Here is a 60,948-nt window from a genome sequence, read left to right as displayed (position 1 = left end):
ATACAGCAGTGCTTGTGGGATCCACAAGGTGGCAGCTTCACACGTGTTTACACATAATCCTAAACACCATTTACAATTTACAGATTTAATTCAAAATGAAACATCTGAAACCTAAAAAGAATCCCATTCAAAGTGATAATGTGAACTTGTGGGATCTGTTGACGTGCAGAGTAAAACAGTTTTTGACTCTTTTGAGATCAGCCAAGTAATCAAGTTTTAATCAAGCTGCTGATTGTGTAAATAAATAGTTGGATGTTCTGAGGGATAAATGGTTTAACTGTTTGTCACATTTCCAAATGAGAAAGTGGGAAATGGGGCCGCAAGACCGGAAAAGATGTAGATTTTTAAAATAAAAGCTTAAAGGTCATCTCGCCTACATGAGAAGTAGCGTTTTAAAGATTGGCATAAAAAAATAGTTTTTCTATTAATCCTTCTAAATTACTGGTATTTTGGCACATTAACTTCTGGGACATGTGCTACAGTCATTTGATAACAAGCTTTATCCAAACAGAGAGGGTTCGGACCGCAAGACTGGACACATTTAAGAAAGCACAGAGCATTTTCAATGAAAGAGTTTTATTTTGAAGGCGCTGATCGGAAGTCATTAATAAACTGCATGAGTCAATCTGTCTGTCTGCGCTCCTCCTCTGGGAGTGTTATGACAAAGTTTCAGTCCTCAGGATGGAGAACAGTCAGCCGGGTCTCCTCACTGCGCTGTGAGCTGCGGACATCTGGACCCTTCAGCATATTTGTGGAAACATCATGATCATCTTGAGCTGAAAAAAAGCTGAAGAAGTTTTTTTTCCCCACCTGAAATCGTAAGAGGAAGAGTCGGGATGAACGGGGACAAGAGCGCAAAGTCTGCGCTCCGGGGCCAGAAACAACCCAGGACGCACCAGCAGGTTTCTGTCCAGAAGAAGAAGAAAGATCCGCCTCCTAGAGATGTCCAGAGCGGCTCCTTCTCCAGAGACGCGCAGTGGGGTCAGTGTGACACGGGGAAGGAGGTGAAGTCGGCGGGACTGCAGGGAAAACGATCGGGGAAAGTGTCCCTAAGTGTGGCCGTGGAGGGCCAGAGGAGCCCCGGCGCGCAGAGGAAGCTGTCGGACGCCAGCAACGCTTCAGAGGACCTGAGCAAAGACTCCGGCTGCCTGTCGGGGAAACTGTCCTCTTCAGACAGCAGCTCAGAAATATCCGACTGCCCCTCCGAGGGCAACAAGCGCGACTCTCCGAGCTGCGACAATGAATTAAGCTGGATAGACGGCAGAGTTTATATGAGCCCGGACAGCGAGGACAGAGGCGACGGCAAACCGTGCGCAAAGGCAGCCAGAGACCCCTGCGCCCCCCAGTCTGATGCTGCTGGAGGGGGGCTCGGTTTGTTCAACTCCTCGGGGTCATTTATAGATCTCATGATGGCAGAGACAACCGAGGACCTTGTCAAGGAGGTGGAGGATTTAAGATCAGAGAACGAGTATTTGAAAGTAAGTCCAATTTGGTTTGAATTTAATTTAGTTTGATTCAATTTCTTTAATCCGCTTTGCATGATATCCAGGTGGTTTGCGTGTGAATTTCTACCTAATTACATGCTGTGTGTTGCTTCTCTGTGTGGGATCCCTAAGAGGCCCTCAGGCTCTAAATACTAGAGCCGATTTTCTGTAAATGCTGCTGTCAGTCTTCATTAGAGACCGCAGGACAAGAGAGGGGAAGCTCTCGTGCAAGAATCACAAGTCAAGAGTCACTTTTGGCACAAATGATCTGTGACATCGTCAATAGCGCTTCCCATGTTACATTGACATAAAACTGGCAAATGGAAGACCTGTTAGAAATAAGACAAACACACATCAGTTGTTGCTGTGACTGCAGACTGGGACAGATACTGCTGTTCTTGCCACATAATGTGTGAGACTCGCCTAATATAAATAGGTGCCATGTCACTTGAGGGTTATGTTGTTTTTACAGTAAGAAGAGTGAGTTAGGAGTTTAATTTAAAAAAGGGGACAGACGGGGGGTTTATTTAGTTTTTTGGCATTTAAAAGATTAACTCCAGTGATTTAGTATGGCACTTTTATAAAGCTGTGGGATAGAAAGAGAGAAAGTTTAAAACTGAAGCACCAGGGGCTGAGTGAAATCCTGACCTGCAGTGTAAAAAGACTGGATCCTACATTCCCCATAATGCAACTGGGTAGCAGCTTTGTTTGAAGAAGAAAAGGAAGTAAAAGAAGACGAGGTTTCTTTATAATCATATTTGAAATGAATGTAGTAAATAAAAATAAGGGGAGTCAATAATATAAAGACAATCTGTCACATTTACAGGTGGCTGTTAGATAGAATTTAATGCACTGAATAGGGTCAAGATTTTATATATATATATATATATATATATATATATATATGTAGGCCAAAAAAAGTTCCACATGGAAATCCAAACTTTTTTTATTTTCCTTTTTCATTCCACCCATTCTTCTTCCTTAAACCTGGTGCCTACATTACCCACAATGCAACTTTACTACTATTCCTGTACATCAGGCTAGTAGCGGCTAATGTAGCTTTGAGCTGCCAGCCTGAGGTCTGGTAAACTCACTTCTCTGTAATGTCATACCTCCAGATTTTTTTCTTTTTCAAACTTTTAGTCCTCAGACTTCCTGCAGCTCCTTCTGGAGGCACAAACAGCTCAGTTCAATGTTTTCACTCATGTGCTGCAGTTTACACCTGTAATCAGACGCTGATGTGTAAAATCAGTTGTCCTTAAATCTACTGAGCATAAATTCATGTATCTACTTTTTTAATTACCCTTTTACAGACAGAGTTTTAGCTCTTTCCTCATGTCCTCTTTCCAATGATTTGGAAGTGTAATCATACCCATCATAATTATCATTAATCAGTGTTTGAGATCTGTCCCCTATAAACATAATTAAGGGGTTAAAGCGATTACTGAACCATCCACTGGGACTTTGACCCAGATACATCCCTGTAATATAAGAGATGACGTAGGTATAAAGGAGATGTGTTCCTGCTCCTCCACAGTTGTGTCTCTGTGTTGTTTGTCCAGGATGAAGTGGAGGAGCTTCGCTGTGAGATGCTGGAAATGCGCGACATGTTCCAGGAGGAGGAGGTGTACCAGCTGCAGGAGCTGCGGCTGCAGCTGGAGCAGGCCAACAAGACCTGCCGCATCCTCCAGTACCGCCTCCGCAAGGCCGAGCGCCGCAGCATCCGAGTGGCTCAGACGGGTCAGGTGGACGGGGAGCTGGTCAGGAGCTTGGAGCACGACATCAAGGTCACAAGTCCTCACGGTTTCTCCTCTTCCTCCTCCTCCTCCTCCTCCACCTCCCTATCATCTGCATGTGTGTGATCGTGTGGTCTTGTTAAACTCACTCACCACCAACAAACAGTCAAAACTCCCAAATTGGCTTTTGACTGAATCACTGCTGTTCCAGTATTCCAGCATCAAAGTGAACATTTTCTGTCAGTCCCACAAACCTTCCACTCATGTGAGCACACAGAGCCGTGATCGTGTTGTTCATACTCACTGAAGGACTGTAATCAGTCACGGCTGGTCACTGTGCTGTAAAACACTCCCTGCTGTTTGTCAGCGCCGCAAACATTTCATTAGTTGGAAATGTCTTCATCATGCATCCTGTTTATATTTTTGTCATACCATGGTGTAATTATGTGGTGAGTTGTTCTCCGTGAGTAGGAAACATAAAAGCACAGTAATCCCTATCAGAATCATAGCAGGTTGATCACTCTGCTGTTAAACGAGACCCTGTGGTGGCAGCCAGACTCTTGTTTCTTTTGAGGTGTGTGGGTGGTGTAGGATTCCCAACAGCCTCCCCCTCACTCCCTCACCCACTCACCCCCTCATCGACTCCTATGGTGAATTCCAGTCACAAGCATTTCCTTGTAAAGTCTCTCAGCTTTAGCCAAACCAACTGCTGCAGAGAGCGTGCTGCAGTCACAAAATAATGTCCATTAGAGTAACAAGGGCCAAAAGATTTTCTCTACAGCACTTTACTTTGCCTGATTGGAGACAAATAAGGTGAGGGGGCTGTGTTGAAGTTAACCTTGAATGAATACAAAAAAGAGCAAAATGGGACTAAAACTAGACAAACAACTACAAAGAGACACAAAATGATCAGAAACAGACACTAAATTACCACATAGACTTTGGGACCGTAGTAAACCAAAGAAAATCTTGGTCGACTGAAATTTTACTCATTCTTTAACCAATTGATTGGTCGATGGGGGAGCAGGTCAGTTAGTTTAACACTAGAGAATTAAGCCACCGTTAAGAAGAAAACATGTACCTATGCATGTTTTCTTCCTCTGCTCCGTATCCTTATTCTCTATATATCAATCACTCCTTACCAGTCCCCCATCAGTGATGAATTACAGTATAGCAGCGTTATAAAATTATGCTTCAAGAAGTGCTTTTCTTCTTATGAAAGTAACACCAGCAATTGTTCAACCAGTGAGAATTTGGTTGTACGACAGCACATCGGCCAAGCAGTCTACCAACTGATCAGAAGGCCTCAGTCCCATTGCAAATGCAAAAACGAATTAAACGAAACAAAACTATGAGAAACAGGTGCAAAATAGTCACAAAGAGACTCAAAACAATCACAAACGATGTGTCTGTGTGTGGTTGTCTCTTTCAGGGGGTGGGTGGCCTTTTACTTGTCTGTGCTCAGGTGCCCACTGTCTGATACGCTGTCCATGACTGGAGCTACAGTAACCTGCTGTTGGCTCTCCCTACAGGTTGCAAAGAGTGTGTCCTTCCGGCTGTGTAACGAGCTGGAGGTGGTGCAGAAGAAGAACTCCCAGTTGGAGTGGGAAAATGTGGCGCTGCTTGAGAAGACACAGGAATTGGAAGTGGCCAAGCAGGTGTTGCAGGCGGAGGTGGAGAAAGTGAGAGAGGTGTGACATTAAAACACAACAAAAACCTGATTTGCTTAACATTACTTCACTTAGATGTTTGATCCTCACTGATGTGCCAGATGTCATTGATTCTTTTGTGGAAAAAACACATCACACTCACAAATGTATTACTCAAATGAGAGTTTTGAGATGTTTTAAAACATGTGTGGAGGGGCTCTTTAATAAATCTGTGTATTGGTTCTCGACATGCAGCCTAAACCTTGACAGAAACATAAGCTGCCTCCATCTCTCTGGTCAGGAATCCTCTGCTCCATTTCTGCTGCTACACAGCTGCACCCATCCCAGCCAGTTGTCCCCCTCATCCCTCTGTCACCCTGATGTCAGGTGACACATGACCCTGGTGCAGATCAATGATATGAGAGGAGGGCATGCCCAGCAGCTGCCTGGTGCCTGGGATGGGTGAAGCAGCCTGGTATGCTGAAGCCTGAACTCCACAGCACAGCTGATATCTTCAGCTGGGCGGACAGAGAAAAGGGAGAGAGGGTGTGAGAGATTACGAAAATAGACTCTCCCTCGCTTTCTCTCTTTCTGCTTCTGTTAAGCTAGGCTAAATCTGGATCAGCTTGTATTATGGCATTCGCAAAGGCGAGTGTTTGTGCGTCGACACACTGACCTACAATCATTCCTGCACATGCTTTTATCAAATGGTGGCCACCACACCCAGTGAACAGTGAACTTCCAATCCACCTTGTATTCTCGTGGGCCCTCCTGCCTTGATGTCTCCTGTGTTAACGATCGTGCACTTCAGTGACACGTGTTTGGCTTAATCCAGGATTCGGTGCTTTGGCACTAGTTCAGTCTAGTCCCGCTAGTCCCTCTGATCCCAACAGGGAAATCCACTTAGATTACTTAATCTAGGGGCACAAACCACAGTCTAGATGGATGTGAAGGAGGATGAACATTGCAGAGACTCACACTGCAGCTGGGCTGTCAGTGACCCTGTTTGTGGGACGTGAATGGTAACGTGATACTGTCAGGCCACAGCGAACAATAATGAAAGCATAAGACTTGCTGTAAAAAAACAAAAACTGGACTGGACTCATTTTCATTATGCATGTGTTAGTACAGCCTGGAGGCCCACTGACCTTGAACTGAGAAGACTGTAAAACGCTCCTTATGTCCACTTGTAGCCTGTAGATGACCACTATTATTAACGCTGTGACTTGCTGTCTCGTGTCTAGGAGCGAGACAATGCTGCTAGACAGAAGCTTACATTCCTGTCATGCTCAGATTCACAAATAAACTCAGTGGTGTAGAGAAGGGGAGCACACGAGAATCTGATCTCTGAAAGCAGCATGAGGCCGTAATGAAAGTTTTAAAATATGTTCATCTAAAGGAATAGTTTGACATTCTTGGAAATGCACTCATTCCCTCGCTTGCTGAGAGTTAGATGAGAAGATTGATACCCCGCTCATATTTGCCCATTCAACACGAAGCTAAAGCCAGCAGCTGGTTAGCGTAGCTTAGCATAAAGACTGAAAACAGGGAGAGACAGCTATAGTGACGAAGTCTGCAGACCTGCGCGTCTGAAGCTCACTGATTACATCGTTATGTCTTGTTTGCTAAAACTATACAAAAAATAGCAGTTTGCGGTCAAAAAGAGTCCAGGAAGTAACCGCACCCAGCTAAGAAATAGCCTGGCACATAACCCCCTACAGAGCACAAACTGATGGTGTAAACAAACAGGATGTAACATCTCAATTAGTGAGCTTTAGAGATTCTGGCCAGCGTTTTTTGTTACCTTGAAGAGAGCCAAGCTAGCTGTTTACTGTCTTTATGCTAAGCCAAGCTAAGTGCCGCCTGGCTGTAGCTTCATACTGAATGGACAAATGTGAAAACGGTATCGATTTTCTTATTGAACTACAAGAAATTTTGTATATTGAGGAATCCAGCTAAGATTGATTTCACTGAGGTCTCCATACAGCTAAAGTTGTCATGTGCTGTATATCATAGAAGCCAGAAGTTGAGCAGGTGCAGGACGGAAACTGAAGCATCTAAAATAATGCACATGACTTTTTAAAATGGCTCATCAGTGATACGTTGCTCAGTTGGATCTGTTTTTGGCCCAAATATTGTTTTTCTTAGACCCTTGATTGACTCTTTGCCATGTTTTTGTTCCTTAGAGCTCAATGAAGAAGAGAATCAACCGATCAACAGTCAGTAAGGCCGAGAAAAGGCTCTCCCAACAGATTGAGGTTTGTAATTCATGTCTGATTTCAGATGTGGCTGCACCAATGGCAGATTGCATGTTGCAGTATTTATCATCCTCATCAGAATGATTTTCATTGTTTGTTTGCCAAAAGGATGACAGTGCCGACCTGAGGTGCCAACTCCACTTTGCCAAAGAGGAATTAGCTCTCATGTGCAAGAAGCTCACCAAGTTGGTATCAGAGAGTGAGGCCATGCGCGAGGAGCTGGCCAAATACCACTCCGCCTATGGCGACATAGACGCCACCCAATCCCCTGAAGGCAAACAGAACTCCGCCCACACCAGAGAGGCAGAGGTCAAAGTTCATTTGAAACTGGTGGAGGAGGAGGCCACACTCCTGAGCCGGCGCATCGTTGAACTGGAGGTGGAGAACCGTGGACTGCGAGCAGAAATGGGCGACCTGAGAGAGAAACTGGGAAGAGGAGGAGAGGAAGAGGAAGAAGATGTGATGGAGGAAAATCTGTCAGCTTCCACGTCGGCAAAGGACAGAGAGGGAGGGGAGCCAAGCTTGAAAGTAGGATGCACAATGTATGAGCGGGGTCCAGATGAGGAGGCAGAAAAAGGTAAAAGTGATGTTGAGGCATCTTTGCTTTGCGACCAATCACAGCGTGAAGAAACGATTACGTCCTGTCATATTACTCGAGAAGGTCCTGTGGGTGGCGAGTGGGACCCTTCAGACACTCCTGAGAGTGATAACAACAGAAAAGTAGACAGAGGTCACAAAGGACTGACAGTGAAAGACTACGAGACTCTTCTGGCTCTCAGAGATCATTCCTGCATTTTGGGTTCAGCCATCCAGCTCCTGATGGCACCGCCAAAAAATGGCCACTGCTCATCTCCCTCATGTGTTTTTACCTCTCCGTCAGAGGCGGACTTGAACGGCAAGGTGCAGAAGCTATCCCTACCGGGGCCTTTGAATGAGGCTTTGGAGCTTCTACAGGCAATGCTGTTGGCTTTCATCAGGAGGGTGGAGACGCTTCTGACCGGAGAAGATTTAGGGAAACTCTCCCTTCACAAGGACGGACATTCTCTGAGATGGGATTCTTTCTCATTCCTCTCTGGAGTTCATGATGCGGACGCTCTAAGTAAGCAGGAGCATGTAGAAGACCTGCGCACCGCGGAGGTTAAGGAGAGAGAAAAACAAACCCGACAAGCAACTTCCTTCCAATGGGACCTCATCCATAGCTGCAGGGACCCAAAAATGCGACTGTCCTTGCAGATTCTGTGGATCCTCCATCAGTGGATTCAAGTTAAAGGACCAGAGCTGGAGGGAAAAGAGGTGAAAATATAAAGCACATTGTGTGTGTGTTTGTTTTTTAAGGCTAAAGTACACATGTTGAATATCTGAATATATCTGGATTTTCTTTTTTATTCAGGCTAAAGAGAAAACCTTGTCTGTTCTGCGGGAGTTGTTGCAAGGCCTGGGTGCAGAGCTTCGGGATGAGCAGTTTGAATATGACAGTGAGGCCAAGGCCACGGACGGAAAGGCAGCTGAGGTAAAGAAAAATGGTGTTTACCCTTCAGGCATGTGTTCACCCCCCTCCTGCTGTGTGTGAGGAAGTCCTGCTGATGATCTGTCTCCCCAGACACACGTCCTCCTGGCATTCGGTTCAACAGGCGTCATGAAAAGACTCATGCCAGAGTATTTAGGCTAATCTCTTGTAGGGGCTGCAGCCAAACAGGGCAGGCATGTTCAAATCTGCTGCATGAAAACTCGCGACTGTTTCTCTGCATCGCTCAGACCCGGTGCGTGAATGTAGATTCTTTGAACATACAGCTCCTCTTTTATTATTTCCACCTGTTCGGTCAAATGCAGGTTAAGATAAGGAATGTAATCTCACATTTGAGTTGTTGCCACTGAACTGTTGCTGAGATCTGCTTTGCAGGGTCGGATTTATTTCTTTAATAGTTGTTTTTTCATCCTTACCCCACTGACTAGACTGTAATCCCTCCTTTCCTCAGAGCCACACTTTGTATGCCATGAAAAAACAAGACTCAGAGTCTACAGCCATGCTCTGTGCGGCTGTGCTAAAACGCTGCAATGCTTTGAGATAAAAGCTCGGTAATGTGGTCAAGGTGGCAGCGCTAACATGCTGAAGCAGCTTTCTGGGGGTATAAGAGTTATCATAACCACAAGTGCTTGACTTAAGTTGTTGAAGTCAACATCCATCCATCCATCCTACATCCATGTAGATGTGACTGGGAAAATTTTCTGAAAACTCTCCGTTGGATCAATTATACTGAAGGGCCTGAAAAATCATCAAATATGGACGCCCCACATCAGCTGAAGTCTGTTGTTCAATATAATTAAACCTAAATTTATTGTTGTTATGTTAATGGTGTTGTAATGTCAGTGTACAGTATTTTGATCCTCACACAACCTCACTCTGTACAAACCTCCGGATGACTCGCAGGTCATAAACCGTCCCATTTGACATGAACACAGCATTATGTTTGGCATGTTCACCGCCTTAGTTCACCGTGTCAGCGTGCTAAAGACAAAGTACAGCAGAGGGTGATGGGAATGCTGTTAGATTAGCAGATACGTAGTTGTAAACCAAAATGTTGGATGAATTTAAATTTTGACCCGATAAGGGCACAAGGTGAAAAGTTAAGGTTATTAATGCAATATTAAAATTAAAACAATATTCATCTTGAGGACGTGTGTCACATTTCACATGAACATCAGAGAAAATAGAAAATACCTTTAATCGATATTTCAGTTTGGGGCTGAAATTATAGTAACATGATTTAGAAGGTCAGTGACCATGATTTGACTACTGTGTGTTTTTCTCTCTTTGCTCAGTGTGCCGTCAGTGGTATCTTTAATGATGACCAACACCCCGAAGCTGACAGGTCAGTGTTTCTACATGCTCTCGCTGCTTGTCCATCTTGCTCCCGAGGTCATAACTCAAGTATCACCTGCTGTTTTCACAGATTGTGCAGCTCAAAAGGGAAAAGACTCAGGCGACACTTTTCTCCACACGGCTGTAAACAGAAGAACTGGTGCTATCTGAGCCAGGAGGCCGCCCAGCTGGACCGAGAGGACCCCGTTAAGACGTGGGACCATCTAATCATGCCGCTTAGCTTCCCTGATCTTGACTTTGAGCAGATGTCACTGGAGAGAAGCCACACTGCCCCGGAGAAGTCAGCCTGCCGCATCTACTACAGCCCACCATCAGCTCGCAGAGTCCAGCTGGCTCAACTGAAGCAAAGCCCCGTCGCAGACAGGGAATCTGTCAACACGTCCTCTCCCTGGTGCACACCGCCGACCTCCTTCTCTCCGCTCTGTCTTGGATCAGCAGCGAACCTGAGCGACGACATGAAGGAGATGACGGCCAGCTGGAGGCAGAGATTACAGGGGCAGTGGGTGGACGTGGCCTGCTCAGGTACTCAGACGCACATGAAGCCACAGATGGTGAGTGTTGGTCTGCAGACAGATGGGACACAGGGGTCAGTCACTGCAAGAAGCAGCCCATCCCGAGTCCTGAGCACCTCCCTGGCCCGCTCTCACCACATCTCCACCTCACTGGACAGGGTAGAGAGGACCAGATCCTCCACCTCATCGCCTAAACTGTACCGGAGACACTCTGCGTCCGGTGCATCCTCTCTCCCCTCATCCTCTTCCTCATCTTCCTCTACCTCTAGAGATCGAGCTCTGTGGAACCTGAATCACCAAAGCCACACTGGCCTCTCGTGGACCCGTCCGACCGGTCACAGAGCAGGTGCAGGACAAGCCCACAGCTCTCTGAGCAGTGCCAAGCCTCCCAGCAAATCAGCAGGCGCCAACCGTTACGGCATGGTCACAGAGTTCCTGCGCAGGGTGAGCGGCCGGGCAGAGAAACCGGCGCCGGCGTCAGGGCAGAAGACGAAGAGTGGTCCGAAGAACCTGGAGCGTGTTCCAACGAGGCCTCCCGCCGCTCCGCTGCACAGGAACGACAGCGTGACGAGGATCGTCAACCAGAGGTTCATGAGGCAGAGGGAGGAGAGTCGGACCCAGAGAGAGGAGAGTCGGACCCAGAGAGAGGAGAGTCGGACCCAGAGAGAGGAGAGCCGGACCCAGAGAGAGGAGAGGGGCAGCAGTCTGAACCACAGCGTCAGACACAGCCTGAGCACCACGGGCACAGCAGAGGTGAGTGTGACAGGCATATCCATTTGTGTTTAAAGATGTGGGTAAAATAACAGAAACACCATCAGGGCCAGTTAGATGAAGTTCATAATAATCCTTTTTTACAGAAGACATTTTGACATATACAGGTGTAAAGAATACAGTCAACGATGGCTGAATTCCGTTTAGCTGCTTCAGTTTCAGGGTGCTGTTACTGTGCATAGTGACTCCCTGTCATGACTTTCTGGGACACTTAAAGAGAACAGAGCCTTCGTTAAAGCACTTTTATTGAAATAGCTTTTTGTCATATTTGCTGAAACTGTCACTCTATCCCGTCAGTAGCACCTGAGGTTCACAAAAATCAGCTTCCTCTGGCTCCTCCTAGTGGTCCTGAACGCATGAGCAAGTATGAACTGTGCCTGAATGAAAACAACCAATCAGAGCAGGAGGATTCTCTAACGCAGTGTTAATCAGTGCTCATGCACACGCTGCACAGCCTCCCCCCTCCGTGCATGCTCAATAACTTCTGCAGCAGCATCAGGAGGAGCTTCGGAAACACAATGACTGAGAAACAACCACCAGCAATAAAAATAAACATGTTATTTCAGCCATGTGGAGGATTGTTCATTGTGCAGTTTTACTCTGGGGACACACGGGAGGTGGAGGCTCCACAAAGTGCCATGATATGATATGATATGATTCTCCAGAAACCAGAAGCACCGGCCAACAAGCGATTCTGCTCCTCTGCTCCTCTGCTCCCTTAACAGAGTTATATTTCAGTGGTCTGACCGTCAAGTTAAATCATTTTAAACTGAAGATGAGCTCTAGTGCTGTCGATTAATTGATTAGTCTATTAAAATTTATTTATCAAGCATAAATACCAAATGTTTGTTGGTTACTGCTTCTCAGATGTAAGGATTTGCTGCATTTGTCTGTTTTGTGTCATTGTATTTTAGGGTTTTAGACTGTGGGGTGACTTTGAGTGCGAGGGGCATTTTTCACTATTTCACCATTTTCTGGACTTTTCTAGATTACTCAATCACTCAGAATCGATATTTACAGACCTAATGAGCTCCAGCAGACCGTCACTGCGCTGTAAATCATTTAACCGACTCTTTGTAGGTGTCTGTGTCTCGTCTCACTCCTCCTTCTTCTCGTCCTCTGACCAGGATGGAAACTACGACTGCAGCTCCAGCAGCACCTTGACCTTCTGCTTCGCTCGTCCGTCTCGCTCCACCCAGAGACAAACGCCCAACCGGAGCAAACTCCACCAACACAGATACTCACCTCCAGCCAGCGGGTCGGCGGACTCCAACTGTGAGTGAACGGGAGGCCTACAGCTACCAGCAGCTACACAGATCCTCCTGCACAGCCACTGGGGAGGAATGCTAAATGTCATGGTTGAACTGGGAGAACTGGTAGACTGTATGTGGGAGGTTTAGCAGAGCAGTGAGAACCTTTACAGCTCAGTGTCTTCTTTCATCTGTTCTTTCAGAGGGGCTTGATCTTGATTTCAGTTGCTACAAACTACAATGTTGCAAATGTTGAAGCTTCATTCATATTTACCGTTTTAAACTTTATGTAAAACTGATTCTGCACTTATATTATGAACTACAAATTGATTTTATATTACCTTTGTGGTATTTTGTAGAGAATAATCTCATGCTTTATTGAATAAACCTCTAAGATCTGACAAACAGGTAAATGGTCTTTACTTGCACCTCTTCCTTATTTGATTTAAGCTGCAGAAAAGTGTTTACTCTGCAGTAATCAGCTGTTACGTCACGTGCTCAAAAAAGAAAAGTAACTGCTAAGTAGTTAATAAGATAAGAGTTCCTGGCCTGTCAGGAGCACGGTCCCTCTCCCTCCCTGTCTGATTGTGTGACTCTTCACTGTCACTGATAGACTGCAGCCTGCTCATCAAAGTGTAGCTCTTTGCTTTGTGACTTTGTGACTTTGTGGATATTAAATTTTGATTCTACGTGTAAGATGGAAGCTCAGATTTTGATGGAGCTGAAATATTTCCTGCCTCCTCTCGCCGGCAGCTCTGGTCAAAGACAGAGCAACTGAGGGAGTCACACAATCACACGGTGTCACGTTTCTGCTCGCCGCACATGTCCACTGTTACACACAACACACACACACACACACACACACACAACAATGTGGGCTACTTCCCAGTGGACGGTCCCCAGTTCACCGTAACCCAGTTTCATACCATTAAAGGGGAAAAGGTGGCAAAAAACAAGCAGAAAAGAAGCCGGTGCAGTAAACAAGTTAGAATGATCTGACACTGTTGATATTCATGAATAATCCGTTTCCATTCACACGTGCTGTAGTTCACAGTGGGTTTGTGGATGAAAAGATAAAAAACAACAAATAGACACCATCATAACTGCATGTGAGCATTTCATCAGCATCACATATATTGTTTGATGGAAATCTATTTCCTGGTATGTATTTTTATAGAATATACTGTCTGAATTAAAGCAGATTTTGTCTGTTTCCAGTCTTTGTGCTAAGCTAAGACACAGACTGAGTGTCATACCTTCACACTGGGTGTAACATCATTAATATCTCTATAACCCTCAGGTCCTCCTTTGCAGTCAATTTGTGGCAATTGAAGATTGATTACAACTTTTATGGGTCAAAATTTAGTTTTAATACGTTAAATATTTCACTTGATTTCATGCCCACAGTATGTCAGGATCTGTGCAGGATAGGCTGCAGTACTGGGTGTCACCGGTGGGGGCGCCACAGGCCTGCAGCCCTGCTCTCAGTCAGCTGTTTCACCTTCTTCAGCGACATTTGTTGGTGCCAAATAAAAAAACAATAGCGGAACTGCTGCAGTGTTTCTGCTCTGTGACTCTCAGGTCTGATCAGATGTCTGTCAGTCACATCAGAGTTAAAAAAGAGTTCAGATGGAGGCAGTTTTCTTCAGGTTTGACTCTTATAACTTCGAGGCTGATCTGCGCTTCCAGGACGGACTGAAGACTTTTGACAGCAGCAGCAGCAACATGGACCAAACCAAACAGCTGGACATCAAACTGTTCTTCTATAACAGGTGTCTCACAGCACTTTAATCATTTATTAACCACATATTCGTCTGTGAATGAAGCTGCATCCATCCAATTATTTATGACCTGAGCAGTTAAAGCAATACTGCGTTTTATTCCCATCAAATATTGTGTAATTTGAAAGATTTTCAGTGCCCACTTATTACAAGAAACAAAGTAAAATAAATCACACTTTTCATACTTTTTAACACAGCTTGTTCTTTCTCACGTGTTTAATCATCTTATGATTCATCCCAAACCCAGAGTGGAAGCCACCGAACTGCAGATTTTCTGGTGTATTTGTACTGATGTCAGTGTGCAGTTACAGTGACTGCAGTAGCTTAGGATGCCATAATGCATCATGTATCATACATACAAATACAGATATAAAGATTGTGCACAATATTAACAAAAATATAGAGAGCTGAATTTCAAAATATAATCCAAATATAATCTATCCATGTTGGGGTTTGAATAGCTTTCCTGCAGACAGTTTGATGAGAATACTGATAAATATGAGACTGCAGCCTGGAGACAGTTAGCTTAGCCTAGCTTATTTTAGGTTAGCCTAGCCTAGCTTAGTTTAGTTTAGCCTACCTTAGTTTAGGTTATCTTATCTTAGTATAGATTGTTAAAGTAATTCTGATTCTGATTAGCCTAGCCTAGCTTAGTTTAGTTTAGTTTAGTTTAGTCTAGCCTAGCTTAGTTTAGGTTAGCCTACCTTAGTTTAGGTTATCTTATCTTAGTATAGATTGTTAAAGTAATTCTGATTCTGATTAGCCTAGCCTAGCCTAGCTTAGTTTAGTTTAGACTATCTTATGTTATTTTAGCCTAGTTTAGGTTATCTTAGCTTTGCTTAGCATAAAGAGTGGAAACGGGGGAAACAGCTAGCCTGACTGTCTAATCCACCTCCACTAAAGCTCACTAACATCAACATGTTACATCTCATCTGGTAAATTTATTTAAAAACGTGTAACAACATCTTGTTGTTTTACAATTCACCAAATTTGCTTGATGGTATTTCAAATACTATATGCCTCAGGTTTGCACTTCAGTGTGAGCAGCCCTCTTATCTTGTAATCATTAAAGTATAATAATAATATATTATTATTATATTGTTCTTTAGGTGCAGCAGGGTCCCATTTACCTCTCATTATATACACAGTGATGGAAAATACAAAAGAACATTTATCCAAGTACTGTTCTTAACACTTTATACTGATAGTCCACTACATTGATCACCATGATGCATTGATGCATATAAAGAAGGTAAAATCGATTTAAAAACGTACACGTTAATACATCAACATGTATTTGTAGGTCTTAATGTAAAAGTAACATTTTTAAAAATGATATGTAATGGAGTATTTTTACTTTGTGTTACTGCTGCTTTTACTTAAAGAATTGTTTCACTACTTCATATAAAGAATCACTTTTAAAGGTCATCGCTAATTTTACATGAACAAGCAGTGGGTGTGTATGATTATTTTTAATTTCACATATCAGGTTTAATTTTTATATCATGATTTCTGTCATGCTGTTTGAGTTTAATGTCATAGAGAATGTTTTCTCCCCTTCAAGCCTCAACTTTAACAAACACCATCGTCATCATCTTCATCTCTCCCCTCTGACCAGGTTCGTGGAGCCGATAGACCAGACCTGCTACAAACAGTGGAGTTCTGCTTCTCCCCGAGTGACACAGAAGGACTTCGGCGGAGCTGAGCAGGCGGACCAGAGGACACTTTCGGAGTCAGACTCTGATGTCAGTAGAAACCAGACAGTTGAAACGTCTGCAGAGACAGAAGTGAAGCAGCTTTCCTTTGCTGAGGTGATGCGTTTGGTTCAGGAAGGAAAGGAGGTGCCCGGAGCAACGAAACTGGACGTAAAACCAACCAACCAGAGTCCCACACCTTCTCAGATGGAGAGGATACTGAAACCCTGGGAAACACCATCAGACTCAAAGTGACACTATATATAGCACTATAACCATAAAGAGTATATAGATTTTTAATAAAGAGGGTGAAAAAATTAAACTACATGACAAAACCTTCTGTTTCCTGTGGTGGACTGTAAATAATTACATTTACTCACGTATTGTACTTAAGTACGTTTGAGGTACTTGTACTTGTACTGTTTTTTTACTCCACCACATTTTAACAGCTTTAGATACTAGTTACTTTGCATTATTCAGATTATTAATTAAAATACGTGGTATATTATTATCCATTAAGCGACCCCAGCTGTATGTAGAGTAGCTGAAAATAGCTCCATCTTTACCAGCGGCAGCAGTAGTGCTAATTTCACATTAATGTGTCATTGATTATGATCCAGCGAGGATACTCTGACACGGGTCATTCTGCATCATGAGTACTTTTACTTTTTGATATCTAAAGTATATTTTGCTGATAATACCTATGTACTCTTACTTTTGAATCCATTGTAGTAGATTTCTTGTAGAAAAATAGTAAACAGTAACAGTTATAAATGCCGGCAGGGACGACAAATGGTCACACACTCTCAGAAGTGAAGAGTTTGAAGAGGTGGGAGCCTTTAATGCTGCGTTCAAGAGCTTCTACAAGGGAAACAATTTACCGCAGCAGAGTGGAGAACAATGTTGACCTCTTGTGGTTGAATAAAGGTGCTTTCAGGAATAACGTAAAATAATTTAGTATATAAAAGCTGAAGTGAAGATTGTGTGGCTCAGATTTTATTTTATTTTCAAAATCAACTGATGTTGCAGCATGACTAAGCTTGGAGTCAGTCGGAGTGAACTACATGAACAAAATTATTTATAAAAAAGGAGATCCAGGTCATGCTGTCATGTATCTATGAGTATTTTATTGGTCACAGCAAAGCAATAAAACAAGTAAAAACTAGAAGTTTCAAGAAATTTTTGGCTAAATTAGATAGGAAAATAAAATGAAAAAAAACAGACAACACCTGTTCAGTTGTGCCTGAGTAAGAATCCCAAAAATCACTTTCCTCCATTTTGTTCTGACGTGCGATAAGTTGTTCTCACCAAGGAAACGGGACGTACATCGTCCTAATACTTCCCTACATCACTTAGTTATTTCATACAAACAAACACATTTAAACAGTCAAATCACAGCATGACAACAGCCTACAAGAAAAGTTCACTTTGAGATGATGCAGATTAAGAGCAGAGGTAAAAAATACAAAGACAAAACCAAAACTCAACTGTACATGAAAAGTCAGCACCGTTAGCATAGCACCATCAGAAATCAACCATCCCAAACGAACAATCAGTGAGGTAAAGGTGTCGACCACACCACAACAGTCTGACTTCACTGGCGGCCTGCATGTCTGCATGTAGTGAAGAGACGTGTGGTCAAACAGTGATTCAAACCTAAGGCAGCACCGCTTATCTTAACTCTCAGTAACAGTAACATGATCCGTTTGAACAACAAGAACATAAAGTGTCCATAAAACCGTCATTTAGAGACACCTGAACAGTACTGTCGGTGGTTTAAGGGACTACAAAAGTGGTCATAAAAAAAAACAAAACACAGATATTACACTCATGCAATTATTCTAACAATTATTATTTCAAACAACTGATTAATTGTCTGGTTTATAAAATGTCTGATCTGACAGGGAATGAATGAAACACAGCAGGTGGCTCTGACCCACCGGTCGGGTTGGAAAAGTTCAAGTTCGTCTAAGTATGAAAGTTTAAGTCTTCCTCACTGTGGCAACGTGATCCGTTTTTTGTCACTGAGGTCACTGATCCATCTGTTGGGCTGAGAGTCGTCCACAAGAACAATGTAAAATATTTTTTGATTATTATGTTTGATTATTATGCACAATACAGCAGCAATGCTGGTACTGATTACATTTTTTACAATTGAATTAGGTTTCTTATCTTTTTGTTTCCACACTAACTTCTTTATTTTCTTCTCTAATTCTTATTATTAACAGTGAAATTATTATTTGACTGTTTCTTCATTATTTCTATTATTATTTTCTTTAATGTATTCTCTTTTCTTCAAGGGTTTTTTATGTAACATACATTATTTATACAGTACAAGCACGTTTTAATTAGTATCTTGTTCTCACAGTGTTTACTGTTGGACCCTGAGGAAACATGATAATGAAGAATCTTTAACTTTCCTACTTAAACAAAGCCTTGACTTTCTCAAGCCAGAACTTACAGTGTGCTGTGAAATGTGGTTAGTTTTAAATACTTTATCATTAACTGAAAGAAATGTGCAAAACCATCGTTATGATCCTTTAAGGGACCCGTCCCCTACGTTAGAAGACACAGTACTTTGTGTTTAAGTCGGATTTCGGCAGTATTGTTGTTTCTACAGTAATACTGAAGATGCTCCAGTTGAAACACTGATAACACGACAGTTTGTTCGCAACGAGTAGACACAGAATATATTTGGTCTTGCATAAATAGCTTTCCTTAAAAAAGATAAAATGTGTGAAACCAGTGAAGTAAATTTGGACAAAATCACTGGTGTACCACTGAGATGAATGTAATTTGGATTTTAAAAAAACATATTAAAGCAGAATTGGCTCGTTGATTGGCTCATAGTTAGTAAAAACAATGAAATTAGTCACAGCTATGATTAGATTGGTCTTATGGTACAATGACACAATGAATCAACAACACAGATTATGTAGAAAGAAAACAAAGTTAAATTTTTTTAAGATTTATAAATTAAATATAGGATTTAAAAAAAGTCTAACTGCAGATTTTTAACCGATAAATCAGTGTTGAGGTAGAGACCCGGGGCCTGGAGCACGAAGCAAGTTCAACGGCCTCGCTGCCATGAGAGCCGTGAGAATCAACCAGAACAGAAAACCAAAACAATGAGCTGAAAGATGCTAAAACGCTCTGCAGGGCCGAGAGGAACATTTTACATTGTAGTTACGGTCAATGTAAAAAATACTGCTTTAAGAAATATCTGACCAAAATGTTGAGTTTATATTTAATAGAGTGTGTAATTAATATGCAGCTGTGATCGCCATTCATTAGGCTGATAGGGTTGCAACTATCTCTCTCTGCATTAAATATTCCTTCTTGTCTCTCTTAGATAATTATTATGGTAGGCAAAGTGGTTCTGCTGCTCCATAAAAATGTCTCCACGGCAACTTTGTTGCTTTGTTGTGTACTCAATATTGCATGATCTATTACAGATGAGCCAGCTTTGTAATGCTGATAAGAACCTGAGTTAAACCCAAAGATAGCTAACCAACCGTCTAATCTTGTCACTTCGTGATTCAGGCCCACGTTCTGAACAAACAACATTATTGTTTGTTCATCATAGCACCATCATTTATCGACAGAAACCTAAACAAAACAAAACAAAACAAAACAAAACAAAACGACCTGAAAAGTGCCTGCTGGTGATGGGGGATCATGGATGACTGATGATTCACAGGAATAAAGGAGCTCACGATGAAAACACTGCTAAAAGTCAAAACAGTAAAAACTAAATCCAGTCCTTCACAGACTGGATAAGGCAGGAGGTTTACCGCTGCTGACAGCAAAGACACGGTTCACAGTCGTTATTCACATTCAAAATAGTCCTTCAGCGGAGCGAAGAGGTGGCGAATAACCGGGACGCTCCAGGAGCGACCCAGGACCTTCTGCCTCTGCGCCCGGCCCATGTTGTTCACGTCCGTGTAGTGCTTGGGGAAGCCAAAGATCCTGAAAGAGGCGACCACATGGAAAATGTTGACAAAGTCATTCACCAAGTTGTGTTCATATTTTCCTCATACATTTAGAGTGTCAGTGTCGAGAGAGAGGTATGTATGACATGCAAGGTTACAAGCTGGAAATGAAACGTGAAATTATGGCATGAATATTAACAACCGTACACCCCCAACTTGGAGACTGTTGACAATGGTGAACTGACGTTTGACGTTGCTTTGAGAAATAACCAAACCCAACGACCACAGCTACTTCTAGGACTACAACTATCACGACTTAATTCATATCATGAAGTATCATGATGTATTGTTAGGATTTTATCGATACTTCTACTCTCATGATTAATCTATATAACGCTAAAGAAGGGTAACTTCAGAATAAGACAAGCATTTATCTACAATTTTTATACAAAAAATATTGTGATAGCTATGATGTAAACTGCATGTTCACAAGAAATGCTTACTGTTCCATTTCGGTGCACCACAGGTAGTCCTCTTTGCCGTTCATGTTGACTGGTAGTGGACCCATCTTGCCCTGCCGTATAGAGTTAGACTTTGTTGTGATGGTGCGGACTTTATCAAACTGCAGAAAGGGACAACAAGTCAGAATCAGGATTATTAACCATTTTAAGAATATATTTTTTAGAAAAGCTCAGACTATGGAACTTACTTTAGAAACATTATTTGTTACATTTGTTGAAATTCAGCATTTAACAAATGAAATGGTTTGACAAATGAAAGAGCACTTATGTCTGGGGCAGTCACAGGACTGTAATAAGCCCGTCCAATCGCTTCATTCACTGACCTGCCTGTCTACCTGCGCGCACTCTGCCTGTGAACTCATGGTGCATGATCCGAGTCTTCCACAAAAGCTAGAGCTAGCAAGCTAGTCGCACAACAATGGCACATGGCACAACTGTGGCTCAGCGACAGACTGCTGCGTTTTACCAGCACGAAGCAAACACCCACTGAGCTGAAGAACGAGAGAGAGCCGCTGCTGATGGCAGCAGACTGTCGTTTAGTGAGCTAACAGCACTGAGAACAGCCTCTGAACCCAGTGAGCAGTAACGCTCTGTTGCCTGTTTTGTTTGTGTATTGATTGTGGCATTCAACAGAGATGTTTATTAGTCAGACTGAAAGGCCGACAGAGGTTGTCAGTCAGCAGTTGTGAACAGAACAAAAGAGACACCAGGCTGCTGTGTTTTCTCATCACTATCATGGACTCCTCTTCCAGCAGCAGTCAGGCATCGCGTTCTTGTGGGTTTTTTTTCTTTTTAGTAAATTTGACATTTGCTCATTACTGTTTATTACAGTGCTACTGTAACAAGCAGTAGTAGCAGTCCAATGGTACTGACCGAAACTCAAAAAAGCTACTATCACAACAACTTCATGTTTAGTTTATAGGTGTGTAATGTCTCCCAGCAGCAGATACCAAAACATTTTATAACTATCTATAAAACACGATCATACAAGCAAATATTTTAGTTTATTATAAATGACATTTAAGACTTTTTAACACCTTTAAAGACCTTATTTTAGGGGACACTGAGTTCAATGCTGTTGAAGACTTCAAGGTCTGCAGATTCCATTTCTTGTTTCAACGACAAACTACAGCAGAGTGAAAGCACTTCAGGTAATGGACAACAAACTAAATGCTTCTACCTTTGCCATGCGTCCGACTTCCAAACAATCCTGGAGGGACACTTTGTTATCTAGAGATGTAGCGAGAGGTCTAAAGAGAAACGCAGACAGGCATGTAAACAGACTGCATTTGTTTATTTTTGTCTTCCAGTATCAGATGAAGAAATGACTATTGCTCTGTATTAGAGTGTACCTGTTCATGCCGGGGAGGTTTCCCCAAAAGTAGCGCGCTCTGTGAGCAGGACTGACTTTCACTGCGTCAATGAGAATCGGATTACACTGAAAAAAAAAGAGAATAGAAATAATGAGTCGTAACAAATTGATGGAGTCTGTTCCCCGCCATCGAGCTGAGGGGATAATTTGACCGATAATCAAATATGTTCACCTCAAGGAATCTGCAGATGTCCGACTTGTCGTTGGCACTCATGAAAACCACGTTCTCAAACAACCAGAAGAATGGACGGTCGTCGCCCTCCTTCGGCTTCAACAGGTTCAGAATGCGGTAGAACTCGAAGAAGAGCCTCCCGGTGCCCTCTGCAGGACGAACACAGAGAGATAAACAACGAGTTTCATCAAATCAGAACAGTGTGTGTGCGTGTGTAGTGCGTTGTTGTGTGTGAGTTTGTGTAAAGGATGCTGAAGCCTACTGGGAGCTAATTTTCTCCAGTATTTCATCACTAACGTGTTGTTTACTATTATTCCTGCAAAACTGCAAAAAAGCTCTTGACAGAAGTTTGGAAGCTGCATACCAAATAATCCTTTTCGAAGAGGGTTGACCATGGACAGGTCGTTACACGGACTGCCTCCAATCAGAAGATCAAATGGACCCCATTCAGCCAGCTGTAACATACGACCACAGAGCTTCAGTTCATATCGTCATATTGTTTTTAACCTCTTTAGTGTGGCGCAAACTCACAGAAATTAGTAAAAACCACTTAAACACAGAATTAAAAGTGTAGTTTTAGTACAACAGTTTGTACTCACATGTTTCCTCGTGATGGTGCGGACATCATTGACATATTCGATCTTTCCCTCGTGCTTGATCATCCCCACAGCGATCGAATCCTCACAAATCTCTGAAGCAATGTAGCGCTCAAGCTTCAAGCCCAGGTCTTTGAGCACCAGGTATCCTGTCATGGTGCCACAGCATTAAAGGTAGGTTACTAGTAGGAAGTATATACAGATTTTATCCAACCCACTAAAATGTTACTTTTTCAGTCTTACGTTTAGACATAACATCAGATAGACTGGTTTAGTTTGTCCGAATTTACAAGACTGTCACATGACATGATTAACCAACCTGTTGCAATGCCGTCAAAAAGCGAGAGCACCTTCATTGGTCTGCGCTGATCAGCAGGAATAGAAGGGTAAACTCTGTGAGGCTCCTGGGATAAAAAAGTAAACACACAACTTTCAGTGCCACAGCAAAGACGCAGTTGTTATGTACTAACTGGACATATGATTTGTCACTTGTTAAGAGGTTTATTGTAAACTGAATATTTTTGGACAGACAAAATTACCTTTTCAGACATTTGAAGTAATTTTGGACTGAAACTGTGACTGGCATCTTTACGCATTTTCTGACAGTTTTTTAAATTCTCCTTTATGAGGAAACACTTCACAACACTTTACAAAATAGGCGACTGCAGTTTGTTATCTGAGTGAAGCAAGTGATCCATGTTTTCTACTTAAGTACAACTATATGAAAAAATGTTTTCTGACATTTTATAGGCCAAACAATGTATTAATCTAGAGAAGAATTAGCAGACTAATCAATAATAAAAAATAATTGTTAGTTGCAGCTACCGTAAATAATGACTGTAATTTCTTAATTCGCTCAACCCTGATCTTTAAAAAATAGCTGCCCACAAAACCACACCGTGGTCAATGGATCAAGTGCAAAGTGCGAGACGCGCCAAGAGAACAAAGAGCTATTTCAGTTGGCTTATCAAATTTTTAGTATTGCATAAACTCGCCAGCATGTCAAGTAGAAATGCGCACTGTGAGAGTAAAGTGTGGTACGTACAAACTCCATGGCGCTGTTGTTGACAAAGAAGTCTTGAACCTTAACGCTCCAGTCTGGTCTGAGTTTGAGGTTGCCGTCGCACTGTGACGGATTGCACATGAAGCAGCTCCAGGGATCAACATCTTTCAGCCTGTCGAAGGTTCCCGGGCACACCAGGATGTCCAGACAGTCCTTACAGAAACATCTGGGAGACGCACACAGAAACATACATGTTGAATGAGGAAATGCTAACGGCGCAGCCACAAAAAAAAGTAAGATAACCGAGTGAGACCAGTTGTCATAGACCATCATAGTTTTTTCTAGTCATTTAGAAAGTTGACATTTTGACTGGAATGAGCACAAAAACATGTATCAGGACATCATCTCTTTTCTGTTTAATTACCAGATTATCAAAATAAGCTCAGTTAAGGTACTTTAAAACCCTAAGCACCCTATCGCTGCTATGTGCATCTCAAATCACACTCAAATCATAACTCAATACAATCTGAACAGACAGATATGATACCCTCTATTTTCATACTGAGTGTGACTTCTAAGGATCATCATCTGTGATGTCCTTCACCTATAAATGTCCAATAAACCACTAAGAAATCATTTTAAAAACAATCTCCTTCATAATGTCTTCAGTATCAACTGAATCCAGGGAAAGCTGTGACTATATTCATGGATACATTGCAAACAGGAATTGCTCATAACTAACAGCTACTGCATGATTATAATGGTGCTAATTTGCACAAAAAAAAAGAAAGATTTAAAAAAACCCTCAGAGATAAAAAGGTCGTCCTACTTCACCCCACTGGAGGTAGAACTATTAATATGAGAAATATCATAGATATCACAAAGCACACTTCGAGGCAGCGGAAGATGAAGAAGAACAACGTAGTTCAGATGGGTGAGGCATATTTTTCTTAGGCCCATGGGCTCATGATTATACTTCACTTTGGTTTTCATCATATTTGAATATCTTTCAGTGGCTATTTCAATATTTGGTTTTTCGTTTCTCCCAACAGTCATGATGGTGACATCTTCCTCGTTGAGCCTCCTGCCACAACAGAACTCTTTGCAGTTTTAAGTGCTCAATACTCTGGAGATTTTGCCAAATTGGTAGTTTAAAGTACGCCAAAACAGAATGGTCCTCATCACAGGATGATGATGATGATAATGATGAAGACACTTTGTCAGCTGCCACTGAGAGGATTCAGAGGTCTAGAGAGATATACATCTTAATATTATGTATGGTAGCTACTGACAGTGCTCTCCCCTTTTAAATGATTTTACATTCATGTGACAAGTTTTGAGTTTGGAAAGTGCGCTGAAGGGATGAAATAATGAATTAGGGCATTATTAAGGTCCATCAACCTCCACAGCACGGAGTAACACAGTGGCATGTTCAGCAGGCTAAATGCCAGGATAATTCTGCATGTAGAACAGCAGAACTCAACTTTGTCCTAATGTTTTCCCACTTACAGGTGAAAGAGATGTACAAAAGCATTTCAAGGAAAAAAATTGTGTACTGGGGGCAGCAGACTAGAAAGGCAGATCTTGAAACTGAATTACTAGGATGCAAATTACAGGTGGGTGCATGGACACAGGTGAATTATGTTAATTGTTGGAATGATATGAAAATGCTAAGTGTTGCTTTTGTAGTTGAAGGAGATAAAAAATACAAAATCAAGTCAACATCTTCAGCAGGCATTTTCAGGTGTTCTTCATTTAGTTTTGTGTGTCATGAGTGAAAATAATGAAATGCTCCTAAACAAGGTTACAGCAACAAACAAATAACATCAATACACTAAGATAACGCCTGAGCGGTGTTTACCTGCAGCAGCTGGCGATGCCACACAGAATGACCTCCAAGCCGGCACAGCACACGGTGCAATACGATTGGTAGCCGTCCTCATCGTAGCGATACAGTGTCTCTGAGAAGTTTTCCTGAAAACAGTGACATGGTCGATTTGCAGCATTTGGGATGTTAATAGCAGCTGTGTTTCAGGTGGAGGTTAGACATTCACAAACTGGGCTGGGATGAAGGAAAGCAGACCACATGAAGAAGACAGAGACAGGTAACCGGGTTATTAGATTACCTTGCATTTTAGACAAAGACCACCTTCAAACAACGGGTGCTTCACGCCAACCTCAGATGATCCACAAGACAAACAAAAATCTGAAATAACAAACCATCACTTCCTTAACATCAAAAATTGTAGGTTCATATCAAAGAAGATTTTGAAACTTCTTCAATACTTTCACACAAAACTTACCCTCAATTGTTTTGCCTTTCTGTTTGACCTTTTCTGCTAATGAATCTGTAAAGTAAAATCATAAATAGGGGAAAATAATGATGATAAACACATAAAACCAATGCCTGAATCCTCAAATTTTCCCTCTCATGAGAGCTTGATGTTATGTTTGTGGACTCAAACTAACACGTACCCCTGTTAAAGGTGATGGCGGGTGCGTTTGCTTTATTTTTAAAAACATATTTCCTTTTTGCTGGGGGCTGGTAGTCGGACGGGGCAGAGTCGGAAGAATCTTGATGTGCAGCAGAATCTTGAGAACCAGGAGAAGATGGAATCATTAAATTTGCACATTTTTAAAAATGTTTTAAAAAGCATCTTTTGACATATCGACAAGACAAAACTTGCTGTGTACAAACTGCCTCTATCTGAACCAGTCTATGCCCCGAGGCTCTCTGTAAAACGAATTATTAGTGAATAAGCAAATTATTCTACATGTGCACATACCAGCAGGAGCGATTCCTTCAGGACCCGTAGGAAGAAATCCTTCAAAAGCCCAGTCAAGCATCAGCTGCAGCTCTTTTGATTTATTTCCCTCCGCCTTAGCAAAAGACTTCCCACATCGCTCACCAGCCAACTGCAGATTACAAACATTTCCTGTCACTGAGTCAACACGTTCTCCAAGACCAATCAGCCTGACACCCTGATACAACACATATCTTTGCTGTAGGCAAAAAGAACATCGTTGCCACTGAAACTGCCAAATGGTCACTCAAACGTTTTGAAAGGTAATCAGTGTTAAGAAACAGTTGTTTCATTATTCAATTATTCAATTAGTTGTTAAGGTTGCTCATAATTTGGCCCCAGTCAGCGAACTTTCCACTTATTTGTTTCAAAGATGGTTGACACATGTCTGCTAAAGCTGCAAATACCTTTGGCCAAACATAAGACATAACAATAGTGAGATAAGAAGTCAAATATATTAAGAATTGTGGATTTGAACAGATGGAAAAAGATGAAATGATGGAAATGCAAAATGATATGGAATATATTTTAAAAGTTCAAATGCCCTCTGCATTATGCCAAACTCCTTTCATTAAAATGACAAAATCCCACTGAAGACAGAAGAAGATTTTCAAAGTGAATCTGGAGCTTTTTCAGCACAATCATACGGACAAATGGTACAAATTACCTAAATTTTGGCAGTAGAAGTTGCACAAAAAGACCAGCCATGGAGGTCATTTAGCTGTTTCCTGGGTTTGGCCATAGATAAAGGTGGCACAGCATTGTGTTACATACTTCAAAGTTACACTTGCAAGAAAAACGTTGCAAAGAGGATGTGTATGAAGAGAAATTGCACAGAAAATACTGCAGACATGTAAGCAAAAGGATGTGGTTTTGATTAGGTGACAGTTTCGGTCTCGTACCTCGATGATCTGGTAGATAGCTTCCTTATAGACAGGCAAACTGGCAAATGAATTTTTGCAGAAGCACTTGGTGAAGGCACTAAATGGTACCAGACCCTCCGTATAGATCTAAGAAAGAAAACAACAATGACGTAAGAATCCAATTTAGCACATGTGAAGTGTTTGTGCAGCTCGAGCACATTTACTGTAGTTCTAACCTCTGAGAACATCCCGTCTCCGAACCACTCCACTCTCCGCATACCCGGGGGAGCCGACTTGGTTTTCCAGGGCATCACCATCCCAGGCCACCAGGAAAACCCTTTCACTTTCCCCCACACAAGTTCTCCTGTCAGAAACCCTTTCCCATCCTGCAGACGTCAAAAAAGAACAAGAAAAGTAGCAATTATAGTAGCGATTTTCAACAGGTTGTCTATGATGTTTGATCATATGCGTCTTTTCCTGTAACCGTTACATTACCTGATAGACATGTTTCCGTCGTCCTCTTGTGGGTTTACAGGATGAGGATGGTGATGGTGATGGTGATGGTGATGGCGATGGCGATGTCTCTTCTGCCTGAAAGTGTGATCGTATTTAAAACAGACAGGTGTCAAAGGTAAAAAGTAATTTAAACAAGGACCTCTGTTCTACTTATTGATAAAACACTACAATAGCTGTAGATGTACAATAGATGTATTTGCGAAAACATGAAGCAGCAGAGCCCTTCATCATCATTAAGATAAGACAAACAAGGAATAGACTTTTCCACTGTGGCTTCAAGATAAATGATCTCAATTGAATTTAAAAATGGGAGCAAGCATAATGCTTGGGAGTGTGTGTTAACTCATTTTTGGCTTGTTTCTAATTTGACTTGACACCATGTGAACAAAGCGAATGATAAATCTGAAATGAAGGTTTGTTAGAGGTGGGATCGGATTCCATTTCATTATGTACTGAGTTAAGAGTCCAAAGGGCAATCCACACAGACAGTGTTTTTTTATATTCATCACTCTGTCATCTCACAAAACAGACGGAAGTCCATAATTTAAGTTCATTTAGAGGTTCCTTGAGGAGTTTTAGCCCTCTAGTGGTGGTGTGGAGCTGTTAAATGACGAATGGACTCCGGTCTTGTGCACGTGCACCAGGACACACGTGCATGCGCCCATGCAGGTGACATGATACAGTCCTGCCATGGCAAATATTTTAAGAGGAAGGAAACGCACGGCACATTCATTAAACCTCAAGGATACACACGTGCGTTTAGTGAGTAACACTGAAAGCGTCAGCTACTCTACTCACTAAACTCCACAGGGCACCTTTCAGTCAGCAAATTATGATTCGCTGACTGAAGTTTCACAAAAAGGACTGAACAGCTAAGGCCTGCTGATACTCAGAGAATAGATGGACAGCTTCGTAGCACTTCGTAGCTAGTGCTTATGTCCTTTCAGTGGATTCACAGCATAAAAATTACTTTACTATTACTAGATATTTTATATAGTCATTTAACTGAATAGCAAATATACCAATCAATTCTTTAAATCTTAAAATATAATTGTTTAGATTTTAGTATAAAATGTTGTTTGCATTTGATATTTCAAGAAACTTAGATAGATTTCATGTGAGATTCAAAAGGATTCAGATTTTCTCAAATGCTATCAAGCTCCAACCCCAGTAGTAATGAGGTGTTGAATCATTTCTAGTAGCATTTTAGAGGTCAAGGGGGCCTGTCATGGCCCAGTGGTAACCTGGTAGTATACCTGTGTATACCTACCACCTCATCTTTGGACTCCAGACCCTTTTTGCTGTCCTTATCAAGATTTATGGGTTTGGACCAGTTGCTAGCACCAGCCTGAAACACTGTGCGGGCTTGAGGCTTCTGGCGCAAGCTGCTCTCCCAGCCAAAACATCCCCTACTGCTCCCCTGAGAGACAACACACTCCCATTACACAGTCAAATATCATGCACATGCAAATGTCCTCCAAAACACACACACACACCTTAGCGTACCAGTGATGATGTTAAAGGTGAAGAGAATGAAATGTAGGCAAAGGGAAAAACACTTAGTAGATGAGAGGGAATGAAGATCCACTTTAAAACTTTTTAATTTCAGCTATCCAAGTGTAGCTGACGGTATTTGTAGTCAAACAGTTAAGCACAACTGAGTCTATTTGTCATTAAAAAGCTAACTTTTTGAACCAAGCTGCCTCTTTTCCATATAGAGTAAGAAGCAGAAGACAAACAGAAGAGGAAATCTCTTACCTCTTTCCAAACAACGCTGTTCTCTCCATGACCATGTTCACTCTCAAAATCTTTGGAAGGAAACAGAAAGTGTTTTAGTACATTTTAGTGCTGAGATCAGAGATATGATAACTGCATTTTGACCAGTTAAAACTTCTCCTCCTGAACCTGATGCTCAAGTATAAAATTGCACTTTAATAAAAAAAGTAAAAAAGTAAAGAAGTAACAAGTAAAAAAAATGTCTTTCTTACTAATCATCTTTGTCAGGCGGACTCTACATGGCTTCACTGTCAAATAAAGGCCGTTCCGATCTAGAAAATAAGATGAAGAAAAAGTGCAAATAACACACTTCTGCAAAACCTCTCGCACGCATTCTCATCATCATCCCATGTAAGGTGGTTCATTTATCTGATTGTTACATTAAGTTAGATGCAAATGCACCTTGTTTGTTTAACACCCAATGAACTGTCTCTCTTCTTACCTTCAGTACGAACTGGGGAGTGCCTTTTGCCGTTTCTGTCAGAGAGAGCGCTGTCAGATGAGACTTCTTCCTCGCTTTCTGTTAAGGCTTCGCTCTCAGAGAACAGTGCAGCATCTTTGTTATCCAGGGCCTGTGCGAGAAAACACAGCCAGGAAATTAATTCACATTAAAACATTCACATTAAAACTAAACACAGACAAAATGAACAGCTCCTCCTTTTACATACCTGAGTAAAAACCTGCTGAGACTCAAGTGCAGGGCATGGGAGAGACAGCAGGGTCAAAACAAGCTTTCTGAAGATTGAGGCGGACTTGGTGTCCTTTAGCACGGTGCCCCAGTGTTTCTCCAGTGAAACCGCTGCTCCGCTGTCCTTCCCTCCCTCTTCACTCTCTCCCTCCTCAGCCAGCTGATACTCAAGGAATTCACTGGTGAGCTGGCCGACCTCCTCAGGGGAGCTGCAGATTCCCATCTTGGTACCAAGCTCTTCTATTGCTTTCCCCGTCACTTTCAGCCTGCTCTGTGGGTCCAGCAGCTGAGCTATGCTCTTTAGCACCCCCCCACCAAGAGGCAGCTTCTCTGCAATGCAACCTGTAAGCGCGATGTAGAAGGACAACACCTTCTCTTTTAACAGCGACAGTGCGTCTGTAGCCTCAGACTCACTCAGGAAGTCCTTCACAGCTTTGCCACACAGACTGAGTTCAGGGCTCGACAGGTGGAATTTCTCGTCCTTAAGGATTTGGGCATCGTGTTCTTTGAGGAAGCGAACAGCAGCTTGAGGATGGAGGAAGTTGGAGGTATAAGTGCACAGCAGTCTACTAGCTTCTTCTAGGATGAGCAGCATATCAGCTCGGCCAGCTCCCTCCTGTGTCTGCAGACATCTTTGGAAACTGTGGAGAGGCTTCAGCGCCTGCTCCAGGAACATAAATGTTGCCCTGACTTTGGGGTCCTGCAGCTGGGAGCAGATTACCTTGGCTTTTTCGTCGTCCTTGTCGCAAGACTCAAAGTAGGATATCAGATCTGTCCATACTTCCAAGATTTTGGTGACTAACAGGCTAAACTTAAGGCAGCTGGTGTTGGGATGAAACGATGGACTGTCTGCACTGACATCTGAGCCAAAAAGAGCGCTGAGTTTGTCATTCTTGGTAGAACAGGAGGAGTAGTGGGTATGGATATCTACCATCAACTGCTGGGCCTGTTTGGGGAGCTGCCTAACACCAGCATGGCAAGCAGCATCAGCGATCGCACACAGCCCTCCTAAAACTACTAAATTGGGGTTGAGTTCCCTGAGCTGCGAACAGATCTGCTCTGAGGCCGCACCATTTCCCTCAGAAAGAACAGCAACAAGATTATGAGTGGGTAACCCGAATTTCTTCAAGGTCTCCACCACTGCTGGGGCCGTCTGATCCACTGACTGAAAAGCATCCAGAAATCGGAGGCAGTGCCTGGAGGCTTTGACGTCAAAGTATCCAACAAGGACCACAGAGACAGTTTCATCCTTTCCCAGTGAGACCCCTCCATATACGTACACACAGTAAGGAGTGTGTTCGCAAACAGATGTGATATCTTTTGGGTACTGCAACCCGAGCTTGCAGCGTGCAAAATGCCTCGACACCTGTTCTCCTTTAACAGAGCCAGTGTAACAGTGATTGTAAATGAACTGAATGGCTGCCTCGCTACAAGGCAGTGGCTCAGAGCATTGCCTTTGCAGGTCACTGCTCTTTGATTTGATTTGAGCCCTTTTCTTGTGTTTATTTGTATTGTCATGCCGCCTGAGTTCGAAAAGGCCTTTGTTGAATGTGCTCAGGTTCCTGTCACAAGAGCGGCAGAAGGTATAGTGCTCTCCAAGAGTACTTTGTTCAGCCCAGTCGAAAATGTCCTTCCACTTTTCAGTGTAAGGGAACTTTTTAGACGTCACAATGTCATTCTCTTTTGTGTCTGATTCCGATTTAGATGTCCCTGACAAAATGAAAGAAAAATTAATACTGTGCCAATTACGGTCAATATAATGATCAAAACAAAATGCACTGCATTATTCTATTATCACAGTGAAAGAAAATGTTAAGTTACATTTATTTGATTGGGGAGATACCACAATAGGGCTGATGTCATGGCTGTCCCGAGCTTTCACAGGGTCGTACTCTTCATTTTTCACATTTGCTGCGTAGAAAACTTTGAACCACTTGAGGAACTCAAAATTGCTTTTAGGATCCCCATTTATGAGCTCCTCAACTGGAATGGTCTAAATCAGGGCAAAGGAGACAAAATTTACAAATTGATATATATATACACACACACACACACACACACACACACACTTATACAGTGGGGCAAAAAAGTATTTAGTCAGCCACCAATTGTGCAAGTTCTCCCACTTAAAAAGATGAGAGAGGCCTGTAATTTTCATCATAGGTACACTTCAACTATGACAGACAGAATGGGGGAAAGAATCCAGGAAATCACATTGTAGGATTTTTAATGAATTAATTGATAAATTCCTCGGTAAAATAAGTATTTGGTCGCCTACAAACAAGCAAGATTTCTGGCTCTCACAGACCTGTAACTTCTTCTTTAAGAGGCTCCTGTGTCCTCCACTCGTTACCTGTATTAATGGCACCTGTTTGAACTCGTTATCAGTATAAAAGACACCTGTCCACAACCTCAAACAGTCACACTCCAAACTCCACTATGGCCAAGACCAAAGAGCTGTCAAAGGACACCAGAAACAAAATTGTAGACCTGCACCAGGCTGGGAAGACTGAATCTGCAATAGGTAAGCAGCTTGGTGTGAAGAAATCAACTGTGGGGGCAATTATTAGAAAATGGAAGACATACAAGACCACTGATAATCTCCCTCGATCTGGGGCTCCATGCAAGATCTCACCCCGTGGGGTCAAAATGATCACAAGAACGGTGAGCAAAAATCCCAGAACCACACGGGGGGACCTAGTGAATGACCTGCAGAGAGCTGGGACCAAAGTAACAAAGGCTACCATCAGTAACACACTACGCCGCCAGGGACTCAAATCCTGCAGTGCCAGACGTGTCCCCCTGCTTAAGCCAGTACATGTCCAGGCCCGTCTGAAGTTTGCTAGAGAGCATCTGGATGATCCAGAAGAGGATTGGGAGAATTTCATATGGTCAGATGAAACCAAAATAGAACTTTTTGGTAAAAACTCAACTTGTCGTGTTTGGAGGAGAAAGAATGCTGAGTTGCATCCAAAGAACACCATACCTACTGTGAAGCATGGGGGTGGAAACATCATGCTTTGGGGCTGTTTTTCTGCTAAGGGACCAGGACGACTGATCCATGTAAAGGAAAGAATGAATGGGAAAACGTTTGACCTCTGTCATTGCCAACAAAAGGTATATAACAAAGTATTGAGGTGAACTTTTGTTATTGACCAAATACTTATTTTCCACCATAATTTGCAAATAAATTCTTTAAAAATTTGATTTTCTGGATTTTTTTTTTTTTTTCTCATTTTGTCTCTCATAGTTGAGGTATACCTATGATGAAAATTACAGGCCTCTCTCATCTTTTTAAGTGGGAGAACTTGCACAATTGGTGGCTGACTAAATACTTTTTTGCCCCACTGTATATACTTATATTAAAACAACAGGGATACAGCATAATAGAAAATATTTGTTGTAAAAAAGATATCCATCATTTGACATCTACAATTGAAAACATATTCTTCTTCTTTCATAACAGAAGACATCTCAAGTTCAGTGATTCAAAGTAAACTTCACTGTGATAAGTTTGAATTTTTCAGTTTTACAGATCATTTGTAATAAATGGAAAACATTTTGGGGAAAAAGTTGATACCACTCTCATATCTATACACTATAATATAGTGCTAAAGAGAGCATGAGACTATCTTAGCTTAGCGTAAAGACTAGAAACAGAGGTAAACAGCCAGTCTGGCTCTCCATAGGGACAAAAATCCACCCACCAGCCAACCTAAAGCTCGCTAACTAACATGTTACATCTTGGTGTTAGGGGAGTTACGTGCTGGAATTATTTTTTTGGAGCAGCAACTTTCTACATATTAGAAATTAACTCCTTTAACAAACACAATAGATAAGTTTTTTTGTTTTTTTTATTGTAATGCTCCCCTGTAAGAGAAGAAGTGCATACCTTTGTGATGCTGCTCTTGCTGAAGGCTTCGTGCAGGAGAGCGAAGTTGTGCTTATAGTCTTCTTTGTCTTGTGCATCAAACTTCACCTTGGTCATGTCAACAGAGCCGGGAACAACCCAGTCCATGATCTGACAGTGACATGCACCTGTAGGATCATACACACATGGAGGCAGCTCAAAAAAAACATCACAGGCAACAACACAGGGCCACAATGTCATGAGTCGGCACAGCTACATGCCGCTGTGCAGCCAGTGTAAACGTGTATTCAAGGACGATGTGATTAAAGCAGGTTCAACCAAGCACACGTTAAAACACATTTGTTCTGCTAATAGTCAGGAATCACCTGAACCCATCTGCCGCAGATCTTTGAAGTTTGTCTTCAGCAGGTTGTTGAACCAGGTAACCAAATAAAATCGGCTGCTTTTGTCATGGCTGGAGTCTGGAGTCACAACTGCTGTACTTGCCATCTTGCAACTCTCTGAAAAAGAAAACAACAACAATCACATTTTTATAGTATTAAGAATTAATGATTCATCAAAAACATTATCATAGTTAACTCATGTTCACGTCCATTATATTTTTGAGATTTCCAACTTTTCCAAACAGAAATTCACAACATTTGTTATATTTTGACTGTCAGGCTGCTGTGGCTCAGGAAGTAGAGCAGGTCGTCCAGTATGATTCAATATTTGGCTCCTCCTGTCCAGATGTCACAGTATCTGTGGGCAAGACACTGAACCCCAGTTTGCACCAGAAGGCTAAGCCAGCACCTTGTGTGGTATTGTAGCTTGCTGCCATCATTGTGTGTATGTGTGTGTGAGAATGGGAGGCCACTTATTAAGCTCCTTGGATGTAAACAATATATAAACGAAATCCATTTTCTGACCACAGCCAATTTCCTACATTTCCGGTCACTCCTTATTTATTACATACTCCCAGGAAATTGTAAAAACTCAATCCTTTTGCCATCCAGTCCACTGAAGAGTGCAGAACAATATTGGGGATGCATTTAGTGATGTAAGGGAGGAAAATTACTTTATTTACTTCATTAGTTCAATAGTAATAGCTTACTGCTAGTGTTCTTATTTGTGTTATTATAATGTATTTGTAATACATCTTTGTTGGATCCTGTGGGGACTGTATGATATTAATACAATAATGACTTACATACTGTCATCCACAGCTTACTTTTTCTGTGATGGGCACCCTTTCCAATGATCACATTGTTGTTGATTAGAGAAACATGGCTGTCAAAGCCAGTGTTTACCCCTACCCCATCACTGACTTCTGGGAGTGGGGGTGGTGGGTGAGACTGGGCCGGTGGGTGGGTTTTAATCCTCCATTGTCTGACTGGAGGATAAAGGCTGAGGGCCCTCTGTCAAATAATCTTTTCTCTCACGTCAAACCATCTTCTTGCCATGTGTACATTAGAACACCGAGCTGTGTTTTAGCTGGTGCTGCAGGCCACTTGAGCCACGACACTGCTGCTGCTGTGTCTCCTCCCCTTCCTCCTCAATGTATAGAAAACCTCAACGAAATCTCGCGTTGTCCTTTTTTTTGCCGCGAATGTCCCCCATGCACAACTTTCACTGACAAGGAAACTTGAGCTTTAATATAAGATCATGTTACTTTACTCTCAGTAAAAACAAATGAATAAATGCACCACGTGTGGTTCAGTTACTACCACACCGCCCGGCATGCTCATCTCTACCGTCAGGGATGGTCTTCAGTGTTTGACACTGCCTGTATGGTGCAGCCTGGTTGCACAAGAGGGCAGAGATCTTAATGTTTAAACGTTATGGTTAACCAGTAGCTGAGGTTATAGTGATGCATCTCAACGACCGGTCAAGAAAATGTAATTACAGCTGAATATCCGCGCATACACACGTTATTACAACAACCGGCAAAAAGAAACTGACTGAAGTTAATTGCAGTCACTATTCGGAAGTCAAAGCCTTCTCAAAGATCAAGAGTGTGTCTGCTGATATCGCGGTGGGATTGTATGAGCCGGTCTTTGTGTTGTGAGCCTGCAGAAGGTTGGACTAACAACAAACCAGGACAATAAAAACTGTTACAACGTGGCTCTGTGCGTACAGACCGTACACCGCCTTTTGCAGGAGCAAGTCTCAACAAGATATGAGCTGGTTTTGTGTATATGTAACAGTTAGTAACTTACCTCGACGGTGCCCTTACAGCTATAGATCCTCCTGACTCCTCGCCTCGTCCTGAAGCACTTTCTCCAATAGGTAGACCGGCCCAGTGACGTCCGCCCTATCCGGGGATGATCCATTGGGCGGCCGATACGAAAGGAGGCTGTCCCTGATGGGACTGCTAGCTGTTCACCGCCATGTCTCCGCGAAACTCCCACATGACATAAAACCAGTACCAGCTGATTTATAACTAGCCCAACACAATGCTAGCATCGTATCCCAGACTTTAAAACACACCATGTTGCACAAACTCAGTTAGCCGAGAAATATGGCTGCTAGCTGACGTTAACCCAGCCAACTCAACTTTCACCTTATTTCTCCAAACGAATCACCATAAAGTGTAAGCTAATTACATAAAACAAGTTGTGCTACCACCCCCTCAAAATTAGTACAGGCTCATCAATTATTTGACCAACGCAATGTTAGTCGACATCGCATGACAGACAAAAACACTTACAAGCACCTATCTAGATAGCCATAGCTAGCCTTCAGTTGGCCGACAAATATGGCTGCTAGCGTTAGCTAGCTGATGTTATTTACTCAGCCAACTCAGTTTTTAGCTGATCACTAGAAACCAACTACTGTGAGCAGTCACACAGTAAGCTATACTAGTTATTACACCGATCGAAAGTAGCTCAAGTTGATCAATAATTTCTCCAATATAACAAACATATCGCAGCCTCGCAGACAAAAGTCAATCTCTCCGGTTTTCAGTTATCGACAAATATGCTAACACCGTGAACTAGCTAGCTGTACCACTAGCTTAGCCTGCGTTGTTGTTCGTCTCTGAAAACGAACAAACGTACCGAAAACCCCCGTGCATGCTAACATAGCTATCACTGTAAAATGTTGAATTGTACCTCTAAAATAATATCCTACAGGTTAGATATATCATATTGATAGAAACTGCCGATAGAAATAACATGACAATAGTTAGTAACGTAACTTTGAGGAGTAAAAGCGTTTTTTACCGGGGACAAATGCATTTTATGTTATAACGTTAAGCCTAAACATCAGGCGAGCTTTGGTTTGTTTGTTTTACACCAGCTAACTAATGGTCGACGTGGTGACTATTAAACTTCGAAAATCCAAATTAAATTTGTGACCATATTGACAAATAGATTTTCTCATCCTGTTCCGTTTCCTAAATAGATAGTAAGATAATTACAGCTGTGTCACAACCACGTTGTTTGTATGGTTATCATGAGGCCTTTAGGCTACAGCCTGAGCTTCCTGCTTTGAGTAATGGCGGTGCAGCAGGAGAACAGGTGGGAGAAGTGTTGACGTTTCAGTATCACTGGCTGTATAGACTTTAATACAGTCTGTGCTCAGTACGCGGCGACCCAGGAGAGGATTTATCACGGTGAAACTTTAACAATGGATGCGCCCCCGCCATAGAAACTTACAACCAAAGATTGATCAAAGAGGCAGCCTACTCAGTGCAGCCAATATGGCGCCTAGTTTGGCCATTTTGTGAAATCCTCAGGACATTAGTGAAGCTGTTGCACACCGGCAGCACCCCGTACGAGAGACAAATTACACGAAGCTGAGGACTCTCCTGTGGGTAATGGCTTATCCGGGAAAGCTGGACAACATGTTAACATCACAACACAGAAAAAGGACACCTGGAAAAAACCCTGACAACCAGGTTAGTGAAGCAGAAGACTTGAGTACAAATGACTTATGAGAGGTAGATACCTTTACATGGTTGTGTAACATGGGCCAAACTGTCATGGTTCTTCCCATGTAACACAGTTTAAATGTCACTCATCAATAAAGCATTACTATTACTCTGCTCTATCAGTATCTTATCTTAAGTTTGTGTGCATGATTAAGGACATAAGACATATGTCTTATGATTAGCCATGATTGGCTGTAAACAAAAAGCTTGAAGCTGAGTGGCTATTGGTTGATTGATTAAATGTTATAAACTCCAACACTAAGATGCAATATTGAGAAAAATAGTTCAGTAGGAGTCAAATGGTGAGTAGTTGGTCGCCATTGTGTCAACTCCTCTAAATCTGCCACCTGCTGTTGCTCATAGCAACCACTACCATCACAGTTCTGTTGTTGTTTAACTGACGTCTTCATGTCCACCATTTTGTCAGATCTGTCACCAAGCGAATATTATCAGCCATATTTTATATATTCTTCTAAATTTCTGTTATTGGTTTATTGCTAACCAGGTTAGCCATAAGCTAACATGTTGCAAAGAGCATAGTCTAAGCAACTTTTAATGTTTACTGTGCAGCTAACTGTTGTGTTTTTTACTCTTTTTACGTTTGCTTTTTACATTTTGCACATTTACCAGATTAATTAACGTTTTGTACATCCTGTGGGGATACATTGTTTCTTCCTGGAATGGCAGGCAATGTGTCTAATGTGACACTTTAGCGAATGTTGTGTCCTTGTTAATGTACTAAGAAATATTTATAATACGTTTTGCTCAACTCTTGATTGGGATATAATCCCCACAATTACTTTTTTGTCTCATATTGTTTTCACAGTTTCACAATTGCTGCCAGTCATAGGCCAGTCACTGTTTTCAGTGTTTATAGGAAGTGTGTTTAACTTGCTGCAAAGCTCAAGCTGTAAGCTTTTCCATTTTCAGCTTCTTATCAGACATCAAACACATCATAATACAGTTTACAGTAAGATGGTGCACAATTTAACACTATGTATTTAATTAATGAGAATCCTCATTGTTCCCACTGTCAGGTGTGATAATATAAACTGAGAAAGGCAGCTGCTGCAGCACTGTACTGGCATGTGAGGCATTGTAGTGTCACATAGAGTGAGATTTCATACATAAATCAGTGACAAATAAAATATACCTAAGTGAAATGCTGTGTAATTATCAAAACCCCAAGTAACATCTTGTGCTTTGGAACTCGGCTTGTGCTATAAAGAGGAAGCCACTGAGAGTCACTGAGGAGGTCCAGGGGTTAATGTGTGTGTCTGAATTATATAAGTGAGTTGGATACCAAAGGCTGAACCCTGATGGCTGTGTGTCCGCAGTATTTATGGACTGATTTTGGGGTGTACAACCCTTGATGTGAAACTACTCTCACTGTGTGAAATATTGGTTTAATACTGAAAAAAAGAAATTGTCCCTGAATGTCTTTCTACGACGCCATTATGTGGATAACTGTGGGCCTTTTTGACACCATCTGTGGTGAGTGTAGATCCACTCCAGTGGTCGCCTACAGCAGGGTCACAGGGATCAGGGTAGGCTTTGTTTGTTCGACCACCTCTCTACCAGCCCGTCCTCCCAGAGGGAACGGTCATTAGATTGGACAGAGAGAAAGCTAGCCATTGGATGTTTCTTCATGTGGCTGGTGGAGAATGTGTGAATATATGTGTGTGTATTGTTATTTAAACACCCGAAAAGCAATTGATAATTGTACGTTTTCTTTACAATTTAATCGTGTCAAGGTTTAGGAGGTCAGGCAAAGGAATTCTGGAGTCTCATTTGAAACCATGCTTACAAAAGGAGAATAAAACCCACCATAAATTCCACTGGTCAAAAGCTGGAATGACTGGTCTAACAAAGTGGGATAAATAATAGGAGTGTATACATCTCTCAGCCTGTCTTAACATGTGTATATCCTCTATAGCAAATATTCAGTTAATCTCATCTTGGATAGCAGCTCTTATCTAAATAATACACAGTCTGGCATTAGTTTGGCACTGCAAACTCTTGGAGCAACAACAACTGGATTAATCAGTGAGACAGATACAGTTTAGCCATATCTGTAAATGATTAACTCTGGGTTAAAAAATAATATAACCACAAACTCAAAACATCACAGCATTTTCATTATTGTATTCCATTTGATCATGCATTAATGTCTGAGGTTATGATTCACTCGCTGATTTACTTTGGCCCTCAGAGTGTAAAATGTTACTGGTGCACCTATCTCACAATGAAATCTGGATGGAAACCTGAACACAGTTCAAGTAATAGAGCAATATCAAGGTGTACGAAAAACACTGGTAACCACTTTGAGTACCATGCGGTGCAGAGACAGAAGAATAACACAAGGTCTGAGAACAAGGAAGAGAAGTCTGAAAAGGGGAAGAAAATGGAGACAAAGGGCCGTGGGAGCACTCAGGGGATAAGGCTGTTTGGCTGACACTTTTATGAATGAGTATCATTTTGTTGTCGAGGGCGCTGGAGCTGCTCAGCCACCCACCTATAGGCTACAGTCTGCAGCTTTGTGTATGATTGTCAGTGTATGTTCAAAATCTTGAAAAGTACTTCTATACTGTAAAAACTGCCCTAGATTGTTTGATTAATGGAGTGCATTTCACCACATTTAAAGGGTAAAGCTTCTGATATCCTATATTTTTACTGACAAATACCACGAAAAGACCAGATCGATTAATGAACTGATCCAGTTAGCGCCTATGTATCCAGTGTATGCTTAGCTTATTCCTCTTTACCTCTATTGTTATCAATGATAACAATGATTTATAACTAAATACATGGGCACCTTCAAGTTCACCTTCCACATAGGTTACTTTGTACAGACAGCGCGTCATTTCTACTGTTTGCCTCACAATTGATGAGATGAAAGATAAAATAATTGCAGATGTGATTGTCCAGAGTTGTAAAACCCTTTCTTATAATATCATAAACCTTTGCACAGTGTTTTGGCCTCAGCCTTCAAACTCATTGATCTATTATTCAGCCAACAGAGCCCTTTGCATTCCTGATATGCAGGGCTGTTTTCCATCTGGATGCCTGCTAAATCAAAAAAAAATAGTCCCAACAAAGGCACTTTTTACTCTTTACTCTTTATTCACCTGCTGTTTTAGGAAATTATTTCGCCTTTATTGAAATTAAAGCACATATTTGTGATGTTTTTTAGGCATACCGTGGCTGAGTTTTGGTCACCTGGAGGCAGCAGAGACAAGCTGTAAACACAACACTGACATATTATCACCTTTTAAGTTTATGTGGTGAACGTTTTAGGTAAACAGTTGCTTACAATCAGGCATGCCGCGACATTATCATTCATTTGGAGTCATGTTTGTGTCTATTTGACGACTCTAAATTCAATATTTATTTTCTTTTAGCTCAGTTTTTAGTCTCCACCTCCTGAGGGAAATGTCTGTCTCTTTAGCTGCTAAATGCTCCACTGTGTTCACCAGGTGGTTGCTAAATTTGTGTCTGAGATAGCGGGGGGTTTTTTTGGCTCAGAACAGCTGCCTTCTCTGTCTGGAAAATGAAAGAAAAACCAAAAATCTGAGAGTACTGAGAGAAGAGAAGAACTGACACATTGCTGGTTTTACTAATTAATGGGATTTGTTGAATGTAAGAGAAATGTAGAATAAGGCTACATATTAAAACTCCTGCTATTTTGTGAATAAAACACCAGCAGACAGCTCAACCAATCAACATCTATTACAATATTATGATTTAATATCAATATATGTTAGACTCTGAGGCTAAAAGAGCCTAACAAAACCACTTCAGAGAGTGACACGTGGTGTGGGCAGAGAAGGAGGAATAACAAGGGGCCTGAGAACAAGGAGGAAAAGTCTGAAAAAGGGTGAAAAGAAAACAGAGACAAAGGTCAGCAGGGGCATTTAGGGGATAAGGCTTAGAGGACAGAGCCTGACAGGTGCAATCAGATGTGTCACACAGCCATGGCAAAGTGGATGTCAGTGCAGCTGTGGGGGGCCACTATAAGCATGTCACAGCCAATCAGGAGGGTAGAAATAAGAGCTGGAGAGTGTTTGGGCAGCAGGGTCTCTCCACGGTGAGCCCATTATAGCTGTGGATGCAGCTTAGTATTGGCATGATGGAGGCCACAAACACAGGCGGGACTGACAGATCCAAAGCACATGAGAGGGAGCGGCTCATCAAGTAGCTACATGCAAATCAGCTGTTTGTGTGTTCAGGTTTGCTGATGACAGCGATCGGCTTTCTTGCAACTTGCACACGTTTGTGACTTGTCTAGCACAATTTGTTGCCACTTACCTTGTTCATGCCTGCCAGTTTAATGAGCAGATGCTGTGTCAAAGATAACGCCTTAGTTATGAGCAGTGGTTAGGTCGCTGGGGTCACAAATACAATCTGCCTTTGTGTAGAGGTAACAGGCTTCCTCTGGGCCCCTCGAAGCCTCTCAGACCGCAAAGACAGGCTGGGCGGACTGACATGCAACTTCTCTAAGATCTGAGTTGTGTAGGAAATTACTGCGGTTCCACGCATTAACTTTAACTTTACATCTAAATTCAAACTATTTTAATAAGATAGAGAGTGCATCATCACAGCAAACAGATAGCTTGCTGTGATGATGCAGCACATTTGCCAAATGTAATAATGTTGATAGAGGCTGTACACAGATTGTAGCAGCTTGTATCAGAAAGGTATATTTCCAATCATCCTAATGAATATGGGACAAACATATGGGAAAAGGACAATTATTTAGCTTTTCATCTTTCCATCGTGAAATTACTTTGTGATGCCTCATTGAAATGAGTCAGAACGCAAAAAACAAAGTAAACTAGTGTGTTGTATATTGAGTCTTCGATTTCTTCCTCAATAGCAAAGGTAATCTAATTCAGCTCTGGAAAAATGACGATGAAAGCAAAAGGATCACAGAGAGTTTATTCTTACACAGCGTATTCTTACAAATGGTGTTCATTTAACTCCAGTTCAACTTTTCAAACAAATTTATGTGGTACCCTCTAGAAGTTGTAGTAGTAGTTGTAGTTGATGTCAGTATAATATGAAAGTCAACTTGTAGAGAGTTGCACTTAACTTGTAACACCACAGGCAATCCGTCACAGTCACCTTTATTATTTGTCAGGTACATTGTTGAGAGGTGTTACTGTTTTGAAAAACACTTTCTTGTTGGTACATTCAAACTATGACAAGTGACATTTGAGAAATGGCCGCTTAAAGAAACGCTTAAAGAAACAATAATAAATGTTAAAGTTGTTTGGCAGTTGTCACTTAAATACACAAAAAATTAAGCTTAGAGTAGTCCCTGCTAACAGCTGCATTACCATACCATAATATGATTACAATTATTTCAAGCAAGTTCCATGTCCCTGCAAGTTGATTTTCAAACTAAAACTGATGACCGCTAGGAAGGTAGTATATACAAATTCCAAAAACATATGTAAAGGCAGGTAATGTAAAGTTAAAGTAGAGATTATTTGTATTTAATGGTCTAAAACATGCAGAATAACTACTTTTTTAGCCACTAGGGAGCAGCGGAAACAAGGTGTGAACAAAATATTGACATATTATTACCTTTTAAGTTGATATAGTGAACTTGTTATCAGCAGTTGCTTATTTTCAGTCGTATTTGTGTCCATCTGAGGAATTCTCACTCTCTATTAGCTCTGCTTTGGTCTCTACCATCTCCTGAGGGAGGTATCTGGCCCTTTAGCTGCTAAATGCTCCACTGTGTTCACCAGCTAGTCGCTAACTTGGCCCGTCAGGTGCCGTCATGGTAGTGAGGTGTACAGTGGGTTACTTTGGTAGTGTAAGTTTTGTGTCCTGTGCTACTGAAACGATGCTATGAGAGCGGCGAGAGTGAACAAAGACAGTAAAGTTACGGCCGGATAGCTAAACAATGAGCTCACCATGCAGCTCCATAAAGCCGGAGGAAGCATCAGATTCAGGCGGTAATTCCCTGCAGGTTCATCACTATGAGCAACCCTATTCACATTGTCATTTCACACATTGTTGTTAAAAAATATTGATCATAGTCGCTTTAATATCAACTCACACACACACACAGATAGCTCAGTTCAATGGCTGCACTCCAGCGCGTTTCTCCTCTCATTTACACCCCCTCATGGATTTACAAAGAAAATTATGGTGAAAGAAGGGTGGAGGCTCCCTCTCCAGCTCACACTGACACTAATCCAGTGTCAATCCAGTGCACGAGAGGAGGGAATGAGCTCACACTCTGGAGGAGAGGGGTCTGCAGCGAGCGTGGCCCCTTATCTCCATGTCATTGTCCCTCCCTCCCCTCCCTCTGCTCCCCCCGCTCCTCATGATTAACCAGACTCATCGCCCTCTATGGTCTGTCGTTTCCTGTTACTTAGTTACCAGTTGCCATGATTTGCCTGGGCCGCTTGTGTTTCCATGGCGACTGTGCCCATTCTGTCGTCTCCTGGCTGCCTCTTGGCTGCGCTGTCCCGATGGCCTGTAGCCACCCCGGGCCCTGACCCACAGCTCCCTGTCTCCCTGCCTCATGGTCCCATAAGGCTGTCAGTGTGTGTTCACGTCGCACTGCAGCCTCTCACCACGCCAGACTGGTAAATTAAACTTCTGGCTGGTTGGTGTTGGGGCTGACGGAGCAGACAAAAAGAGAGTTGTAATAAGGGACACTGAAGATGCAGTCAGCATGCTCACTCTCTCCTTTACGCAGCTAGCCTACATCTCATCATCACATATTAAACACAACATCAGTATCAATAGAGTAAAACACTGTCATATTTTTCTGTAAGGGTCAGTTCAATCAAATCACAAAAAACATAAAAAAAAAAAAACAGCATACTTCCCCATTCAGGATTTTCACCTTTTTCAGTGCTTTAGGCTTCCTTTGAATGTATAAAAATCCTTTTCTGTCCCCTTTATAAGACAAGTGTTTGGTTCTTTTTGGCTCTCCTATATTGGAATTACAAAATATGCATCAAAGTCTTAGTCGTTCTTTCATTTTTATAGGAATAACCAATAGGCCTATTATTCCCTACTTAGAATCTAACTTGAAGCTATGGTGGATTCTTGTAAAGGTTTGGGACGCGCAGCTGTAGCTCATGTGCTTGATTTAACCTGTTAAGGATGACATTTAAGCCCTTAAACACATTCCTGTCTGTCACCATCAAAGAATTAGGGCTTCTGTTTAAAAGATACAGCACAGGGTTTGTTGAATGATTATTTCACTTTGATGCTGACAATAAAATTACACTAGTTTTTTCACAATCATGCTGCAATAAAATACAATGCTAGTAAAAAAACAACAGCAACAAACAAAAACAAGATTTAAATGTATGAATGTATTGTTATATTAGGGTACTGTATGTATGGATCTCACAGACAGCCCAGAAATGCTTTATATGAGTGGTAAGTGAGAAAATTCTCACTAGTGGTGTTGAGCCAGAAAAAACAGTTCCACCCTGCTACAATGGATGTGAGTTTTACTTCTAAAATCTATCCTCTATCTGTTTCATTGGCTCGGTTGTTGCGTTTTTATTTCTAATGAGCGTTAGCCTCAAATGGTTTTACTGTCTTATTATCAGCTTGTCAGTCATCTATGAAGCAGTAACATGTATGAAAGGTGCTTTACAAATTCAGCTTGACAGACTGACTGACTGATTGACGGATTACAATGGATGTGAAAGGAAATAACCATGTTCTGGTAATTAAAGATAATCCACTGACCTAATTGCGGGCAGTTTTCATTGTAATAAAGAAATAATCCCGTTGAAAACTAGTGAGATTTGCGGATGAACCCTGAATAGCAACGAGAATATGGAAAGAGACTTTGCTGTCAAGTCTTTAAAATGTGACTTTTCAATGCTAAAAGCACCAAAAACGACAAAAATACAATTATAGTAATTCAGTTTGCTTTCTTTGTGTTCAGGTGGCAGCAAGAGTCTCAGTGGCTGATATTTAAAAGCCTTAGCTCAGAAACAAAATAAAAATATTTTCACACCATTAAATAGGAAATTTTTTTATGTGATTTAGGTGAACTGACCCTTTAATCTACAAAGGATGCTTATAATAGCATTTATATATGTAGAATATTTCAATACAAAATACAAATATTACACCACAAACAAACAAACCCTGCAGTTAATTGTAATACAAAGCTGTTGTATTGATATTGATGTGTTGGTTTTGTGTAGGATGGTCCTGTTCAGGATGGGGGGGTTGAGGGGGTGGGGTGGGGTGGGGGGTGGTCCACAAAGGAGGTGCAGTTTTCAGCTCCACCATCAGGAGGCAGTAGTTATCAAATTGTCACTCAGACTTTATCAGGTTGGCAGATCAACAGAGGCTGAGCAGGGTAAACTTGTCAGCCTAACTGAGGCTGATTCACCATCACTCCCCCTCAGTGTGTCTTCCTCAGTCCAACACTCACAGCTCTGTGTCACTGTCTGTCTCTCTGCCTCTGTTTACTGTCTGTGTCGCCCCTGAAGCTCTGCTGCGGTTGTCACACCCTCCTCGAAGACAGATTTCGTTTGTTTATGCTACCACTACACGAGACTTCTCTTTACAGCGAGATCTGCAGACATCCTCTTTGTTTGCAGCTTAAATGCCCCCGAGGCGCAAACTTTGAGTTTGGCTGGCTGAGCACTCACTGATACCGTCAGTGGTGGAAGTGTTTACATTTTGAGCTACTTTATACTTTTACTACATTTTAGAGGCAAATAGTGCACTTCATTTTTTGCCGTACTACAGTTATTTGCCAGCTATCAGTATTTTACCAATTAAGATGTTACGTACAAAACAAATGAATAAAAGTATGTAAAGTTGCAGAAATGAAAACAGTTGCTGTTTACATTTTAACAGATCTGAACAATAGCTTTTACTTTCATACTATTTTAGAGCACAGATACAAAGAATATATGAATAGCAATGAAATACTTCCAAAGTCAAGTGTTTGTAAAGATATTTCTGGGCCAAAAAAAAGACAGAATAGCAAACAGACATCTTAATTACACTTACACTTAGCAGTAAAAATGAACAGATACAGACACGGAGTCAGTGAAAACAACAACATGTTGAATAACAGGATCTGAATAAGAAACTCAGTATTAAAATATATATAACAAGGCCCTTTTAGTATTCATTTTAATATTTTAGGTAGATTCTGAAGGTGTTGCTTCAAAAAACTTGTTGCAATATTTTTATCCTGTTGTATGACTGTTTTTACTTAAAGGGGTACTCCACCAATTTACTGTTGCACTTCCATAAAGTTGGGGGAACTTACAGAGACAGACAGATTATAAAAACAATAGTGAAAATCAAAGCAGAAGTGGCAGAGATAGTCCCAAATATGGGTCAAACCGCTGGATCCTACATTTCCCATAATGCATGTCATTTTGGCATGGCAGACAGGTTGAAATACTACAATACCCATGAGGCTAGTCTGCCGTCGCTATAAAGAAGAAGCCAGTCAGAGGACCAGAGCTTCAGCAAATTCAAAATGCTTTATTGTTGCAAATTTTAACTAAACTTGACACTGTGTCGCTGAAATCGTCCAACTGTAACCCAGTTTTCTGATAACGGTGCACGTCACAGAACTTTAAGCTCAGTAGCTGGATTTTCTCTTGCTGAAATGCACCTTAGGAGCTGATGTTGTCTTCTCACCTGAAATTCTTGAGCACACAGGCTTGTACCTTTGGGACCAAATATTTGATGTACATCTTTTACAGCGATGAATTAAGCAACCATTTTTGAGCAGACCGAAGCTGTAGAAGAACTCCTAACATCGTCTATGGGAGAAATAAATGCATCTGTAACCAGGGACCACAGAAGTGACCCTACACACTTCACAACTCTATTAAGGCAAACCTCAGAAAGTTCCCTCCAGAACCACAGAAGACATAATACAATTGCAAAGTGGAATAGCCCTTTACATAAAGGTTCTGAATACTTTTTCCACCACTGGATACCGGATGCACACAAGCAGAAACCAATCTCATCTGTGGGGTGTGTGATGAAGACAACGCTGTATGTGGACAGGGAGGCTGATTTACCATCCAGTCACTCCAGAGGTTAGTGGGGTGCAGATGGGTGTGGAGCTGCTGTCACCAGGCCCCTGTGTGTTGTAGTGGGGGCTTTTATTTTTGAGTGGGGGGTATCTCAGTGTGAGACGGCCCTCGCTGCGGCCCTCTAGGACAGGAGTTGTCCAACTCGTGGTGAAAGGAAGGCACTCGGTGGGGGTTTGTGAGCATAATTACAGCAGTTTTGCCTCATTAGGAGTGAGGAGGCGTGACCCTGCCCATAGGTCTGACAGCTGAACCGTATGGATGGTGGCGCTGAGAGATGATCTCTGCTCAGAGGAGGACAGAGATGGGCGCGTTACAGGAGAGCAATCTGAGCCCTCTTCTGTTGTGTCCAGTGGCAGAAGAGGCGTTTAAATCCTTTACTAAAATAGTGATACCACATTGTAAACATGCTGAGCCCTGCATTCAAAATGATTCTTAAAAAGTACAGAAATATGATCATAAAAATGCACCTCAAGCATAAAAGATTAAAGTCCTCTGTAGGCAGAAATACACGGCCCCTGTGAGTGTTTATATAATCTTATTTTTTATTACTGATGCATGAATGTGTACGCAGCATTTTAATGTTGTAGTTAGTGGTTACCAACCTGGGGGTTGGGATGCATCTAAGGGGTCACCAGATGATTAAAGGGAGGAATTCAAAAATCTGTCATATTTGTTTTACTATAAATGCTTTTCTCTAATGTATGCTTTCTTCTAGTGGCACAGTGGATACTTTCACTACCTCAGGCCTCTTAAAATCCTTCAAATAGATGAGACGCTGTGTGTTTTTGCCTCTTGCAGCTTCTAAAAGTCCTTGAAATAAGCACAACACTGGATGCATTCACCTCTTCAGACCTCTGACAGCCCTCCAGATGTGACAATGCCCAGACGGAGAAATCACTGGGTTAAAATTTGACCCAGTTTGGTTCTTTATTGTGGCGACATGATACTGGGTTAACTTTACCAATGGGTTGTTTTGACCCAGTTTTGGTGGTGTGTGTTTTTATATTACTGTTGGGTTATTTACCAAAGCTAAAATGTGGTTATTTTAACCCAACATTATACATAACGAGCTCAAGTTTTTCCTTGACAAATGTATCGTTAGTTGAATGAAACAGTGTGCGTGGGACTGTCAAACCTTCAAAGGATATACACATGTCAGTGACAAATAGTGAGTTTAAAAATAGCTACAGTCGATTATCATCTGTGTGGTTTTGTACCCATGGGTACGTAACGTTAACCCAGTATTGTGTTGGTGCTCGACCCAGATTGGTCCGTTTTGACTGATTTCTCAGTTTGTGACCAAACTAAGTTCTCGAGGAGTCACAGTTAAGCATGTGTTTATTTTCAGGGGTCATGAGCCAAATCAGTCTGAAGCCCCCAGTATAGCTGGTCGAGGTGTAGCTAATTGTAACTGATTTATATTCTAGTTTGGTAAATTAATCTGTGGAAAACCATCATATTCGACAAGCTGATCATGTGTTTCATGTGTAAAATCAAGTGACTAAAGGAGTAGTGGTATGTATGATATTGATATGATATTTCCCTCTGAAATCGACTGGGGCACATTTCTGAAGTATTATAAAATGATACAATTTAAGTACAAATACAACTACATCCAGTTTGTACTTAAGTAAAGTAAACCAGTCAATGTACTTAGTTACTTTCCACCATTGGTTTTGTCTAGTAATCTGTGTAGTGGAAGCTTAATTTGCACGTTTGCAGCTTCATGGCTAAAACCAAACCTTTCAAAATAAGAGCAGTGCTGAGATGTTTCCTGCCCTGAGGGGTGGACCAGGAGCCCTGGAGCTCATCTTGTGTGCAGGCCCGTCCTGAGAGAAGACACAACACCAGCCCCAATGATGAAATGAAAGGAAATAGCTTGCAAAGGCCTTGGCCCCATTCACCACACACACACGTGCGCGCGCACACACACACACACACACACACTGACACAAACACAAACACGTGCGTTCAGTTCCTGTTTTTAATGTTAAAGCAGTGTGGAGCTGTTCATCGTTCAGTCGGGTGGGGCTTTTTTTTGTCCAGCATGCCGTTGTCTGAGTCAGGATGGAGAGATGAGGACGGGGCATCCCACTCACCCTCTGCACGGCCGGAGACACTGCTGCGCTGCTGTCATGGCAACAGCAGCAGTCACCACCGCCAGCATGGGCCTATAATGCACAGGCCAGGAGGAGTCACACACACACACACACACACACACACACACACACACACACACACACACACACACACACGCACACACACACGATGAGAGCACGACACCACACAGGCAGAACACCGCACACAAGAGAAGAAACACAGATCCTAAATATTTCCCCTCCCTGCATATGAAACTGACAATGGAAAAAACAACAACTTTATTTCATTTTATTTTTTGTCGTGGGGCAAATGTTGCAATGTTACATATTTAAATCACCTTAAGCTTCTCAAGAGAAACTTCCTTTCTCCAATTATTGGTTTCTAAACACATGTAAACTATTTGTTAAACATTTTTAATCAAAATTTACATTTTTCTTTACAGAGTTACTATTCTTCTGATGGATGCGTAAAAAACACAAATAACCTAGTTGTGCATCACAGCAAACCTGCATAATATGAGAATCTTGTCTTTTGATGAGATTTCTTTGTGTTTATTATCCACATTTTATTTATCTACACATCACCTGTATCGGCACAAACAGTTTCCTGTTGAAAAGGAGACGGTCACACCAGTGTTTTCTAGCATATTCTTCAGACAGTATCAAATAAATTCTGCCCCCACCCTCTCTCACCTTCCACGTCTCCAAATCGGACATTTTTCTCTCTGCGTCTGGGCATCATAACGCTACTTGTAACCCGCAGGCTTTGCTGCATATTAATCCAGTCACAGTGTGATGCAGATATGAGTGTGGCTTTTTTACGGGATAGAAAGAGCAGGCGGTGCAAGAGCGAATCACATTCAAACAGGTGTGAGGCGCAGGAATAATCCCAGGTGGCGCATGTTGATCGGATATGTGGCCACACAGGAGCACATTGTGAGCATCTTTGCGCTTTTTTTTAAGGGTTGAGCAACCCGCATCCGAAAATAGTGTTGGCTGTTAGAAAGTAGGTCGATAGGAACTGAGAGCGACGTTTGTTTCCACGCTTTTGTCTGTGTTCTTTGTTGTTTAGCGAGGACTGTGGGTTTTTTTTTTCATAGCCTACCCTTTAGTGGAGAGCGTTTTACGCACAGGTGGGACAAACCCGCTGAGCGTACTGTAGGACAGCCCCCCTCTCTGCTCCTCGGCGGATGATGTGAGGAAGTGACATTTTTCACCGCTGCGGTTCGGGACAGCACTGCCTCTCTGCAAACAGGTGTGCTACTGTCCGGGTCACTTTGGCGAGGAAGCAACGAGGAGGAAACGTCCCAGAACCTGAACCAAGCCTCCTGGACGCGGGACAGCGGGGGCCCAGAGGAGGAGGACCAGCCCGTTCAAGTCTTTTCTTTATTAGCCGGGGCTGTTTGAACGGGTTCAGACAGAAAGAGGGAGAGAGGGAGCGATGGCAACGAAAAAGGCGTGCGTGGATGCGCCCAAAAGGAGCCGGAGTCCGGTCGTGTTGGAGGCGGAGATGTTCAGTGAATTTCAGGACTGGTGTCTCCGGACTTATGGAGACTCCGGTAAAACAAAGACCGTCACCCGGCGAAAATACAACAAAATCATGCAGACACTGTTGCAGAACGACGAGTCGGATGGCGTTTATATCGACAACAGCCACATCAACGCCAAATTCAAATTCTGGGTGAAGTCCAAAGGATTTCAGGTCGGGACCAACGTTTTGGGAGAGCACAACAAGAAAGGAGCTCCAGGGAAACCCGTCCTATATGTCCCGGTCAAGTCAACGGTAAAGTGTGTGTGTGTGCATGTGCGTGTGTGCGTGTGTATGTGTGACCATGCCTGTACACGAGCACGAGGTGTCCCGTTGCCGCCTATAAGTTGTCATTATTTCTGGATGCACACATGCACTTGTCACATGAATAAAACGACAACTTATAACGCCTCGTCGTCCCGGCTCGCCCTCGTCTTTCCTCATAAAGCTTCACTTTGTCCACATCCCAACCAGAGCAGCCCTACTCTCATCCCTTGCTGCCATAGCAACGCCGGTGCCTCCTGGCAATCGCGATTGTAAAAGGTAGGCTATCATGCATAGCCATCTCGCCAGTGAGGTTGAAGTCCTGTCAGCTGCACGCTGCCGAGCGCAAAGCACGAGATAATTGACTATTGACAACATTTACTTTGAATCTCGCTGTTTGGGTCTCGTGGAGCCCGATGTGGCGATGCCGTGCGCGCGCGTGCGTGGATGCAACGGCATGTTCGTGGGTCGGGTATGTCAGGGTACCCCGGTGTGCTCCTTGAGAGACCCCGGGCTATTAACGCCAACTTAGAGGGGTGTCACATTCACCTTCCTACTGCGGGGCTCAGCGGGTTTGATTGTCAGCCATTCATCAAAGACACGCGCCCTCACTGTCCCATCCTAACCGAGCAACACGGACCGTGTCTGCGTGTCCGGCTCATTTGTTTTCCACGGAGAGGGAAAAGATGGGGCTCGAAAACACTTAGATAAATGTGTTTTTCATGACAGTGTCATTGTGTGGCACACAGTGTGAGTCTCAGTGTTTGCACCCCACTTCTCATTGTCCTGGGCAGGATGCGGATCGGCTCGCAGGCACTCGTTGCTCTGGCAACACCTGTGTAGTCCGGGATAGTCTGCCTCTGCAGCATTTTATTGTGCACGTTCCGACATCAAGCTCCACGAGCACTGTCCGCGCAAAGAGAAACATTTAAAAATGAATTTCTGCATTTGACGGAGCGTGGCAGCTGTGCGTAATTGGCGACCACGTGAGGGGCTGTGTCGGAAACAAAAGGGTCTGCTCGGGACTGATAGCGACACACGCCCACAGTTAGTGCTCTGACTTCACTTCCACACGTCTGTGGGTGAAGGGTGGGCTCCTCTGTGGTGTAATGGAAGTCAGGTCATCAGACGCTGCACCGGGGCTGCTGGTGAATGAAGGGTTAAACCACACACTCCTTTTTTTTGATCGTTTGCTGAGATAAACATGTGCACCGTGAAGTGTCAGCTGTAACCCCCGTGGCTCCTTACGCGTGCACGTGGGCAGGTGCACGCGCGTCCATGTCTCTGAACGGCGTTTGGCCCTGCTGTGCCAGCGAGGAGAAAACCACCATTTTAAATGAGCGCCTTCAGGGAATAATCTCCCCCCTCCTGCCCTGCTGGGGCAGAGTCTCACTGGACCTCAAAGAGCAGAGACACATTTTCTGTTAACAAACCAGAGGAGATATTGGCACCGATTAGAGACTGAATCCTTTGATTTAGACTGAAAAGCACTGATCCCTCCACAGGTGTTTTACCTGTGTGAATGCACAATTTAGATTTAGACCAACTGCCTTTACAAAACTCCTCTAATCTCCTCTCAATATTATGTTTCCCCCTGGGCAAGAGGGCAGGTGTGATCTGCCTCTGCAGGTGCAGATGGTGGCTGAAATGTGTTGTTGGTTAGCTTTTGTCTGTGGCTCTTGTCATTTGTTGTCTTATGTGAAATTCTTCTGTGTCCCCTTGTCCAGTATATTTATCAAAATGACATCCTGCAGGTCAGCGTGATTCCTCTGTGAGGCCCATCCAACAATGGCTGAGCTGAAATTATTCTCTGAGGCTGCATGGGGAAAAAAATCTTATAGAAAAAGAAGTTTAGTTTGCTGCTTATTGGAGAGGAGTGCATGCACTTTGTAGCTTATATCATACGGCAGGGGAAAACCTCCTCCTGCCGCAGCTCCACTTGGGAAATTTAAACAACAAACAAAGCATCAGCCAACACAAGCTGCTTCTAATGATGACTCAGAACTGACAAATCAACCAATTTATATGCATGTGACTATTAGAAAGCGTGATTTTTGATTCAGCCGTCGTGGGCTGTATAAATAGGTTGTCCTGGGCCAGTGGAAAAGTGACACACACACACACACACACATACACGAGCACGCGTACAAACACGCACGCACGCACAATGGTCACTGCCTCCTCTTACGGCTGCAGGCCCGGGGGCGTGTCTCTGGAGCTAGAGCACTGGAAGCCCCGCTGCAGCTGCTCCCAGGGTGTGCCAAGTTTCTGTATGGGGGCAGGCATGGGGCTAAATGACGGGAGGCTGGGTGGGGGTAGGGATGGATGGTGGTTGATGTACAGACAGAGAGGGTCTCTTCTATGTGTCAGTGAAGCATACAAGGCAGCTTCAGTGTGTGACAGGACCAGGAGGCAGGGCACAGTCGCACAGACTCAGTGTAGATGCCTCCTTTACAAGCCGGACACAGAATTATTCTCTTTCTGTGCGTTTGATGTCCATCCCTGTCCACCAGCCCGTCTTGTCGCGTCCTCTTTCTGCACAACTCAGAGCCCTGCCAGTGCTCAGAGCATCCAGCAGCCCTCAGTGTGGAGATGCAGCCTCGTTTAGCTCTCATTATGTCCTGATTAGAGGATGCTACAGAGGAGGAGGGGAGCGGGACCAGAAGCAGACACAGAGATGCACCACAGAATTGCACACAGACTTTCCCGAGACGAAGGGAGTCAGAGTGCAGCCAGCTTAAAAAGAAACGCTTAAACGCCCTGTGCATTTCCTCTCGGCTGATATGAGCATTGTACTGAAAAATTTGAAGTACTGCGAGCTGTTGCTTTTTGTTGCCATGCCAACTGAAATCTGTAAATATCTCTGTTCATGTCTCTCTCTCTCTCTCTCTCTCACACACACACACACACAGACATTTATATATATATATATATATATATATATATATATATATATATACATGTAACAGTGCAGAGACACTTTACATGATGTGTAAAAGTGAAAGTTGAGTCGTGTTTGCTGGATGTTCTACCACGAACTATGAAACCAACCTTCACATTTAAACTCCTGTGATTAGTCCAAACCCGTTATTTACAATCTGTCGGACCACAAATAGATAAACGGTTGATCAGCTGGAAATTAATTGGCAATTGGGGCTGCAACTCACATTTATTTTCATATGATTTTCAATAATCTGCTGATCAGCAGTCCAAAGATATCCCATAATTTATCAGACAAGACGAAGGAGACCAGAAAATATTGACTTTTTAAAAAGCCAGAGAGGAATGTATCATTTAAAGAAAGACTCAAAACAATTTATCATTTCTTAAAATGGTTGCAGATTATTTTTTGTTGATTAGCTAATTGATTAATTAACTGATTGTTGCAGCTCTATAGGCAACTATTCTGATGATCAAATAACTGTTTCAAACATTTTCTTGCTCCAGATTCTGAAATCTGAAGATTTGCTGCTTTTCTTTGACTAAAATGAGAGTAAACTGAACATCTTTGAGGTCTGATCAGATAAAATAAGAATTTTGAAGACGCCACCTTGGGCTCTGGAAAGTTGTAATGAGCATTTTCCACTGTATTCAATGACTCATTAATGAATTGAGAGAATAATCTGCAGATTAAGTGATACTGAAAATAATGGCTAGTTGCAGCTTGGAAGTGATGAACGAATCAAATTAAACAGGACGGCCACATGTAGAGGATTTCATCATGCTATCAATTTACAGGACGTCCTCTCCTCGCTCAGAAACCAGAAATTACTAATCTGTGTCTTGGAAAATGGGCCTTAAATGTTTGTGCCTCAGCGTCAGACGGGAAGAGGAACATCATCATTATTATCTGATTAATTAGTCCGCATTTCCCCTGAGAGCTCCTCTTTTGTGGAGAGGCCACAGAGTCAAAAGAATACTGGCCCTATTATTCAGCAACATTTGCATTAATGCTATTTTTGCATAGAGGATCTCCTGTGCTTTTGTCCACTGTGATTTTTATTTGTTTCATCCCTTTCTGGCAGTGCTTATTAGGGGCAACACATGAGCTCACACTCATGGGTTCAGACGCCAAATGCTCACCACCCCACCCCACCCCAAACCAGAGCGAGAATTTAGCCTACCTGTGCATGTGTGATTGACTTGAGGCTGGAGAGGACCTCTTTGTTTAACGAGTCCAACTGGGATCCACTAGGAAATCCATGTCAATATGTGTTCATTTCAGACGTTACCATGTTACGTTGGCGTACTGTAAATGGGTAATGAAATCCAGTACTGCACGTATGTGGTAGTTTTGTATGTGTGTGTGTGTGTGTGTGTGTGTGTGTGCTTGTACAAAGAGGGGGTCGCTGATCGCATGCTCTGTGTTTCCTCCCTTCAGCACCCTCTCTGTTGCCATGGAGAGACCGTGCTTTGCTTTCCCATAGGAGGAGAAATTAACACCATTTTTAACTGGCCTGGGGGCCTCCCCCCTGTGTGGAAGATAGTCTGAGTTCTGCTTCACGCACGCACACACACATGCACACACACACACACACACACACAGATACAGGGTCTTTAAGACGGCGATAATCTTCCTACCACACCGCTACTGTCATTTTTAATACCTTTGCAGGGCCAACATTTAACGAACTGGGACAGTATGATAATAGCCTGAAAATGGTGAAATGGACTCTGGGATGTGATGTGTGTGTGCGAGTCATTTACATACCATTTTGAGTCAGTGACTGGAACGTCAACAGTGCCAGTCTGCGGTGCTGGTGGGACTGTCTGTGTCTCCGGCTCGCTGGGATATTGGGGATGTCACACACTCTATCAAATAATGTTCATCATGGGAGCAGCCCAGAGGGAAACACTCACACACACACACAGACATGGACGTCGGACAGAGGGCTAGAGCTCCACATTAGGTGCACCTAATGTGGATTTAATGACATGGCTTTATAATTGAGGCGGAGAGGAGAGAGGAGGATGATGGTGTAAAGAAAAAAGAAATATAAGGGGACGGGCTTTATGAAAAAAAAATTGGGTCACTGTGGAGGTAATAGTCTGTTTTATCCCAGTTTTTCTGTCATGCAAACCTTTATCTTGCGTTATCTTCCTCTTGAGGCACACATGCACACACACATGCAGAGGAAACAGGGATTGTTCCCTTTATGTGTCCATTAGCTAGCTGATAGATTTACAGAGGGGTGATGGGGCTTTAAAAGATGACCTGTTGTCACATCTACAGTGAGATAATCTGAGTCATGAGTACTGTTGACACAGCCATCTTTACTCCCTACTGGCTGGGTGCACGCACGCACACACACACACACACACACACACACACACACACACACACACACACACAAAGTACCTGAGCAAACATCACTGCTGCCACTACCTAAGCTACTTATTGTGCAGCCACGTCTACAAAATAAAACACCTAACATCTTCATGTTACACCTTGACTTTTAAAGTTAAAAGCAAAGCAGCACTGAGCTTTTTGTTTGTCCGTTCACGATGGAGCTAATTTCTTGTGTGATGCATCTCCTCTATCTCTGCTGGCCTGTCTTTGTGACCCAGCTGCTTTCCGTGAACCCCCCCTCTCCTCCTCCTCCTCCTCCTCCTCCTCCTCCTGACCTGCCTGTGTGCAGGACTGCTCCTCTCTCCCCTCTGCTACAGTGTATGTGTGTGTGGTGTGTGTGTGACTGCCAGCGGGGGTGGGGGCAGACAACTCAACCCCTCCAGTCTCCTAGCAACAGAGCGGTTTGGTGCGGGACAGGGAGAGCGCGCAGGGGATGGGGGCTGGTTGTACAGTGGCTAGGGAGAGCAAAGTCCACACGGGATTAGAAAGACAGAGAGAAGGAGGGAAGGAGAGGAAGGAGGGCGAGAGTTTTGCGGTGTTGTTGGCGATTAGGGATGCTGACATGTCTCCTTTGCTCTTTAAAACGGCATGCTGCTGATGAGACCAAATATCTACAGCGCCGTTCAACAGCTGTTCTCCTCTGAGATGCTTCAGCTACAAGCGCTGCCCGGTAGACATGTAGTGCACTTAAACACACATGGCACACACAAATACACACATACTCAAAGCATGTCGTGTTCAGAGGTGAATGTTTAACTCCCGGCTGACTTGTGTTTGGAAACTAAAGAGCCGTTTGGTGCAGAGGAGCCCGAGAAGGCCTTTGGGTAGCAGGTCTGACGATTGGAGCTAGATCAATCGATTAATAAAATAATCATCAGGCATTTTTAATAAGCAACTAACCTATGAGTCAGTTTTCTAGCTAAAATGCAAAACATTCCTTAGTTTCAGCTTGTCAGATGTGTTGATTTGCTCTTTTTCTATTCTTTATATCATTGTAGATTCAGTATCTTGGGGTATTGGACTGTTGGTCGGACAAAAAGGGACATTTGAAGATGTCACCTAGGGCTTTAGAAAATTTTGCTGAGCATTTTCCTGAAAATATTAGTTGCAGCCCCACACACGTATTGCTCTTGGATGTGGACTTCAGCAGAATTAGCCAAGCTCACCACCAGGTCTAACACTGGTGGGTTGAAATGTTTCGTTCCCAGCAGAATACCCAGCGATATTTTGTTGGGGTAGGATTCAGTGGAGGATGCAGAAGCAGTGTGGGTGCACTGCACACCCCACAGTTGTATGAGATTATCTAAATCCAGCGTGAATGGACCTGACACCATTGTCCCAAGCAGCAGCAGCAGCAGCAGCAGCAGCGGTGGCGGCGGTGGTGGTGATGTCACCGGGGAGTGATGATGATACCTCCAAGTGCGATAGATTACAGCTGTGATGATGAGGTGCAGGATCGCTATTATTTCATTTATTATCATTACATTTAGCTCATGCTGACAGGGGGAGAGTGGCTAGAAAGAGAGAGGGAGAGGGAGAGAGGGCCGGATTAAAACAAACCCGCTCTGTGAGCTGGTTTTAGTTGCCATGGCAACGATCATTACCTCGCACTTGGGAGAGCAGGAGCAAGGAGAGAGAAAGAGGAGGAGGGGGGGCGGGAGAAAGAAAGACGGGACGAAGGTAGAGGATGAAGACATGAAGGCAGGGGAGAGGACGCAGTTGGGGGAGAATGAGAAAATGAAATGTCAGATCCCTGGAACTGTGCAGAAATGTCAAGGAGAGGGAGGGGAAAAAAGTGTGATTTCCTCAGTGCCAGGGGGACAACTTTTTGAACTCTGGACCCTTCTCTTCACTCAAACAAGAAATGATCACTCCCCACCTAGAACCCAGTCTCCACAAAATGTCAGAGTGTGGCTCACATCTGTTTGGAGGATGTAGACCTGTGAACAAAAGAACTAATTAAAAGCCCATATCCATATTCTTTTTTTTTTTCTTCCCCCATTTCATGCATGTTGGGATGCTTTGAAATATCAGCAGGAGCAGAATTTAAAGATAAGATCTAGTGGAAAATGCGTTGATGTGTTTTTAAAGGGGAAATGAGGGGATGAGAGAATCACTTGGAGAGAAAGATGGAGGCAGAAAGGAGAGGAAAGCCCCATGTGGTGCTGCAGATGTAGGCCGTTGTCCTGGCGATCCCACTTGTATGGTGTGTCACATGACCCTTTGCCCAGCACACCTGCCCGGGAGAAATCAGTAGCAGTTTCTATGGCGACAGGGTCAGCAGTACGGGCGCCAGAGGTGGTGGTAGGAGGAACTGTGGGTCCTATACACAGTCAGTGATGTTATTTTTGTGGAGATGAGGTGATGGTTGACGACCCAGCCGAGCCGAGACTTCCCCACCTGAGAGAGGAATTTAAAGAGAGAATGACTGAAATAAGACAAGTTGTCCCAAGTTTTTTTTTTTTTTTCAGTGCTGGTGAGGACACTTTGTACAGTGTGTGTGACTGTCTGAAACCACATTACCCATGACTCACATGCCTTAAAGTTGCTGCTTATGTCATATGGATGCAGGAATCTCCATTTGCAGCTATAACATCAGAGATCCTCTGCAGTAGATGATACACAGTCTGCCGGCCTGAGGCAGGACATTCAGCTAAACTCCAGTCTCTGTTTGTGTTTCAGTGTTCTGATGGGAATTCAGCCCAAGATAACTCCTCCCTGAAGCGTGTAGCCGTGGTAGAGGACTTCTTCGACATCATCTATGCCATGCACGTGGAGATGGGCGCCGATCCTGGCAGAGCACCCAAACATGCAGGCCAAAAGAAGACCTACAAAGCGGTGGGTACAGCTGTAGGTTACAGCTCAGCTCTGAGTGTTTCTTTATACGAGTGGACACAGAGTGTTCACAGTAAAGTCAACATTGCTGTCTTCTCTGTGCCGTTTCATCCATATCTGTACAACAAGCAGAGCTGCTACTGGTGCCGCATGACGAAAAATGGCAAACAAAGGAAAAAGGAAAGCACACTGAAATTTTCACGCTCCCGGGTTCTTGTCTGACTTTCAACACTTTTGTCAGGAAAAACATGCTTGCAAACAACAAACAGACCGCAACTGTATAGACAGACAGAGAAGAAGAGTCTACAGTTATAATTGCAGCTTTAGAAGGCAGTGCTTAGGGACAGTGGTGAGCTAAATGCTAACGTCAGCATGCTAACATGCTGATGTTCAGCAGGTATAAAGTTTACAGTGTTCACCATCTTATTTTAGCATGTTAGCAGGCTAATATGAGCTAATTAGCACTAGATACAAAGAACAGCTGTAGCTCATGGGAATGTCATTCTCTTCTTCAGTATTTAGTCATAAAATAAAGTATTAGACAATTCAAAGTTTGACCTGATGTTGGCACTAGATAAAAGGTCAGGGGACCGCCAAAGTCAGCGGGATTCATCCTCAGAGGACAATGAATAGATTTACTTTGGCAATCCATCCAACAGTTGTTACCTCACTCTGGCTCTAGGGAAAGCACTGACTGTCGGTCGGTCCAACCTTTAGTCCAGACTGAAATATCTCAACAACTCCTTAAATATTTGCCCTCAT

General features: G+C 42.8%; 3 protein-coding genes across 3 annotated transcripts in view; 2 read left to right on the top strand and 1 right to left on the bottom strand.

Annotated features, from left to right (window-relative positions):
* Positions 1-836: 836 nt before the first annotated feature.
* LOC139209319 (uncharacterized) lies at positions 837-11,171 on the top strand (the record flags this gene model as incomplete). Its single annotated transcript, XM_070838968.1, has 8 exons — positions 837-1,478; positions 3,047-3,271; positions 4,753-4,902; positions 6,536-6,543; positions 7,058-7,127; positions 7,236-7,704; positions 7,789-8,264; positions 10,254-11,171. Coding segments are annotated over exons 1-8 (2,958 nt in total), but the record flags the coding sequence as incomplete, so codon positions are not given.
* An 8,672-nt stretch (positions 11,172-19,843) lies between these two features.
* dnmt3ba (DNA (cytosine-5-)-methyltransferase 3 beta, duplicate a) lies at positions 19,844-34,619 on the bottom strand. Its single transcript, XM_070838971.1, has 25 exons — positions 34,496-34,619; positions 34,152-34,297; positions 32,081-32,252; positions 30,240-31,969; positions 30,023-30,143; positions 29,784-29,843; positions 29,666-29,691; positions 29,050-29,230; positions 27,775-27,836; positions 27,516-27,665; positions 27,319-27,426; positions 26,408-26,528; positions 26,088-26,222; positions 25,916-25,960; positions 25,739-25,818; positions 25,474-25,586; positions 23,655-23,838; positions 22,929-23,013; positions 22,613-22,758; positions 22,378-22,468; positions 22,014-22,162; positions 21,822-21,907; positions 21,650-21,719; positions 20,452-20,570; positions 19,844-19,985 (listed from the first exon to the last, which is right to left on the bottom strand). The coding sequence occupies exons 1-25, from the start codon at positions 34,617-34,619 to the stop codon at positions 19,844-19,846; spliced, it is 4,446 nt and encodes a 1,481-aa protein (XP_070695072.1).
* Positions 34,620-51,650: 17,031 nt separating this feature from the next.
* nol4la (nucleolar protein 4-like a) overlaps positions 51,651-60,948 on the top strand; it is a 19,881-nt gene continuing 10,583 nt past the window's right edge. The window contains exons 1-2 of the mRNA XM_070840054.1: positions 51,651-51,992; positions 60,034-60,189. Coding sequence (XP_070696155.1) covers positions 51,651-51,992; positions 60,034-60,189 — 498 coding nt within the window. The remainder of the gene's footprint in view (positions 51,993-60,033; positions 60,190-60,948) is intronic.

This window comes from Pempheris klunzingeri, chromosome 11 (assembly GCF_042242105.1).
Source record: "Pempheris klunzingeri isolate RE-2024b chromosome 11, fPemKlu1.hap1, whole genome shotgun sequence".
Lineage (NCBI taxonomy): Eukaryota > Metazoa > Chordata > Actinopteri > Acropomatiformes > Pempheridae > Pempheris > Pempheris klunzingeri.
This window is presented reverse-complemented; position numbering and strand designations above follow the sequence as displayed.

Bases quoted from the DNA above. Each gene is read 5' to 3' on its own strand.
- dnmt3ba (XM_070838971.1), bottom strand. From the start codon at position 34,619: ATGGCAAGTACAGCAGTTGTGACTCCAGACTCCAGCCATGACAAAAGC. The intron at 29,692-29,783 runs GTAAGAAAGACA...CAGGTTCAGGAG, and splicing joins CCGCCTGACAAAGATGATTA to GAGAAGTTTTAACTGGTCAA. The intron at 21,908-22,013 runs GTGAACATATTT...TTTTTTTTTCAG, and splicing joins ACATCTGCAGATTCCTTGAG to TGTAATCCGATTCTCATTGA.